Below are 72,089 nucleotides of genomic sequence, written 5' to 3'. Positions count from 1 at the left end.
ATTGTTTTAAGACTAGCTAAGTGCTCCTGAGATTGAACGGTGTAGCTAGGGATCACTCAGCTACAAAAGGATTTTAAAAAGAAAGCAAGACTTTTAAAAGTTGTATAACAGGACAGGATTTGCACAGGAATTGTGTCATTGCTTCCCTAACTGGTGCCGATGACAGGCACATTATGCACAACACTTGGAATAACAATGGAGGCCAAAATAATAACATCTCCCCAGCAAAATAAATTGTAAAAATTGTTTGATAGCAAGGGAAAAGCAATGTCCCTGCATCACAGCCCAACTGTTCAATACATCTGCAACAAATGAATAATAAACATGCGTTTCGTGAGCTGAGCAGTGATGGGTGGGAAAACTTCTGATTACATTGGAGAACAAATTCTTGTCTTTTGTCATGGGATGAAACTCTGCAACGAGCTGTTTTGCTTATACCACAGTTTTGCAAAGCTTGTGCGACAAGTTCCCCTTTAGAGATCTTCTTATGATTTTATCTATCAAACTTTTACTCTGTTCTTCCAGAGCAGTTTCCATGCAATTTCACATCCAAGTGCTGACCGGGCCAGGCTGAGTTAGTTTCCGCAGTAGAACTGACCCATGTGGATTCTCTATAACATCCTGACTTCCAGCATCTTCCCTTGCATTGTGTTGTAAAGTGGTCATTCCGTCTTGTAGTACATGCTACAGTATGGCCAAAATTTATGTATACCTCCCTTCCTGGGGGGGGGGAAGGATGTCAGTTCCCCACCCTGGCCACATCTACTGCACATTCAACAGCTTAATAACCATCAGAAGTGTAGCTAGTGGTGGTTTTCCTTTTGTGTAGATAACTGTTTTGAGTGGGGAGGGAACTTTTATTGCTCAGTTTCTGTTAATGAAGTCAATTTCTTTAAAGTTGGTTTTTTATTAAAGGTTTTATTGTGTTACAAAACAAATAAGTGGTGAAAAGTACAATTGGGTGAAGGAGAGGGGAGAGAGAGAGAGAGAGAGATGGGGGGGCTGTTGTTCTTTCAATTTATTGCCTTGAATAAGTGTAGGGGTTGTGACAGCATCATGTGGATAGGTCCTTTGTTTATATAGGTTGACATTGTGACAGGTTTGGGGATCTAGAACTAATGAAGCCCTACTGGGAAAATGCTTGGTTTCAGGCTGTGGGGAACCCCCCTTTAAAAAAAAAGAAAATAAAGAAAATAAAACCATGGCTCATAATGTGGGATTGTTCCCATGCCTTTTGCCTTTAGAAGTAGTGAAACCACAGCAAGGGTTTCTAATATGTCTTGTGGTAGATAATAATACCAGTCACATACCAAATGTTCTAGTTTTCATGAAATATTCTCACATTCCTCTTTCTCTTTCCCCTTCAAACTCAACGTTGCATGATAATATCCCAAGGGGCTCTTTCAGTTTAGCTTCCAGTTGATGCCATACTGCAGACAGGACTCTTGTGAGAAGGAATCTCTCTTGCAAAGCAGTATGATGTCCAGTGGAAGTCAATTCTCAAATGTGGGACCTGCTCTGTCTACATTTAGCGCTCTCCCATAGGAATAGAAAGATTCTGAGAAGGTACTTAGTGCACAGGCTGGCCTCCTCTTTCTACATCCAGGGTATATGGGAGTTGGAGTCCAACAGCATCTGAAAGACACCCATGTTGGCTAAGCATGTTCTACGTTGTTTCCTGTATGGCAGAGCTCACAATACATTTACCTGAAGTCAAACTACCCAGCCCCCTACCCATCTTGGTCCCCATATCTTTGTTAAATTGCCTAATGCATGATATTCCAGGCTAGGAAACAGCCATATGGCAGCTTCCCCTTCTCTCTGGGGGGAATATGTGCCCCAGCCTTCTCCACACACATGGCATGAGATGTGGGAGGACTCATTATGGGGTAGCCAGGTGGAGATTACAATGCGCTTAGTTTCAGACCATGGTTGTCTTCATAGGTTTGCAGAATAGGATGTTGTGGGAGGCTGTATGGAGAAGATGCACATGTGTGTCAGTGTGTGGCTAGGAAGGGTGAATACACAGAGATACTAGGTGGGTGGACCAGAAGCCTGACTTAGCAGAAGACCCCATTACCCCCACCAGTCCTTTCATCTGGCCCTGTTCTGTCTCAGAGTCATCAGCCCTAGCTCACACCTCATAAATATGCACATGACTCTTCAAACCCTACATCTGATCTCTCTTCTTTGGCAGCGCTCCCTACTGCTTTTGATCTGGCTTCCATTTGCTCCTGTTTATTGGATCAGATTTTCTCCTATTAACCCCATTCTGAGTCACTTGACCTCAAGTCCTCTGAATGCATAGAAAGATGGCTTGAGCTGTACCCAAGTAAAACAAAGATTGCTTACTGTGCAAGTTGATCCCATTTCTCCTTGCCTAATGAATGGCGGTGTCAGAATATTCCCTTTTCATGCATGGCACATGGTGTGTGTGTGTGTGTGTGTGTGTGTGTGTGTAGGAAAGCAGCTGGTCTGGAGACTTTGCCAAATTCTTATTCTTAAGTTATGTGTGTATGTGTGCTACGGTATGTATAAAACTGGATCCCCCCACCCCCATATTTTATTGCAGTTTGACAGGTTGAATCCATCTCTTTTCACTCCCCTCCATGTCTTGACATGTCTTAGCGGGGAGATGCCTGACTGCATCCCGTAGCCTTCAAACGAAACTGCAGGTGTCTGTTGAAGAAGAGATGGGATGGGGTGAAATTGAGCGGGGAAGACAAGGGAGAGTCAGGGTTGGGAAGCACAAGGAGGGGAGGGCAGTCTCTCATCATGAAGAAACATGGGGTTGAGTGCCAAATAGATCTGTGGATAGACATTAATATCAGGCAAGAGATTAGGAAGCTTCATGACCGCTTTGTGACATTGCAACACTCTTATTAAGGGGGCTGAGGTTTCAGTCTAGTTAGCTTTGCCCTGGGGTCGCTGAAGAAGCAGATTGAGCTTCCAGAAAGCTAGGGAAAGGAAAATGTAATAAATAAACACACACACAAAATCAGCCCAATTAATACCTCCAGGATTCCGACAGGGCCACAGCCCATCAACAGTAACTGAGAATTGGGGGGGGGGCAATGTAAGCCCTTCTAGTTGGCAACTCTAACCACATCCTCATGTAGAGAAGGGTTGGGGATCCTGTGGCTCTCCAGTTGTGGCTGATCTATGGACTGTTTCTCCAAATGTTGTTCAACTATGGGCTCTTCCACATCAGTTTATTGTACTGTACACTTAGCACTGCTTATGCAATATGCATGCAAGCTTTGTGCAGCATTGTGGATTCAATAGGGGTGATGAGATGGCATTTTGTTGGCGGCATCAAATGGGCACTCTGTGCAAAACCTACGGTAAACAGATAAGCAGGCCACAATAAATTGCCATGTGGAAGTGCTCAGCAACACCTACCTATCCCTTTCCATTGGCCATGCTGGCTGGGGCTGATGGGATCTAGAGTCCAACAACATCTGGAGGACCACATATATCATGGAATAGGTGCAGTTGCAGTGGCTGAATTTGGAGCTGTTGTAGATTTACCAGGAGACTTACTAGGTTTCACTAGAACTGAAATCTGAGTATAAACTGGATGGGTGTGTGTGTGGTGGGGGTGGGGATGATACAATCTGGATTTGCCCAGGTCAAGTCTTGACATCTGGAAAGTATTACTCTACAAGGCGAGTCAAATGGCACACTCATTCCTAGTTTTCTCCACATGTAGGTGGCCTCCATAGTCTAAAATTTCCCACAGAGTTTTTACACAGAGTCTGATATTTAGATCTCACTTTTTCCTTTGTATTCTTGCCACAAATTTTAAATAGTAGATTTAATGCTTCTTTTCTCCTCCCATACAGCATTCCAAAATAGCCCACCTACAGAACAGTCTTTCAGGCCTCTGAACTTGTTCTTGTTTTAACCCTTTTGTTCAGAGGCTTCATTTTTGTAAACCCAGCTGCAATTTCTCAGCCCAGGAACTGCCAAAGGATTGCCATCTCTTTGGTTCTGATTTCCCTTTTGTTGTTGTTGTTGTTGTTGTTGTTGTTGTTGTTGTTGTTGTTGTTGTTGTTGTTATCATCATCATCATCATCAAAATCATCATCATCATCATCCTAAAATTTATATACCAGTTAAAATACAAAATCCCTAACTGGTTTGCATAAAATATAATCTACGGTAATCATTTAAAAAAAGAGGGGGGGGGGAGAGAATCCACATACTGTACAACATTATAATAAAAATACAGAGAAGTGTGTCAATACTCCCTCCACCCATCTCACCCCCAGCCTGTCATCCCTAGTCTAGAGACAGGTCACAACTGGAGGTCCATTTCTGTCAAAGGCAGAATGTATTAGTGAAACTCTTATGGTTGCTTCACTTTCTAAAACTGAAACAAAATTTACCCAAGCAATCTTAGTTCAAATTCCTACATTTTTAATTTGGATACAAACCAGGCTGAAATCTCAACATTTAAAAGCTTGAAATTTAGAATTGGAAATCTATTTTCAGTATAGTACTGTATATCTTCAGCTTTTGGTGTGTGTATACATTTTAGTTTATTACATTAGCCAATGGACACACCATTATACAGCCAAGCAAAAATATAACATGCAGCCTAATACCGTTGAATAATGCAGCAATCCTAATATGCTCAGGATAAAGGAATCAACGCCCCTGAATAAATTCAGCTCTAGCTCTTGCAGTGGCAGCAACCTTTAAATAATTTTTTACATTCTTATCTTCAAAAGTAAAATAAAATGTCTATATAACAGTTAAACCTCCTTTCCTATCTAATCTACAATTCTGCTAAAGGACAATTAAGCACCTAGTGCACCCGGGACAATATATAGAGTCACGTAGTTCACAACTAATTTGTTTGCATAATATTCATATGGTGGCTGTATGGGTGCATTGCAAAAAAAAATAAAAAATCCCATTGTGAACTATGTGACTATATGCTGTATCGCATTAGCTGAACCTTCAGTGACACAAATACTTCCCTCTGCTGGAAATTAGTCAAATTATTCAGGATAGTTTTGTAGCACGTAGCAGCTGTTGGGTCACAGAGGTTTTTTTCTTTAAAAAAAATTAATCATGTGAGAATCTAGTGTAGCTAATCTTGCTAGGTTGCCAAATTTTTATCTTCTTCTGCTTCCCTGCAACTATCATTTCGAGCTACCATTGCCAAATTGCAAATGTACAATAGTAACAGCATTTATTCAAGACCCCCATGATGACAAACTCATATATTGTCAAGTTTAGGAGAGACTCAGAAGAGGGGAAATCTATCACAAAGTCAGTAACGTCTCCTTGCCATTACTGACCTGGAAGCTTGTGTTGAAGTTAAGCAGTACTGTATAGTTGTTGCTGTTATACATTAAGTATTAATAAATAAATATTATAATTGATAAATAACATGTGTATTGTTAATAATAAAAGTTTAATAGCAGACGTGGTGATATGAAACTGTTCATATTATTGTTCTTAAGAGACTTTGTTGCTTCTTTATAGTCTCTTCCTTTGGCTAGAGTTGGGGGGTCCCCAATATGATGCCCATGTGTGCTTCAGTTTTTCTGCTCTTGTTCAGCCACACTGATGTTCAGCCATCTCCCTAGTTATGTTTTCAGAAAATCGAGTAAATAGTTGACAATACACATCTATGCCTTCTTCTGAATGGACGGTTCTCCCATCTCTGCCTTCAGTGATGTCATATGTGTGGGTCTGTGAATGCAGATGGCCAGATATTTGATGGAAATGTTCAAAACTGAGCTCCAAAAAAGTTCTTTTAAATTCATTCAAATGTAAGGTTTTTGCCAAGCAGTGTTTGGTTTAAACCACCTGTTTGGCATTCCATTTGTCAGTTTGTAATGTAATAACTCCGCTGAAAATCGAGGCATCGGAAATGAAATTTGACACATGTGTTCAGGGCACAATCTAATGCTTCAAGTTTGTTGAACAGCCGCTCATTCGTCACATCCATTTTCAAAGTGGGGAGGAAAATGAAAAATAGAGTGCAAAAATTCTCCCTTGAAACCTGAGGCATCACAATGAACACAGGTACATTTCACTTCCACCCTGCTTTTTAAGTAAGATGCATGGTAGATTGGCATAATACAGTATCTGAAGACTTCCTACATTGTTTTACTAGTTAATTTTGTACCTGTCAATTTTTAAGTTTAAACAACATTTCATTGAGAGACAAAGAGAGAGATTCTGGAGAGATTCATTACAAGAAGGGGGGGGATATGCAACCCCCTTGGGTTCTCTCTGCTTGAAGGAAATACTCTTTAATATTCATTGTGCTAACAAGCGAAAACAGAAGGTCCTTGGCCTTTCTCCAGTCATTTGACTCCCCCCCCCCGCTTTTGTTTTCTGCAATTGTCCCTCTAAGCATTTGTGTGTGTGTGTGTGTGTGTGTGTGTGTGTGTGTGTGTGTGTTTTGAAAGAATCGACAATGCTCAGGAGTAAGGTCTCAACACACTTCCTGTGTTTTGGCGCACAGAAAGCCTGGTCACTAGGCCGCACTTCCTGTTGCAGAGACAATTGCCAAGGCAATAGAAGAAAAGAGCTGTCTCTCTGTTTGGAGTGATGAAGCATCAGTTACATCACCAGAATGCCAGGAGGTTCTTGTTTAACCTTGACTGTTTTCTGGGGGGGGGGAGCTGGTATCAGGAGGAATATAACAGGAGTGACTCAGTATCAAAAGAGCTGCACATTTCTGAGCTCTGACTCACCCGCTCTCAGGAAAAAATTCCAATCACATTTTTTTTCCAGGGAGGTAAACAAGGTCACTATGTCCAGCAAGATCCTGTTTACCTGAGAATGGACATGTTTTTAGACGTGATAGTGGTAGCTACTCACATATGCTGTTGTGAGTCAGTGCTGTGGGCGTACAGATGCTGTTATTTCACCAGGCACAGAAACTTCAAATATCTGCCAAGAAGATATTCACCTTTGCATAGATACTGTCTGGATTTTGGCATAAGGTGTCTCTTTCTCCCACCCACCTACAGGGATCCCCACCTACAGGGATCTTTTTGATTTTTTTAAAAATGTGCCCATAATGCTCATTTTCATTAAAACCATCTCTCCTCCCCACAAACATACCAAGGGTTAGGTGGGACTTGAATGTAAATGTCATCAGAGACAGTAAGCCTCACTTGTGAAAATGCCCTAGCTATATTGAACATGCAAATTAGAACTTACCCCCTTAGGGCCAAACTAGACAAAACTATAGGAAGCTGGGATTATTATTATTTATTAAATTTATATATCGCTCTTCATCAAAAGATCTCACGGATCTTCTTCTTTGGCAATCACTTGTTGCCGAGTGATTGTCTTCCATGTGAGTCCGTAAGTGACTGTGGAGGCCAATTCTGGATCCACACGTCCTTCTACAGTGGGGACATAGGTTTCCCGGCGGGAGTTGATCATGGTGAGGGTTTGCCAAATGTGACTTCCTCTTAGCACATTTCTCCCTTTTGTCCTGAGTTAGAGTGTCTTCAAAGACCACGACACCTTTGGTAAAGGCTGTTCTCCAATTGGAACACTCACAGGCCAGTGTTTCCCAATTATTGGTGTTTATACTAGATGTGAGGGCGATCGGGCTGCAACATCTGTTACCCCATTGATCACCAGGGTTGACTCGGCTGATCTGGCTGGCTAGGCGGGTGTCCCCTCCCTCACCGCTCCCTCCCAAAGATGTGCATCCCTCCCAAAGTTGCACGCTCAGTGGAAGAGGATGACCATCCCAGATAGAAGGAGTGTGCCGTTCTTCGGTCAAGGGTATATGATAGCTGCGCTCTCCTGCTAGAACCTCCAATCAAGATTTTTTTTAGATTTGCCTTGAGAGAGTCTTGAAACCTCTTTTGTTGACCACCAGCATTACACTTTCCATTTTTAAGTTCGGAATAGAGTAGTTGCTTTGGAAGATGATAATCAGGCATCCAAACATTGATGTTGAAGAATCATTGCTTCGACACTTGTGATTTTCATGTAGGATCATGGCAATGAAAATAATAAATAGAGTTGGGGTGATAACACACCCCTGTTTAACACCTGATCCCACTGTAAATGGTTCATTTTGAGAACCTTTCTCTTCTCTTCTCTTCTCTTCATTAAATGCCTATACCACCCTTCATTAGAGGATCACAGGGCAGTTTACAATATAAAAACACAAAAATGCATAACGTAGCAACAAACAAAATAACCCCCCCACTGGAACCAACTCTGCTCTGCTCACCCAACCAGGTCTCAGCATTACAAACCAGATCTGTATATTCCAGATAATGTTCTAGATATTGCCAACCTGTTTTAAAAAGGAATGATGACTACCTTGGCTTTCTGGTACAACAACTTATTCAGGAATTACCTTATTAAGAGTTTCCATGCTGCCAAAAGTAACTGACCGTTTTGCCAATGTGGTTGTGGTTTAAAAAACAACAACCCCCTAGGCTCATCCACTAATGACAAGCTCCAATGTTACATTGCCCTGCATAAGGATTGCATGACTCCCATTCATTTCAATGGAGATTGTGTTCTATGATTGTTTTCTTGATGGCATTGTAGTTTGGGTGGCAGCATGTGATTCTCACATTGTTTTTAAACTCTAGTTCAGAACTTTCCAAACTTTTCATGTTGGTGACACTCTTTTAGACATGCATCATTTCACAACACAGTAATTCAATTTTAGCAGCAAACCGGGTGTTAAACTAACCCCTTTCCAGCCCTGGGAGGAGCACAGGGAGAATTCGCATGACATACGTACACACTGCAGTCGACACATCAATGTGTACACACAGTTTAGAAAGCTCTGTTCCAGCTTTTATGGCAAGAGCCAATTGCCCAGTCCATACCAGATGCCCTTCCAAAATATTCTAATAGCTAAGTATTGATTGCCACGTGGTTCATCAGCACCTATTCCAGACGCTGACTATGTGTTTTTTCCTGATAACATGATGTGTCTCTCTCATGACCCCAGCCACCACCACCCACCTCTTGGTGTGTATCCTGTTCTTGCCCTTCGGCTGTAGCAGGAGCGGGAAAGCACGGAATGACTTCACATTCCTGGAATTCTTGGCAGGCAGTCAGGGACCTTGCTGAAGTTAAGTGGCTTTGTGGGGGACAGCTTGGCGCATTGCAAAGCTAACTAGATGTACCTGGAAAAACCCACTTGCCCTTTCACTTGATTTGCAGAACAGACATAGTGTCCATTTGTTGGCTTATCAGAAATGCGTCAGCCAAAGAAGCATGAAGTCTGGCCCTATCTGAATGTGCCGTGTCGAGTTGTCAATGCTGCACAAAAATAACTGTTATTCCGAACCGTTTATATAGCACTTTCAACATGCAAAGCACTCAACAGTGTATACTGTACAACTTACGATTACTGTACAATTGGTATCATTTTGGGCAGGAAGGTTGTTGCAATTCTCATTTTGCAGAGGAGATGCATGTCCATGTTTAGCTAGCTTGATACTTCAAACTTCCTCATGTATCACAGATCCTATACCCAACTGATTCTGTGTCACGCTGCGTAAGTCCCCAGCTCCATATTTTTTACTCTATACTGTATAGATTCAGCATCTGTAGAACCAAATCAGGTATTCTAGAGAAAATGTTCTAAGACCATAAAAATGCAATTCAGCAACCATTCCCTTTAATACTAATACTAATACTAATACTACTAATAATAAATTTATATCACGCCCATCGAGCGGTATATAAAAACTATTATTCTTAATTCACTTTAGTGATGCTTTCTGGGATTGAGGCGGCATGGAACTGGGAGCCTCTACCAAGTCTAGCAATGTCTAGTAAAAAACTACGTCTTTCCAATAAAAGCGAGGGGTACAGAGCTTGTTAAGCAAAGCCATGCTCAAGAATGCATTTGATCACAACTGCTCCTCCTACAGAGGGGGATCCTTAAGAGATTTGGCTAATGGTCTAATTAAGTACCCAATATAATAAAAGATGGTGTGCAGATGTGCAAGTGACTATTTGTGGGGCTCTAAATTGCATGTGTTCATAGTCTTCTGTCTTGAAAGAAATCTTTTGGATGTGGCCAGGGAAATAGCTGTCTCAACAATTGGACACAGATGGCACAGTGATGACAAGGCAGGTGAAATAAGTAATGACTCTGCTTAGTTTTGAGGATGCTGAATAATGCAGAATAATTATTTCTATAATTCGTTCATTAATTGTTAAGACTTTTAAGTACTGTACCTTCCTTTGCCTTTGTATGTTTATGTGCTGTGTTCAGTCTTAATATAATTGTTTCAGATTGCATTAAAGTCTGAACTGTGAAAATTCTTGTGAAAAGTCTTTTCAACGTGCTTGGTAAAAGGCATAATATTGATATTTTCAATACAGGTTATAGTCAAGAAATCTATATATAGCTACACTTATGGATGCAAACTGTCCATTGATTTATAGATCCAAATTGTCCAATTGAGGCAATGGATTCAATGGATTCATAGTTACTGTAAGAAAAGCATGCTTGTACCTATAGTCCAGGTTCACCCCCCAAAAAAACCAGCGATTCGTGCCTAGTCCATGAAGTATCCAGTGGATTTGGATGACAATTACAAAACCTTGAATTTTTGTAACATTTCTGTAATACTGCATTGCGACATAAGATAAACTGGTGTAAGAGGACGTCAGAAGGTTAAACACTCTCTGTAGTTGCTAGGTAACAATGTTTTGCCCACAGGCTCACAGATTGGCCAATAAGATTAATTATGATGATGCAATGCTGAGGATTTGGGTATTGGTTGAGTGTGTGGTCATTCAGTTTTCTTGCATGGGTATGTTTGCTTTTAAACAGAATTGTCCAGAATAGCAGTGTTTGCTTTTATTATGATTTTTTCCTCTGGCTGGGTATGTCTGTGGCAGAACATTTTCACACGCGGCACCAACTGGCCTTTGATAGCTGTCCCATCCTGCAGCTTGCAAGGAGGTCGGATTTAGATTTGGCTGTTAAAAGTCCTGCTGTTTCTTTTTTTATATAATTTTTTAAATTAATTTTTCACAAAATCAAAATCATTACATTAAAGAAAAATAAAAAATATATAAAAAATAAAATTAAACATTCAAAACAACTGTATACACACTTAATATTAAATCCACATTATGGGATTACTTGAATCCCCCGACTTCCCTCTACTCCCTCCCCTGGTTCTTTTGTATTATCTTCATTCATGAATGTCAATAAAGACTTTTTCTCTAATTACCTCCAAATTTCAACATTATCCATAACATTACAAGTGATTTAAAAATCCTGCTAATGTATTCACTTCCCTTTGTAAATTTGCAATAAACATTTCCCATTCTTTTTTTATATTTGTTATCGTCTTGATTTCTAAGTCTCCCAGTTAGTTTAGCCATTTCCGCATACTGTATTCCATTAACTTAATTTGCCAGTCTTCCTTAGTGAGGACTCTTTTCTTCTTTGCAGTGTTGGGCTAGCAATATTCGAGCAGCTGTTGCAGCATACATAAACAAGTTCTTGTATTCTTTAGGTAGATCAGTTCCTGTAATTCCTAATAGAAAAGCTTCTGGTTTTTTAATGAAGGTTATTTTCAACATTTCTTTCAATTCATTATATATATATATATATATATATATATATAGTATACAGTATAATAGATAGATAGATAGATTAGATATATAAAGTTCTGTGCCTTTAATTGCCCTGCTCTCTTTTGAGTCTGGAAACCTTAAAGAGAAACCAGCAGACCCTTTGCTTGGAAATTAAACAAAGGGTCTGCTGGTTTCTCTTTAAGGTTTCCAGATTCAAAAGAGAGCAGGACAATTAAAGGCACAGAGGTCCTGTCCTCTATTGAGTCTGGCAACAGTTTGGACACTTGCTACTACTTCTTGCGCTGAGATAGCAGCAAGATGTTGACAGGCAAGTATGGCAAAGCAGCCCGGCAGCATTATAAATAAAAAAGGAAGAAAATGCAAGCAACAGCGATCCTAATGAAATCATCTTAAGCAATGCTCTTGGAATGGGCAATGGACATGATCTGTAGAGGAAAACAAATCTTCCTCTTTCAGATAGGCCTGCTTCCTCTCTCTCCCATCTGTGGTTTCAGTAACATTTTGAATGAAAACCACACACCCGAAACCTTACTATTTTTAAGGCAAGCAAGCAAACAAACAAAATAAACACCCCCCAAAGCAGACAGTCTCTAATCACCAGCTGCAAGCGTGTGTGCTTGGGAAGAGGAAGAAACATGGCAGAAAAGGAGCGGAATGTCGTACAGTCATGTGGGAAACGTGATTAATGAGGAACTGAAAGGGTGTTTGTTTTTGTTGCACCTTCAGCTCACAAAATGTTTTGAAAAGGAGCCATAAGTGTGCAGGCAGAGCCTTGGGATTGACTTCATTGTTAGGCCTTTTATCTCCCCAAGAGAAACACTTTTAAATGCAAATCAGGTGACATTGGTGCACCAAAACCCCATTTGATTTAAGTGTTTAGTTAAAATGTTCAAGCACCATGGATATCTATGGAGGTTAGGGGTGCTTAACTTGTTCAGAACTGAGCCTTTAATTTTTACATTTTATAATTTAAAAGATACACAAATTGGATGAAGACATGGGGTTGTGGCGATGTCTTTGGCACTATCCAATAGATGCCTGTAACATGTGAAACCAGAGGATACCTGGCACTTATAATGACTATATGGAGGTGGTAGCTGCAGGGTATTATTGTGTGTGTGTGTGTGTGTGTGTGTGTGTGTGTGTGTGTGTGTTAAACCAACCTCAAATGCAAAACCAAGGAGCTCAGGACAGCACCCCTATTTTCTCCTCACAACAACCCTGGAAGGTAGATTAGGAGGGGAGATAGTGACTGGCCCAAAGCTCCCAGTGAGCATAAATCACGATTCCCACAGAGTCACTGGACTAAACTGTTTCCTTTTATGGTATTAATATAGTCCTATTACAGCAGGTTTCCTCTTTCCTCTGAACTGTGTTTTTCTTTTTTCTAAATCACTAATCCCTCTCATGCTGCTAAAATTAAATATTACAAAGCACACATATGCCGCGGCAATGTTGCAATCTCTGTAGATTTACTTATTTGTCTTTCTGCGGTGCAAAGACAATAGAGAATGGAAATAGCTTGGGTTGAAATTTCCCCTTTCAGTTGTGCAATTGTTTCTTTTGCTGGTTCAGGCCTGAACCAAACAGAAGCAATACGTCTACAAGCTGGTGGGTTTTAATAATAATAATAATAGTAATAGTAATAGTAATAGTTTTTAATTTGCTCACTGGAAGGACAGATTGTGAAGCTGAGGCTCCAATACTTTGGCCACCTCATGAGAAGAGAAGACTCCCTGGAAAAGACCCTGATGTTGGGAAAGATGGAGGGCACAAGGAGAAGGGGACGACAGAGGACGAGATGGTTGGACAGTGTTCTCGAAGCTACGAACATGAGTTTGACCAAACTGCGGGAGGCAGTGGAAGACAGGAGTGCCAGGCGTGCTCTGGTCCATGGGGTCACAAAGAGTCGGACACGACTAAACGACTAAACAACAACAACAACAAAAAATTATACCCTGCCCATCTGGCTGGGTTACTCTAACCACAAGTATTTAGTCTTCTTGTTTTTTACAAGCAGAAGGGCATCCTGATTTTGTAGGAAGACGGAGAAGCAATAAAAGCATGCAGGAATGCATGTGATATGTGTACCACTGGAAGTTGAGCCAGAGATGAGAAGCCCATGGTTTCCTCCAAAGAATCCTGGGAACTGTAGCTCACTCCTCATAGAGCTATGGTTCCAAGCACCCTTAACAAACTATAGTTTGTTATTCCTCCGCAGCTAAGCTCCACTTCCATTGCCCATTCCTTCGTGACTGGGAAATACGCTTCTGCTTCAAACTGCGTATGATGTTAATCATTCGACTTCTCTGCAGCTGTTAGTCAATTGGGAGACAGAAATTAGCACAGTTTTCCCACACATTCATTGATTTCCCGTGAGTGACTGCAGCTCAAGGACAGAAAAAACGAAACATGGGTGTGGGAGAACTACTCATGATTAACATAATGTAGCCTACAGTTTGAGGTTGCATGCTGGGAATTGTAGTTGTGTGGGGGGTAACCCAGAGTTCCCAGGATTCTGTGAGCGCAGGTGGGGGGCGGGGTGGATGTGCTTGAAATGTGCTTTTAAATGTATGATGCTTATGCAACCTGAGCCTATGCCACCTGGTACCGTAATGGGGCCAAATCATTCCTCTCCCAGCCTTGGCGGCAAGGCCAGATCTGCACAATTAATATATGCAAATAAATTCACCAGCATGAGAGGTGGCGACTTTGTTTGAAGGGAAAGGCAGTATTGCACTCGCCTCTTCTCTTAACTATGTATTTACCATTTCTTGGGGGAAAATGCACACAGTGGTTATATGTACAGCAATCCCCAATGGAAATAACAGTGAGGGGGAGGGGAAATAAGAGAAACAGGTTGTCAAGGGGGAAATGGCTAAATCTCTTCAGCTGCTGCTTTCTGTTTCTTGAAGGACAATGGAAAGCACATAATTAGTCTACTGTACAGTTCCCACCCTTTGTAGTTGAGCCAAAGGGGGGGGGGGAATCTGTGCCAAAATTGAGGAGCGTCAATTCCCATTCCAACCTCTGAGAAAATACTTGGTCCATCATATAGATGTGATTCCTCCAAATTATTTCTTTAGACAATCAGTTAAAATTAATCACAAACACAGAAAACATAGTTGAAATGTGTTCAGAAACTGAAGGGTCTTTGCCAAGTGCCTGAAGTTAAATAGGCATAATTGTCATACTGCTAAATATTTTTTCACAGGATGGCTTTTATGGAGATAATGTGCAAGTTGTCTCTTTCAATGCTCTAAAGTGCTGTACTGTACTGCATAAATTTTATTGTTAAAATTACATAATATAATAACATTGTTGTTGTTGTTGTTGTTGTTGTTGTTATAAAAAGGAAATTTATAAACCACTTTCACTCTCTTTCTCGATCTAGAAAACATCTCAAAAATACACAAAACAATTAAAAACAAATATGCATAAAACCATGGTTTAAACAAAAAGATAAAATCAACAACATTTTAAAAACCAACAAATGTTACCAAAATCAGGCATCTGCATAGTCTTGGTGAAACAGAAGTGTTTTCAGAAGGCATCTCAAAACAGTTAGTGAAGGCATTCCTAAACATAGGTGCTGCCACACTAAAGGAAGGACTCCTTGCAAAGGAGTACACATTTGGCATAATGAAATCATAGAATTGGAGGGAACCCTGGGGATCATCTAGTCCAACCCCCTGCAATGCAGGAATATGCAGCTGCCCCATTCAGGGATCAAACCTGCAACCTTGGCATCCTCAACACCACACACTAACCAACGGAGCCATCCAGGCTGCATCTGTTAAGCAAACTGGCTCCAAGCTGTTAAGGGCTTTATATACCAACAGTAACACTTTGACCTTGGGGCCGTATTAATTCATTTTTAGCTCACTGCATTTGTGTCCCATCTTTTTATCCAAGGTGCTCAAAGGTGATGTACATGGTCCCCCAGCTTTCATTTAATCCCATAACAACCCTGTGAGGTATGTTAGGCTGAGAAGCAAAGTCACCCAGTGTGCTTTGTGGCTCAGTGAGGATTTGAACTCTGGCCTCCCAGCTCTTAGCCTGGCACTGTAACCACTGCACCACACCCTGGCTGGATAGGCAGCTAGTGCAGATCTCTTGAGCAGAGGTGTAATATGCTGACAGACTCTTGATCATCTGTCAGCAATCATGCCGCAGCATCCTGCAATTTCAAGATTGCTCTATGCTGCTCCGAAGGGCAAGGTCCAAACTAGTGGGTTGGAGTTACAAGAAAGGGGATTGCTACACACCAGGAAGAGTTGTTTGACAGTGGAACAGACTCCCTCAGAAGGTGGTGGACTCTCCTTCACTGGGGATTTTAAAACAGAGGTTGGATGGCCACCTGTCAGGGATTCTTTAGCTGCAATTTATGCATTGCAGGGGGCTGGGAAGGCTCTGTGGCTGTCCTGCGTTGAACAGGTGCCAGATGAACTACATCCAGATGAACAGGGCCAGATGAACTACATCCAAGAGTATTAAAAGAACTGGCAGAGGTGATTTCAGAACCACTGGCAATAATCTTTTGAGAATTCCTGGAGAACAGGCGAAGTCCCAGCAGACTGGAGGAGGGCAAATGTTGTCCCTATTTTCAAAAAGGGGGAAAGGGAGGACCCAAACAATTACTGCCCAGTCAGCCTGACATCAATACCAGGAAAGATTCCAGAGCAGATCATTAAGCAAACGGTCTGTGAGCACCTAGAAAGGAACGCTGTGATCACTAAAAGTCAGCATGGGTTTCTGAAAAATAAGTCATGTCAGACTAATCTGATCTCATTTTTTGACAGAATTACAAGCCTGGTAGATGAAGGGAATGCTGTGGATATAGCCTATCTTGATTTCAGCAAGGCCTTTGACAAGGTGCCCCATGATATTCTTGTAAAGAAGCTGATAAAATGTGGGCTAGACAATGCTACCATTCAGTGGATTTGTAACTGGCTGACTGACCGAACCCAAAGGGTGCTCATCAATGGCTCCTCTTCATCCTGGAGAGAAGTGACTAGTGGGGTGCCACAGGGGCCCAGTCTTATTCAACATCTTCATCAATGATTTGGATGATGGGCTTGAGGGCATCCTGATCAAGTTTGCAGATGACACCAAATTGGGAGGGGGCTAATACCCCAGAGGACAGAATCACACTTCAGAATGACCTTAACAGATTAGACAACTGGGCCAAAGCAAACAAGATGAATTTTAACAAGGAGAAATGTAAGGTACTACACTTGGGCAAAAAAAATGAAAGGCACAAATACAGGATGGGAGACACCTGGCTTGAGAGCAGTACATGTGAAAAGGATCTAGGAGTCCTGGTAGACCACAAACTTGACATGAGTCAACAGTGTGATGCAGCAGCTAACAAAGCCATTGCAATTCTGGGCTGCATCAATAGGAGTATAGCATCTAGATCAAGGGAAGTAATAGTACCACTGTATTCTGCTCTGGTCAGACCTCACCTGGAGTACTGTGTCCAGTTCTGGGCACCACAGTTCAAGAAGGATACTGACAAGCTGGAACGTGTCCAGAAGAGGGCAACCAAAATGGTCAAAGGCCTGGAAACGATGCCTTATGAGGAACGGCTTAGGGAGCTGGGTATGTTTAGCCTGGAGAAGAGAAGGTTAAGGGGTGATATGATAGCCATGTTCGAATATATAAAAGGATGTCATATAGAGGAGGGAGAAAGGTTGTTTTCTGCTGCTCCAGAGAAGCGGACACAGAGCAATGGATTCAAACTACAAGAAAGAAGATTCCACCTAAACATTAGGAAGAACTTCCTGACAGTAAGAGCTGTTCGGCAGTGGAATTTGCTACCAAGGAGTTTGGTGGAGTCTCCTTCTTTGGAGGTATTTAAGCAGAGGCTTGACAGGCATATGTCAAGAATGCTTTGATGGTGTTTCCTGCTTGGCAGGGGGTTGGACTGGATGGCCCTTGTGGTCTCTTCCAACTCTATGATACTATGATTCTAGGTGGTTGAAGCCAGAATCCTGCAAGACTCTTGTCCAACTCCGTGACTCTTTGAAATTTGGTGTTTTTTTATGGCCCTTTAGATCACAGTTATATTTTGATCCGTCTCCGCAAGTCTGAGAATCCATCAATCATAGCCTGGGAGCAGCGATGATGAGAACTATGCCAAAATATTCATTACTATGGGAAGCATTGCATAGAAGTTATAATTCACTATTGTTGCTAACGATGCCTCAGGCTTTCCAGTCCAGCATTTGCTTAGGTTAAAATGTTTTTGCCTACGGGCATCAGGTTAATGGGGCACTGGGGAGTCCTGACTTTTCCTCTCCTCCCCCTCACTACACAGAGGTCTTTTTTGTTTTATTTAGTTTTTTCTTCTTGATTAATGGGGAAAAAATTATGGATATGTAAGAGGGAATGAAGGTCTTTCTCTCTCTCCTAAATCAATTAGAAAAACAAACACTTTCCATTATATAGCAAGGAAGCATACTCTTTCCATGTAAATCATGCTTCACCCAACTTTAAAGGGACAGCACACAGACATATATTTTGGAGTGTCACTACACTCTTCCCATCTCTGCCTCTGAACTTGCCTACCCTGTGGGACCGACAGCAGTGCTCATTCACATTCTCACAGTTCATTAGATTTCCTTCTGCTGTGGGTATGTTGGCCATTGAACACATCTGCTGGTGGAGGCTGGTCCATATGGACCAATGGTTTGTCACAGTAAAAGGCAGCTTCCTATGGTCACAGACTATTGCCTTCTTCACTCCAAAGAGCCTAATACACACTCGGAAGAGCCTAGCATCACATGTCAGCGATCGTCATGGGAATCTCCTTAGGTGGATCTAAGTGAGGAAGCAGGAGTGTGTATGTGCAATGTGGGACTCCCCTCCTTGTCACTTCACTCAGCAGATTTTATTTTTATTTTTTTGCAACTCCACAATAGTATGATGATTTATTATGAAATATTGTTGTGTTTAATTTATACAGCAGGAAGGAGGAGTGTGTACCCAAAACACCTGGAGCAAAATACCATTTTATCCAGTCTTATTAGAGCCAAAGCATATATCTTGTTAATTCTAGTTCCATGGGACTTTTGCCTTGCTGGCAGGGACAGACACCTTGATGTCTCAATTTTCACTGGCGCCCTGTGCCAATCCAAAATCTGGCACGCCTCCCCTTGGACATAATGGTGGCACCTGCTGCAGCACCCCAGAAGCTCCTTGCCTGGTGTGACCACACCAGTTGCACTCCCCTAGAGCCGCTTCTGTTGCTAACAAATAAGATTGCCGCCTCAGACCAAGGGATCTTATCAACTCCAGTAGTCTCTCTTTCAATCAGTGATGACTTTTTAGGGTCTTCTCTTCTACAGAGGCCTTTCCAGCTTAGCTATTTTAACTGGAGAGCCAAGAGATTGAACCTGAGACCTGATACACACCCGGTACATGGCCTTGGTAGGAACATCCTTTGAGCCCAAGGCAATGCTCTGGTGATGGCTCCTGAGCATAGGGAGGGAGCTCAGATATATTCCTCTCCATTCGAGCACGGTTGCCTCCATACCAACGACAAACTTAGCTGGTCTCTAAGGTGCTAAGGGACACGGGTGGCGCTGTGGGTTAAACCACAGAGCCTAGGGCTTGCCGATCAGAAGATCGGTGGTCGCGATGGGGTGAGCTCCCGACTGGACCTAATGGTCAGGGGTCCATTTACCTTTTAAGGTGCTATTGGAAAGATTTTTTTATTTTGTTTCGACTCTGGCAGACCAACACGGCTACCTACCTACCTGTAACTCCATAATAATTGTATTGGCTCCTGGTAATGATGCATTGAGGCTCAATCACATGAAAGAGCCTATATATACCCATTTTACCTGAGGATGGGTGATCATATATAGCAAAAGGGCTTTAATGGTTCCTAATGGCCTATGGTCTAAAAAACTACAGAGCCTAGGGCTTGCCGATCAGAAGGTCGGTGGTTCGAATCCCTGAGACAGGGTGAGCTCCCGTTGCTCGGTCCCTGCTCCTGCCAACCTAGCAGTTCAAAAGCACATCAAAGTGCAAGTAGATAAATAGGTACTGCTCCGGCGGGAAGGTAAACGGCATTTCCGTGTGCTGCTCTGGTTCGCCAAAAGCAGCTTAGTCATGCTGGCCACATGACCCAGAAGCTGTACGCCGGCTCCCTCGGCCAATAAAGCGAGATGAGCACAGCAACCCCAGAGTCGTGACTAGCCATAACAGTCAGGGGTTCCTTTACCTTTAAATGACATGTAAATCTCTCTACTTTTCGGAATGTGACACCATTAGAATAGGGGGAGGGGCAGAGAGACAGCTGGAAGCCTTTGCAGTCTGAACTTGGGCACAGATGGGGCAGAGAAGGGAAAGCTTTTAGCTGGAGTTAGCAAAAACCAAACTATCCTTGGGGTGCAGATACTCAATTTTGGAATCCATGGCAGCATTAGTGGTTGTTTGTTTGGCCCCAAAGCACACTGCTTGTATACTTGTAAATAAACAAATATGGCAAATTCCAGAGGGATGCCAACCGTGTAAGTCTGTTGCATGAAAAATTAACTGCAACTTTATTGCATAAACTTTTGTGGACTAGAGTCCACTGCATTAGAAGTCTTGAAGCTTGAAGTAACATGAGAAACAGCCCCGAGGTTCTCAGGCATTTACATTCTCGGTCAGGCCCCGGATTCCATATAGTGTTTGAACAGATGGACTACGCTGGATGGAATTTACTCTACTGTATCGTATTGACAGTATTGGGTGGAATGTTGTCTGGCCCAAAGTAGCATGTCTAATCTAATGTATGGAAAGATGTGTGGATTCATTTAGCACAATGTCTTGAAGGTGGCTGCTGCTGAATTGTAAGGTGCAAAGTTGTCAGAAGCTTTTTATACATTGCATTGCCCAAGTGAGAGTTCGATTCGCCCTTTTGAAACTGAACAGCAGCCAGGTGTAGAAAGAAGAAGACATATGCAGTAGTGTTCGTTGTGAATGTCGCAAAGGCATTCAAATAAATACATACCGGTAGGAAGCTGTGCTATATGGTTCAACTAGTTCAGTGCTGTCTACACTGCTGCTCTTCAAATGATAGATTGTGGCTCAGTACTGTTGATTTATATGCTGCCCATCTGACTGGGTTGCCCCAGCCACTCTGAGCGGCTGCGTTCTTGGTAGGGGCCAACCCCCAGGTACACCCCTGGTCTTTTTGCCTGGAGATGGAAGGAATGGAAGCTGTGACCTTTTGCATGCGTAGCCATCTCTTCCCAAATGGACTAGTTTTTCTGCAATAAGCCCAGAAGTGGTGATTAGGAACAGGCTAGGCTCCAATGCCCCCTCTGCTTATTGTGCCCCCTGTCCCATCCATTGTTTTTACATCAGCTTAAGTCCATCTGAGTTCAATGGAGTTTACTCCCAAGAGTATGCATAGGACTGCAGCCTTAAATGAGAATGTAAGAAGAGTCTTCTGAATCAGGCCAATGGCCCATCTAGTCCAGCATCCTGTTCTCACAGTGGCCAACCAGATGCCAATAGGAATCCTGCAAGCACTAGAGCTCTCTCTCTGCAGTTTCCACAACTGGTATCCACAAGCATTACTGCCTCCAACCATGGAGGCAGAGCTTAACCATTGTGTCTTCTAGCCATTGATAGCTCCCCCCCCATAAACCTGTTTTATCTTTTTAAAGCCACCCACATGCCACACTATCCACAACAGACAGCACTGGGAGAATAATTTTGTTGTTTAATTAAACTGGTTCTAACTTTTGCATGCTTTCAAAAGCTAAAGTGTTCCTCAGCCTTTGCATGAGACGTACAATGCACGGAATCTACTCGCACAGATTTATGTGTGACATTATTCTCAATCTGACTGTTTCTGTTTACTGCATTTGTTATTTCCAGAAACCAAGTAAACATAATGCTAAAGAAATGCATAAAAGTCTCTACATAAGGAATCCCAGAAGAATGGCGTGACTTAAAGGAGGCGATCTGGCAAAGCCAGAGGAAGAATCTACAGAAAGGTTTTTCACACGTGTTTGTTTGCTTGTGGTGCTACCAGGGTAAATTGGCCACATCCCAGTTTTTTAGAGCCGCCTGGTCAAACATTGGTGTCATTCTGAATTGTCTTTTCTTTCTTTTTTATGCAGCTGCAGCTGTAAAAATGGATTAGGAATACTCCTGCATAGTCCAGCACTGGATGCTGCAGATGCTTCTGCCAGTCAGGGTGGAGTTGCAAGGGTGGAATTAGCAGGCTGGGTGGGATATCAGGCATGGTGAATTTTCCCTAGGAAGGTCTGCATCTTCCCACTCACCTCCAGAAGCCTTGAGTCTGTTTGCCTTTCGTTCTGACAAGCATTCCCAAAACCACAGCAGGCACTTGAAATTAAATAGCTGACTGTCAAAGCCATAAACCTTTGTGCTGCCAGCTACCTGCATTTAATTGCTTCCAAACTGTTTGTTTAACTGTCTTGAGATCTTTTCCAGCGGGATGTTTACAGGAGGGTGGGCTGCTCCCTCTAGGGTTGCCAGACACCCACATATGGCCTGCTCCAGGTTACCTAGAGTCCACCATAAGCTTTGTCTTGGACCTGCAGTGCCCAGAATTAAATCACTGTACAATGCCACATTGTACAGTGATTTAATTCTGGGCACTACAGGGACCCAGGTGGCACTGTGGGCTAAACCACTGAGCCTAGGGCTTGCTGATCAGAAGGTCGGCGGTTCGAATCCCTGTGACGGGGTGAGCTCCCGTTGCTTGGTCCCAGCTCCTGCCAACCTAGCAGTTCGAAAGCACATCAAAATGCAAGTAGATAAATAGGAACCGCTATAGCGGGAAGGTAAACGGCGTTTCCATGTGCTGCTCTGGTTTGTCATGCAGCTTTGTCATGCTGGCCACATGACCTGGAAGCTATATGCCGGCTCCCTTGGCCAATAATGTGAGATGAGCGCGCAACCCCAGAGTCGGTCACGACTGGACCTAATGGTCAGGGGTCCCTTTACCTTTACCTTTACACATTGCCCAATGCAATGGGATATCAAATCCAAAGAAATCTCCCTTCCCCACCAGGTCTATGATTATTTTTTTAAACTGTGGACTCTACCAGCCTGTAAGCCTTAATTTTATAGAGTTTTGGGAGAAACCTATGCAAATCAGATCACAGCTGTCTCCGTTGACATAACACATAGAATCATAGAATTGTAGAGTTGGAAAGGACCACAAGGGGCTTCTAGTCTAGCCCCCTAGCAATGCGGGAATATTTTGCCCAATGTGGGGCTCTATTGCTTGGGAGGAGAACAGTACCCTTGCTAGGAGATGGAAAGGGCTCTTCCGCTGCCGCCACTGCAGCTCCTCCTGCACCTCTGCAGCTTGCCTCTCTCCACCTCTTCTCAGGCCAGCAGGAAGAGGCGGGAGAAGGAGCTGCATCAGTGCGGTGGTCAGTTCAGATCACACCTGCACACCTCAGGCTCATGTGCAGCACCTGTAATGTTGGCGGCAGCACATGCATGGCCACCAGGTGCTATATATCGGCTGTCTGCATTGCCAGTGCCCAGGACCACCTGAACTGTACAGGTAGAGTAGGCAGCTGCCTTTGGTGGCAGAATTGAAGGGACACACTGTCCTGCCAGCCAGGAAGTAATACTTGAGTCCCTGCTGTTGAACTGCTTCTGGGATGGTCAGCTCTGCACACAAACCAAACTTGTGAGAGCTTGGAGACCTGGATTTTGAACCTCCCCGATCCTCGTCTGATGTTCTCTGACAACTACACCCAGGGTTCCCAAGCTGTGGTCCGCAGACCCCCAGCACTCCACGAGATTCATTCAGTAGCCTGTGGTATGCCCACACTAAATATTCAGATTGTATTTTTTAATTGCTTCCTTTAGTTCTTCTATTTCATTTTACTGAATTCCGTGGAATGCAATAGAAGAAATAAAAGAAGCAATATAAATACAATTTTTTAAAAAATCTGGCATCAAGCACAGCACATTACAGTGGCTCCAATGGGCAGGAAAATCATTAAGTAGTCTGCCGGGAGCCTCCACAATTTTCAAGTGGTCCATGGAGAAAGAGGTTTCGGAACTGCTGCATTATAATAGTTTTTTTGGGGGGGAGGGTGATGGGGAGAGGAAGCACAGATGAGGGGGAAGAGTTTAGCTCCCTTTTCCCCAGCTGTGCATGTGATGCTTTAAAATTCCCCCCTCCCAGCCCAGCCCCTGTTTTGCAGTGGTCCAAGGGGTGTCCCGATCCATTCCTAGCACAGAGCTCTGCTGCTCTCTCAGCTCACTTGGCCCCAATACAGTACACAATTTTAAAACCAGGACATATTTGCAGCTGTTCGCTCCTTATCCTCACACAACCCAATGGCAAATTTGATTGCCTTCTTGAGCACTGCCCCTAATCTTCCCATGACTAATTGGACATAGCTCATGGCCTCAACGTTTCCCTTCTTTTAAAGAACTGTCTATGGTCATCAGCAATCTTCAGATTTCACGTGTCAGGGTAGAAACTAATCCATCCTCTAGACTAGAATGTGGAGTGGGGTGAAACCCACTCACTCAGTGAAAAGTGAAGCTCCGGCTGCTGGCCTGTACTTTATTGCCAAACAGCTGGCAAACTACTTTAACACATCTAGGGTAGCATAGCAGCTGAGCTATGAATCCCAGAGCCCTTGTTCAAATCTCACCTCTGCCTTGAATTGACCTAAGTTGAAGTGACCTACGTTGAAGGGTTGTTTGATTCCAGATGGATAGATAGATAGATAGATATGGATAGTATTTTTATATTGTGAACCTGAGATCTTTTGATGAAAAGCGGTATATAAATTTAATAAACAAAAGAATAATAACAAAATAATAATGTGTGTGTGTGTGTGTGTGTGTGTGTGTGTGTAGGCCTCCTCTCCACCCAAAGACCTTCAAAAGTGGCTTATGAAGTAAAAGATGACCACAACATTAAAACATGAAATATAAATTAACACCACACAAAGTAGCCACAGCAGAAGAGAACAGAGGTGCCCTCATTCCATGTACAAAAGCCAGCTTACCTGGGAGCTGAATATTTCTTCAACACGGGCAATGAGATTGTGTCCTCCACTACATTTTAGGGCAGCAGACTAGCTTTGGGTCACAGGGCATGGCAGACCATGTGGCACACAGAGCTCTGTCCTCCAACAGCTCACTGCTACTCCCAGCATTCATCACCAGAATGGACTGCCTCACTCTGCCTAGCAATAGGGTTAGCAGCCGCCCTAGTGCTGCAGAGGTGAGAAATTCTGCATGTGCTGATATTCCAAAATCTCCTACCCAACTGTTCAGGCACCTGAGCTCTGTCCTCCATTACATCTGGTCACGCAAAGAGATACATTATGCTCTGCTCCGCAGTGAGTTTGGATAATATTTCTGGTTGCAAACCTAGACAGGATCTTAAAAAGCAGAGACATCACCTTGCCGACAAAGGTCCGTATAGTTAAAGCTATGGTTTTCCCAGTAGTGATGTACCGTATGGAAGTGAGAGCTGAACCATAAAGAAGGCTGATTGCCGAAGAATGGATGCTTTTGAATTATGGTGCTGGAGGAGACTCTTGAGAGTCCCATGGACTGCAAGAAGACCAAACCTATCCATTCTGAAGGAAATCAGCCCTGAGTGCTCACTGGAAGGACAGGTCGTGAAGCTGAGGCTCCAATACTTTGGCCACCTCATGAGAAGAGAAGACTCCCTGGAAAAGACCCTGATGTTGGGAAAGATGGAGGGCACAAGGAGAAGGGGACGACAGAGGACGAGATGGTTGGACAGTGTTCTCGAAGCTACGAACATGAGTTTGACCAAACTGCGGGAGGCAGTGGAAGACAGGAGTGCCTGGCGTGCTATGGTCCATGGGGTCACGAAGAGTCGGACACGACTAAATGATTAAACAACAACAACAAAGTCCATTGCCTTCACCTATTTGCTTCTGAGAGACTCTCAAAGACAGGATGGTTAAGGAGAGCAATGCGGTGCAGCTCCAGGCAGTATTGCAAGCTCACTGACAAAGCACTGCATTCAGGTGTATATTCATTATGATTTAAACAGTTATTCCTGATGTTCTGTGGGTTATTTTGCCAAGGGTGACTTTAGCAACTGGGCTTCTCCCTACCAGGAATGCATGAGATGTCAGGACATTAAATTCCTTTGATATGAGGGGCAGAAGCAAAAATAGCAGCGATTGTGGCCTGATGATATCCATCCCATTAGCTCCAATGGCTGCTGGCAGATTTCATCAGTGTTCTCTCCGCCACAGAGACTGTTGATATGACTGACTGGGAAAACAAAATATTGGTAGACTTTGCAGAATGGAAAACCCAGCCCTGGGTATTCCCTTGCTAGCTAGCTGGAATTAAGCTGTAATAAGAATAACATAGCAGGTGTGTGTATTTGTGCTTCTTCTACATGCTCAAAGTGCTTCTAACAGTCATCCCTCCCTCCCCAATAATCTTTACAACAACCCTCTTAAATATGCCCGATGAAGATAAGGGTTGCCTAAGGCAGGGGACCTGGTTTTGTTGTTGTTGAGGGTTGCATTGTTGGGAGGTTGTTGGGAGGCGACATGGGCAGGCAAAGCTCTTGCACGCTGCAGGGCTGTCCAGCTCCAACAGCCCGAGATCCTCCCATTCCTCCTCTGGATCTGTCCATCCCTCCCATAACATCTCCACAAGACTTATGGCAGCTGGAAGACATGTTCTATGGAAGACAGGACATTGCGCAAGAATGGCACGCTCGCCTTTAACAATTGTTTATGTTTTTAAAAAATGTGGATTTATGTCATCCATGCACCATTTCCTAGAACTCTCTTGCTGGGCATTTGAATTGCTGGTACGTAGAATCATAGAATCATAGAATCATAGAATCATAGAATCATAGAGTTGGAAGAGACCACAAGGGCCATCCAGTCCAACCCCCTGCCAAGCAGGAAACACCATCAAAGCATTCCTGACAGATGGCTGTCAAGCCTCTGCTTAAAGACCTCCAAAGAAGGAGACTCCACCACACTCCTTGGCAGCAAATTCCACTGCCGAACAGCTCTTACTGTCAGGAAGTTCTTCCTAATGTTTAGGTGGAATTTTCTTTCTTGTAGTTTGAATCCGTTGCTCCGTGTCCGCTTCTCTGGAGCAGCAGAAAACAACCTTTCTCCCTCCTTTATATGACATCCTTTTATATATTTGAACATGGTTATCATATCACCCCTTAACCTTCTCTTCTCCAGGCTAAACATACCCAGCTCCCTAAGCCGTTCCTCATAAGGCATCGTTTCCAGGCCTTTGACCATTTTGGTTGCCCTCTTCTGGACACGTTCCAGCTTATCAGTATCCTTCTTGAACTGTGGTGCCCAGAACTGGACACAATACTCCAGGTGAGGTCTGACCAGAGCAGAATACAGTGGTACTATTACTTCCCTTGATCTAGATGCTATACTCCTATTGATGCAGCCCAGAATTGCATTGGCTTTTTTAGCTGCTGCATCACACTGCTGACTCATGTCAAGTTTGTGGTCAACCAAAACTCCTAGATCCTTTTCACATGTACTGCTCTCAAGCCAGGTGTCTCCCATCCTGTATCTGTGCCTTTCATTTTTTTTGCCCAAGTGTAGCACTTTACATTTCTCCTTGTTAAAATTCATCTTGTTTGCTTTGGCCCAGTTGTCTAATCTGTTAAGGTCATTCTGAAGTGTGATCCTGTCCTCTGGGGTGTTAGCCACCCCTCCCAACTTGGTGTCATCTGCAAACTTGCTCAGGATTCCCTCAAGCCCATCATCCAAGTCATTGATAAAGATGTTGAACAAGACTGGGCCCAAGACAGAACCCTGTGGCACCCCACTAGTCACTACTCTCCAGGATGAGGAGGAGCCATTGATGAGCACCCTTTGGGTTCGGTCAGTAATCCAGCTACAAATCCACTGAATGGTAGCATTGTCTAGCCCACATTTTACCAGCTTCTTTACAAGAATATCATGGGGCACCTTGTCAAAGGCCTTGCTGAAATCAAGATAGGCTACATCCACAGCGTTCCCTTCATCTACCAGGCTTGTAATTCTGTCAAAAAATGAGATCAGATTAGTCTGACATGACTTATTTTTCAGGAACCCATGCTGACTTTTAGTGATCACAGAGTTTCTTTCTAGGTGCTCACAGACTGTTTGCTTAATGATCTGCTCTAGAATCTTTCCTGGTATTGATGTCAGGCTGACTGGGCGGTAATTGTTTGGGTCCTCTCTTTTCCCCTTTTTGAAAATAGGGACAACATTTGCCCTCCTCCAGTCTGCTGGAACTTCGCCTGTTCTCCAGGAATTTTCAAAGATTATTGCCAGTGGTTCTGAAATCACCTCTGCCAGTTCTTTTAATACTCTTGGATGTAGTTCATCTGGCCCTGGAGACTTGAATACATCTAAACTAGCCAAGTATTCTTGTACTACCTCCTTACTTATTCTGGGCTGTGTTTCCCCTGCTGAATCATCTGCTCCATATTCTTCAGGTCGGGCGTTGTTTTCTTTCTTGGAGAAGACTGAGGCAAAGAAGGCATTGAGGAGTTCTGCCCTTTCTCTGTCCCCTGTTTGCATTTCACCATCTTCTCCTCTGAGTGACCCCACTGTTTCCTTGTTTTTCCTTTTGCTACGGACATACCCATAAAAGCCCTTTTTGTTGCTTTTAACCTCTCTGGCGAGCCTGAGTTCATTCTGTGCTTTAGCTTTTCTGACTTTGTCTCTACACGTGCTGGCTATATGTTTGAATTCCTCTCTGGAGATTTCCCCCCTTTTCCATTTTTTGTACATATCCCTTTTAAATCTTAACTCAGTCAAAAGTTCTTTAGATAGCCAGCCTGGCTTCTTTAGGCACCTTCCATGTTTCCGTCTCATTGGTATTGCCTGAAGTTGTGCTTTTAATATCTCCCTTTTAACAAACTCCCAACCATCATGAACTCCCTTCCCTTTTAGTATTACTGTCCATGGGATTTCACCCAGCGTTTCCCTAAGTTTTCTGAAGTCGGCTTTCTTAAAGTCTAGAATTTGGACCTTAGTATGCTTGGTTGCTCCTTTCCGCTGGATAATAAACTCCAGAAGAGCATGGTCACTCCCACCTAATGATCCTGCCACTTCTACCCCACTAACCAAGTCATCACTATTGGTTAGGACCAGATCACTATTGGTTAGGACGTAGAAGCACAGAGTTCCCCTTCATGGATCAATGCCTTGTCGTGGCGAAGGGGCTTGAATAACTCAGAGAAGCTATGAGCTATGCCATGCAGGGCCACCCAAGATGGACAGGTCATAGTGGAGAGTTTTGACTAAACGTGATCCACCTGGAGAAGGAACTGGCAAGCCACTCCAGTATCCCTGCCAAGAAAACTCCATGGACAAAGACAGCAGGCATATAAAAGTTATGACGCTGGAAGATGAGCCCCTCAGGTCGGAAGGCGTCCAACATGCTACTGAGGAAGAGCGGAGGACAAGTACAAGTAGATTCAGAGCTGATGAAGCGGCTGGGCCAAAGCCGAAAGGACGCTCAGTTGCGGATATGCCTGGAAGCGAAAGGAAAGTCCGATGCTGTAAAGAAAAATATTGCATAGGAACCTGGAATGTAAGAACCATGAACTTTGGTAAGCTGGATGTGGTCAAAAATGAGATGACAAGAATAAATATCGACATCCTGGGCATCAGTGAACTAAAATGGAAGGGAATGGGTGAATTCAGTTCGGGTGACTATCATATCTACTACTGTGGGCAAGAATCCTGTAGAAGAAATGGAGTGGCCCTCATAGTCAACAAAAGAGTGGCAAAAGCTGTAATGGGATGCAATCTCAAAAATGACAGAATGATCTCGATACGAATCCAAGGCAGACCTTTTAACATCACAGTAATCCAAGTTTATGCACCAACTACCGGTGCTGAAGAAAGTGAAATTGACCAATTCTATGAAGACCTACAACACCTTCTAGAAATGACACCAAAGAAGGATGTTCTTCTCATTACAGGGGATTGGAATGCTAAAGTAGGGAATCAAGAGATAAAAGGAACAACTGGCAAGTTTGGCCTTGGAGTTCAAAATGAAGCAGGGCAAAGGCTAATAGAGTTCTGTCAAGAGAACAAGCTGGTCATCACAAACACTCTCTTCCAACAACACAAGAGACGACTCTACACATGGATATCACCAAATGGGCAGCATCGAAATCAGATTGATTATATTCTCTGCAGCCAAAGATGGAGAAGCTCTATACAATCAGCAAAAACAAGACCTGGAGCTGACTGTAACTCAGATCATCAGCTTCTTATAGCAAAATTCCAGCTTAAACTGAAGAAAGTAGGAAAAACCACTGGGCCAGTAAGATACAATCTGAATCAAATCCCTTATGAATACACAGTGGAAGTGAGGAACAGGTTTAAGGATTTAGATTTGGTGGACAGAGTGCCTGAAGAACTATGGATGGAGGCTCGTAACATTATACAGGAGGCAGCAACGAAAACCATCCCAAGGAAAAGGAAATGCAAGAAGGCAAAATGGCTGTCCAACGAGGCCTTACGAATAGCGGAGGAGAGGAGGCAAGCAAAATGCAAGGGAGATAGGGAAAGATACAGGAAACTGAATGCAGATTTCCAAAAAACAGCAAGGAGAGATAAGAGGGTCTTCTTAAATGAGCAATGCAAAGAAATAGAGGAAAACAATAGAATGGGGAAAACCAGAGATCTGTTCAAGAAAATTGGAGATATGAAAGGAACATTTCATACAAAGATTACCATAATCAAGGACAAAAGTGGTAAGGACCTAACAGAAGCAGAAGACATCAAGAAGAGGTGGCAAGAATACACAGAGGAATTATACCAGAAAGATATGGAGGTCTCGTACACCCCAGGTAGTGTGGTTGCTGACCTTGAGCCAGACATCTTGGAGAGTGAAGTCAAATGGGCCTTAGAAAGCACTGCTAATAACAAAGCCAGTGGAAGTGATGATATTCCAGCTGAACTATTTAAAATTTTAAAAGATGATGCTGTTAAGGTGCTACACCCAATATGCCAGCAAGTTTGGAAAACTCAGCAATGGCCAGAGGATTGGAGAAGATCAGTCTACATCCCAATTCCAAAGAAGGGCAGTGCCAAAGAATGCTCCAACTACCGCACAATTGCGCTCATTTCACACGCTAGCAAGGTTATGCTTAAAATTCTACAAGGCAGGCTTAGGCAGTATGTGGACCGAGAACTCCCAGAAGTGCAAGCTGGATTTCGAAAGGGCAGAGGAACCAGAGACCAAATAGCAAACATGCGCTGGATTATGGAGAAAGCTAGAGAGTTCCAGAAAAACGTCTACTTCTGCTTCATTGACTATGCAAAAGCCTTTGACTGTGTCGACCACAGCAAACTATGGCAAGTTCTTCAAGAAATGGGAGTGCCTGATCACCTCATCTGTCTCCTGAGAAATCTCTATGTGGGACAAGAAGCTACAGTTAGAACTGGATATGGAACAACTGATTGGTTCAAAATTGGGAAAGGAGTACGACAAGGTTGTATATTGTCTCCCTGCTTATTTAACTTATATGCAGAATTCATCATGCGAAAGGCTGGACTAGATGAATCCCAAGCAGGAATTAAGATTGCCGGAAGAAATATCAACAACCTCAGATATGCAGATGACACAACCTTGATGGCAGAAAGTGAGGAGGAATTAAAGAACCTTTTAATGAGGGTGAAAGAGGAGAGCGCAAAATATGGTCTGAAGCTCAACATCAAAAAAACCAAGATCATGGCCACTGGTCCCATCACCTCCTGGCAAATAGAAGGGGAAGAAATGGAGGCAGTGAGAGATTTTACTTTCTTGGGCTCCTTGATCACTGCAGATGGTGACAGCAGTCACGAAATTAAAAGACGCCTGCTTCTTGGGAGAAAAGCAATGACAAACCTAGACAGCATCTTAAAAAGCAGAGACATCACCTTGCCGACAAAGGTCCGTATAGTTAAAGCTATGGTTTTCCCAGTAGTGATGTATGGAAGTGAGAGCTGGACCATAAAGAAGGCTGATCGCCGAAGAATTGATGCTTTTGAATTATGGTGCTGGAGGAGACTCTTGAGAGTCCCATGGACTGCTAGAAGATCAAACCTATCCATTCTTAAGGAAATCAGCCCTGAGTGCTCCCTGGAAGGACAGATCGTGAAGCTGAGGCTCCAATACTTTGGCCACCTCATGAGAAGAGAAGAATCCTTGGAAAAGACCCTGATGTTGGGAAAGATTGAGGGCACAAGGAGAAGGGGACAACAGAGGACAAGATGGTTGGACAGTGTTCTCGAAGCTACGAACATGAGTTTGACCAAACTACGGGAGGCAGTGCAAGACAGGAGTGCCTGGCGTGCTATGGTCCATGGGGTCACGAAGAGTCGGACACGACTAAACGACTAAACAACAACAAGAAGCACAGAGTTACATAGTTGTTGTTGTTTTTAATTTAACTTTATTTTTAGTTCGATGGGTTCACACATCTTTAAAAAGAAAGAAACAAAAATACACAACAGATCCAATGGCAGTTCATGGTATTTGGTCAGGTGGGGAAGCCTTTGCCCCTCAAAATGTTTCTGAACCAAAGTTCCCATCAGCCCCAGCAACATCTGAAGAGCCAAACATTCCCTAGATGGTGGCAGGTGAATGAATTACTTGTAAATTATGCTTTATGTTACCGGGGATTGGCAGGGGAATTGTGAATGCAACCCGTGCTATTTTTCTAGAAAAGGAGATGCCAGAACTCACCATGAACACCTCCCTCATTCTCTTAAAATGGCACCCACCTGAGAGATGCCAGAACTGAGTTCAGGTGAGTTCCAGCTGGAAAAACAACAACCCTGGGTGCTACTTATATTTATTTCATTTGTTTAGTAATTAATAATGTTTTCATGTGAAATTTTTTATTGCATTTCTGTATCTGATTTTTATTTGTACTGTTTTCTTTTTCTTTTAATGTTTAAGAGTACATTTGGTTTTCCTGTTAATTATGCTGCTTTATACGTGGTTCATTATTGTCTCGGATTCTTATTTGTAAAGTTTTAGTTTGATATTCTGTAATCTTCTCTTTGCTTGTTGGAAATGCAAAGGGGTATAGAAATGATTTAAATTGCATTACAATAAATGGATAGTTGGTCCTTTAATAGGGAGAAAAGGAGATTCCGGCAACTACTGGTTAAATAGGCAAGTTGCAGAAGACATTGTTTATACCCATCCATGTCCTAACTGCATTGTGGCATTGGCTGGCATGCAGGTGCCAGTGTGTGCAACCACTTCCCTTACTCATAGGAAGGGAAACAACATACCCTTCTGAACTCTGAGCTGCAGCCGTCTAGACAATGACTAAGGGAGGAATACATTCGCGTTTGCAAGGCTTTGAAGGGTGTAAAGAGCCAAGGGGGAGAGGAATTTTTGGAACGGTACGAAGTGCATTAAAATTAAGGGCAAGATGAAAAAGTTGTCCTCTGGGAATGCTAGACTGAGATCTGAGATGAGAAAGAATTTGCCAGCAGTGACATTTGATTAGACTGAGAAATCCTCATGACTTACCGTCATTTAAGTCTAGATCAGTGTTTTTCAAAGTGCGTTCCAGGTAATCCTGTGGTTCCTTGCAAATTTATCAGGGGTTCCTAGATTAAATGCTTTGGGACAGGAGACAAATTTCCCTAAAATACAATATGCACATCCGTGACTGGTGTTCCTCTTTGGCACACAGTTGGTGTGTTTTAGGGCAGACACATTTTGTGAAGGTTGTAGTGAAGCTCCTTGCGGCAGTGCCCTGGTGAATGGAATTTGCTCCCCAAAGCATGACCCAGAATCCTTTGCAATGTGCGAGTGTTCCGTAGCATACAGTTGTCATTTAAGTCACAATCACTTAAGTCAAGGTTGGAAAGAAGGCAAATTGGGATTTACTGGCAAGTCTTTTGGGTGATTTGCATTAGATTAGGAAGGGTTCCCAATTCCCACTTGTTTAATAATAACAACATGGCGTTCCTCACATACATTAGGGCCTAGGCTGTTGAAATGAAGAAAACTAACCAGGTGTGGACTTCTGTGAGATAGACCTGTGGGCTCAGTTCACTTCTACAACTGAAAACATATTCCTAGGCTCAGGCTAACCTTGATGGTTATGTTCTTTCTTCCTCTGCTGTTGAAGGCAGTGTGTTTCTGAATAACAATTGCTAGAAATTGTAAGAGAGGAGAGTGGTGTTGCACTCATGATCATAGAATTATAGAGTTGGAAGGGACCATAAGAGTCAACTAGCCGAACCCGCTGCAATGCAAGAGTCGTTTAGTCGTGTCCGACTCTTCGTTGACCCCATGGACCATAGCACGCCAGGCACTCCTGTCTTCCACTGCCTCCCGCAGTTTGGTCAAACTCATGTTCGTAGCTTCGAGAACACTGTCCAACCATCTCGTCCTCTGTCGTCCCCTTCTCCTTGTGCCCTCCATCTTTCCCAACATCAGGTCCTTTTCGAGGGAGTCTTCTCTTCTCATGAGGTGGACAAAGTATTGGAGCCTCATCTTCATGATCTGCTCACTGGAAGGACATATCGTGAAAGCTGAGGCTCCAATACTTTGGCCACCTCATGAGGAGAGAAGGCTCCCTGGAAAAGACCCTGATGTTGGGAAAGATTGAGGGCACAAGGAGAAGGGGACGACAGAGGACGAGATGGTTGGACACTGTTCTCGAAGCTACGAACATGAGTCTGAGCAAACTGCGGGAGGCAGTGGAAGACAGGAGTGCCTGGCGTGCTATGGTCCATGGGGTCACGAAGAGTCGGACACGACTAAATGACTAAACAACAACAACAATGATTTGCCTTAGCATTAAGTCCAAACCTTAGTTTATCTGCTTCAAGCAAACCACAAGCAGTTAGGCAAGAACATGCTGCATGCTGCAGCAATGGTTTGTTCTTAGCTTACTTCTTTTGGTTTGTCGAGGGGAGACCATTCATGAGCCCAGGTTTGGATGTAACATGAAACCCAACCATAGCCTAGCTCTGGGTAGGGTGGCAATAGGACAAGGACAGCGGAGGGAAGCTAAGTGGCTGTGATCTTTATTGTGAGTACAGTGGTACCTCGGGTTACAAAACCTTCAGGTTACAGACTCCACTAACCCAGCAATAGTACTTCGGGTTAAGAACTTTGCTTCAGGATGAGAACAGAAACCGTGCTCCGGTGGCGCGGCGGAAGCAGGAGGCCCCATTAGCTTCAGTGGTGCTTCAGGTTAAGAACAGTTTCAGGTTAAGAACGGACCTCTGGAACGAATTAAGTTCTTAAGCAGAGGTACCACTGTACCCACACACTACTCACACTTAGCCATGGTTTGGTTTATTGTGAACTGAGCGTTTATGTGCTTTGAAACCACTACCGTATTAACGCCATGTGGTCCTTACAAAGTGGGAAGATCATTGTTATTACATCCCTTTTATGGACGTGGCACTGAGCCTGTGCGTTTAACAACAGAGCTTGAGATTTACCTCCCTGCCTACTAATAACAAGGCTGAGACGTTGCCTGCTGGGCTGTACCAGCTTTAACAATATACCAGGCCCTGAACACTCAAGAGCAAATTGCCATTCCACCCACCACAATAGGATGTTGTTGCCTTTGCTCATGAAACCTTTGGGGCACACAGCAAACAGTGAGTCATCCCAGTTATAAGCGGAGTGACTCATCTTGTCTGAGCAAAGCTTGTCTACATTCAGCTGTGCGATGTACCTGTTTTAAATAGGGCAATGCTTAAGTTCTCATAATGCATCTAGAATTTGGGTTTTATATAACATTACTAGCTATAACCATGTCTTACATGAGATCACTAACCATATCTGTCTGGTACAATATTATCCGGCATTTCTGCTCTCAGAATGTTGTTGGGAAATCCCTGCATTTGTGATTACATTGGGGGAATGGGTGAGAATAAATACAGGCAAATTTATTACGTCTGGATTTATGACCTCTAAAACGTGGTTTCTTCTTCCAGGTCGGCCTTTTGGAAACTTCTCTCCCCACCCCTGTCAGATTCCCGCCACCCTGCTTTTAGCCGCTTTAAAACAAATGAGACACAAAACCGCAGAATTTTTGAATTTAACAGTTTTTTTAAAACAACTTTAAATACAGTACTGAGTATAAATTAATTTTTACATAAAATGGGTGTGGAGAGAGAGAGACCTTGCCCTCCTTACAAATGAAAAAGATGCAGGAAAACAAATGGTCTTTTAAAGACAACGAGAAGAAAGATTGAATAGCAAGAAGTGTTCTTTAATGTCAGAGAGCAAGCTTTGGGTATAAGGCGGGTAGGCAGGCAGGAAATCTGTGTTGTTTCCATCAGCCTTAAATAATTTTTTTTAAAAAAAAATCCTGCGACTGGCCTCCTCCATGAAACTATATTGAAAGAGCACAGCTGTTGCTGTAAGCTTAGTTCTTTTATTTGCCAGTAGTACCTGACCATACTGCCAGCTGACTGTTTGCCAGTTTTGCAAGGTTTGATCAGCCCATAGTCTTGGTTTGCAAGGAGAAAAGTGGGCCAACCCATTACAACAGATCAGGGAGGGGAAAACCCAAGGCCCTCCAGATGGTTTTGGCCTACAACTCCCAGGTTCCCTAACCACTGGCCATGTTGGCTGAACTGGTGGGAACTGGAGTGCCAAACATCGCCTGGAAGGTGGCAGAGTTTCCCATTCCAGCATTACAGGAACAGTACAGGAACCTGCCTCTGGCACCTCAATCCAAGTACTGTACTCCATACAAATGCAATTCAAGGGGGAAACAGTCCCCCACCCCCTTGGACCCTTTGGATAACAGGATCTGAGGTATGGGGGCAATGGTGTGAGCCACAAGTTTTCTCTCTCCTCCCTCCCCCCCCCACCTCCCACAACTGAAGAGAGTGTAAGTACTGGACCTAGTTTGTCCCATGAGTCTGCAGTCAGTGTGCCTACCTTCCTACCAGTCTCCTGGTTTGTAGCCTTTTCCTCTTGTTCCATACAAATGAATGGAGCAAAACAGATTAAGCCAGTCTTGCAGGAAAAGGAGGAAAACCTGGGTTTTCAATCCAACCTGGCCATCAGGCAAATGTTCCGCTTCACATGCTTCCTATAAAAGTGACTCCAGGGACAGGTTATTCCTTCTCTTTCCTTGCACCAAACATTTGCACAGATACATCTTTTAAGTAGAGTTTTGTGATGTGTCTGTCTCTTTCTAACAAACACATGACTGCCACGCTTCAACTCTTCATCTGGTCAACCTGAGACATGGCAGGAAATCTTTCCAAGCATTATGGTCTATCCAAGGTGCCTTTTGCTGGGCTTAATCTAGCACAAAGACCAGAGAAATAGCAGAGGCAGAGAGCAAGGGAGAAGTAGTGACTTGCCTTGCTAAATTTTATTCAAACTCTATCCCAGCCTTTGCCAACTTGATGCCCTCCAGACGGGGCTGATGGGAGTTGTAGTCCAAAACATCTGGAGGGCACCAGGTTGGCAAAGGCAGCTCTACCCATTTCCCCACTCATTATGTGTGTGTGTTTTTGCCCGTCTTCTTTTGCAAGAGAATAGAGACTGAAAGAGGTAGGTGGAAAGTAGAAGTTCTGAAGTCTTGTCCATGCAATCCTTCTATACGCTTTCCTCCAACACTTTAAAGATAAACAGGTGAGTGATCCTTTCTCTGACTCAGGTAAAGTGAACGTCTTTCCTTCTTATTTTACCTCCCCATAATAGGCCCCTGCAAGATAGGCCATTCTCTCTCACTCTCTCACACAAAACCTTCAGCAGTTATTATTCTTTGGTGATCTGGAATGGCTTGTGAACCTTTAAAGAGATAACCGTTCCCAGCTTTGAAGAGACAAAATATAGGACAGCTGAGAAAAACAGAGATTAAAAATAGCCAGTGGTTAAAGAGGGCCAGTTATCTCTGTTCAGCTTCTTTGCCTCCCCCGCATACATTGGATGCTACTGACTGGCTCCTTGTCCAGGGACTCTGGTTGGGCAGCACTGGGAACAGAGGGTGAGGTGCAAAGCACCACTTGGCACACAGGCGCAACTACTCGGTGCATCGTGCGATCTTTTATGGCTGTTACAAGGCTTGGCGCAGCTCTGTTTTCATCCAATCAGATGATCTTCACCTGAGGTTATTAAGATGAGTTAGCATCTGCATATTCACTGCTGTATCATAGGAGGGATGGTAATAACACTGCCTTGGAAATAAAGTTGCACACAAGGGACCTGTGATATGGGCTGGGCTGGTGATAATCACAGAGTCATTCTGCTCAACCCGCTGCTGCTTGACCCCCGATGAGCACCAGCTCTCCAAGATCCCAAGCAAAGGTCTCTTTCTCGGTCTACACTGCTGCTTGAGATCTCTTAAACAGAGGTGGCATTGATTGTCATTCAAAGAACATGCTCTAATACGGCTATTATGACTAACCCACCCACCCCATCCCATTAAAATATAAAGCCTCTCTCATGGAAACGGTTGGGTTGGGGTTCCAGTTTATCCAGTGGTGGTAATCCTCACTTTACTGAATGCAAATCCATTAAGAAAACCTCATAGCGAGTCATTAAAAAGGGGGGGGGGGTTTCAAATTCCAGCTGCAATAGGAGAGTAGCCACAGGATAAATCAAGCCCTCCATAATCATGTGCAAAGAAGGCCTCTTTAACCCAAGCAGCTCCCTGGATGGGTGCGGGGGGACCAGTAGTTCCCTACAGTACGGCTGCTCCTTTCCTGTTCACTGTCCCTCCCCACCCCCAGCTGGCAGCAGAAAGCGCAGTTGGACAAATGAATTTTGCTTTCATTGTTTCTATTCCCAGAGCATGGCATGTTTTAGTGGTTTTTAAAAATAAAACATATATATATATATATATATATATACACACACACACATACACACACACATTAAAGATATCTAGTCAGACATCACGATAAAAGTCCTTAGTGCATTTGCTGTCACTGGTTGCCACTCTGACTGCCTTGACTTGCATCTGTTGCGCTGTAAGCTGCCTGAGCCCAGCTAACAGTCTGGATGGGAGCAAGGAGGAAGAAAGAGGGTGGTGGTGGTGGTGGGGAAATCAAGCCTCCTCCTTCAAAAGGAGATCGGGGCCACAAGTCTTTGCTCCAGCAGGCAGTATACTGTCCATCCAAATGGCTGTGTTTTCTTTCTTCCGTTTATTTCCCACCCCGGTTTCTTCCTTTGGGGAGAATGCTGAAATGCAATTAGGTGAGAAGTCGAAGGGTAAACTTTGGTGGGAGGACGTCCAGCGAGCAAGGGATCAGGAAGCACCATTGGCCGTCCAAAAGTAGCATTGAGGCGGATGGACGGAGAGAAACTCTGAGGGCCCCATGGGGGCAATACAGCAAATATATTAAATAATAAACCTGGAAGAAAAGCAAATGGGAAAAGTAGGTTAGGAGTCCATCGTGTGTTCAGTTCACCCTAGTTATTCTTTATGATGATGTGCTATGCCCTGCCTACAAGAAGGTTCATAGCTGACAAACATACTTATCATCCAGTTTGCTAACTTTAGTCTCAATCTTAAGTTCTGGTTTCTATAGAATTTGGGTTTTTTGCTTTTTGGAGGGAAAAACAGTGTGGTGGTAGGAAGCGTAGCTGGGGGCGGTGGATTGAGTGCCATAGAATCATATAACTGTAGAGTTGGAATGGACCCGAGGGTCAACCCCCTGCAATGCAGGAATCTCAGCTAAAGCATCCATGACAGATGGCCATCCAACCTCTGCTTAAAAACCTCCAAGGAAAGAGAGTTTATAACCTCCCTAGGGAGATTGTTCTAGGGCACAAATGGGCATGCTCTTATTGCGCTGTATTTAAGCCATTTTTGCTACACTTAAAGCCATTTTTCTGTTCTGTCTGTGCCAGCCTTTCTCAACCTGGTTTCCTCCAGATAATTTGCATAACAACCCTCTCATCAGTCTCAGTTGACATGGCCAATGGTCAGGGATGATAGAAACATCTGGAGGGCAGCCGATTCAGGAAGTGGTCTATCCCATCTTAAAAAGCAAGCTGCCAGCCTGACAGACCAGCCTGTTTGTTCCTTGCCTTTGATTAGGTCTTCCCAATCAGCAGAACTATGCGTCTGCTACAGCTATTACGCCTTCTTTCCTGGACAGGTGACAGACCGCTAAGCCTAATCAAAGCTGTGCACAGTCACAGTGCTCCTTGATAAGACAATTCCCAGTGGAGGAAATATTTATGCCTTGTCTCTTCCTCTCATTCTTTGGCTTCCTAACATGAATGGCAAATTAAGTTTGATTTCCACGTGACTCACAATGGAACAGCGTTTTTAATGATTCTGAGATACATGGGCTTGATGAGCCCAACCGTCTCCAACTGCTTGACAACGTTCGTTGTAAGAGGTAGATTTGCAAAGCTACTTGAGCACCTTCCGTTGGTAAACATGTTGCCTGCTGGGTGAGTAAGCAGTGACAGGCATGGAAGCTGCAAGGAGCAAACTTCCAATGGGGACATTAACTGAAGTAGGCTTCTTCATTGAGTAAACATTGCAGAAGGAGCTTTGCTACAGGACACGCAGGAAGTTGCCTTATACTAAGTCAGACCATTGACTCATCTAGCTCAGTGTTCTCAACACTGACTATTGGCTCTTCAGGGTCTCAGACAGGAGGACACCTGAGATTGAACATGGGATCCTTGGCCTACAAAGATGCGCTCTGTTGCTGAGCCACAGCTTCCCCTTGTGACAGAGCACAACGAATTTCTGTGTGAAACTCATTTTAATCTGCTTCCAGCCAATTGCCTGTGCAGGAGCAAAGGGCATCGGTGGAAAAGCACTAGTGGTGTTCTTGTGATAGAAGTCCCTGTGCATTCACAACGTGGCAGCTGTGTTTGTCGCAGTTACCTGACATTTGCACTTTTGCCCGCCGGCATCTTCTATGCTGGGAAGATTTCTTTCAGGGCCTTCTTATCGTGGACATGCTTGAACTTCCGATGCTTCCTCTTTTGTGGCGGCAACCGGTGCGCTCGTGCCCTTGCTGGAAGAGAAGCCCGAGTGCTCAGTGGCGGCCCACCTGCTAGGAAAGGAAGGCGCATGACATACACACTGGCAGGCAGCAGCTCACGGAGATTGCTAATCAAATTCTTCTCTTCCCAAACGCCTCCCCTGACGTTACTTCTGACTCTTCCCCACCCACCCAACCCTCTGCAATGCTCACCTCTATGCTCGCGTGAGTTTGGCCGGCTGAACACTCTGGGTGATACTGCCTCACATCGACATTCCAGGTGGTCTTCCAAGGCCACAATGGCTTTATTAAAGACTGGTTTCTTTCGGACAATTTCAATCTTATTTACCTATTGGAAGAGATTAAAAACAACACAAATTTGTTGTGTGTGTGTGTGTGTGTGTGTGTGTGTGTATATATATATATATATATATATATATATATATATATATATATATATATATATAACATTAACATTTTGAAGCCCTTTGCAGCTTTTAGGTGAAATGCGAACACGGCAGAGTTCTTAATAAGTACCAAAATCACTTGCTTGGGCCTTCAGGATCATTTCTCTGAAACTAACCCAGTAATCATAAAAGTGCATTGTGAGATGCAACACCATGATCTAGGAATTGTGAAGCTTGCCATGTCGGATCCTATAATCGGGATAAGTTGGGTCCATAGGAATGGAAGAGACGGAGAGTGCATTCAGCCCAACCTCTTTGAAAACAACGGTCACCCATCCATCTGTGCCTGCCCACCTGCCACTGCAAAATGATATATGCACAGCGAATAGGTCCATATCACTCCAGATAGCTGTAGCATTGCTGCTGCTTGCTAGGACCAGAATGGGGCAGGGCGGCAGCAGTGCGCACAAGTGCAGGAGCATTTACACCTGCAGCCGGCAACATGGTACTTCCCTGCCCTCGCTGCCCCATCACAGTCCTGGTGCATGGCAGCACCACTGCAGCCAGGAAGTGTTGGGCAAAAATACGCACCAACCGAGTGGCAACAGCGGCAGGGTCGACGAAATAACAAAGTCGTCTTCAGTATCTTTGCTTGCTTTTATTTACAATTATATACAACACACTCCTCTACTCCATTCGTTTCATTTCACAATCCATCGCCCCCACCACACCCATGAACCATTGGGGTAGCTTAAATACAGAATTCAAAATAGTCAATTACCCAATCACATGACAGTAAGCAAACTCTACCTTCAATTATTCAAATTAGCAAAAGCTCACAGGTGTGTTAATATTCAGATCAATGTTACAAACACACATCTCTGTGTAGCACCATCGACCACATCAGTCTTAAAGGAAAAACCTAACAGGAAGGTGGCACAGTGGTGGTACTCATAATTCCCCCCCCCCCTAGAAAAATAGGTGCTGGTACTCACCATGAAATTGTTATAGTAAGTGCCAAACTTTTTAACAACAACAACAAAAAAAGGGATGCCCTTGAGTGCCCCTGGAAAAAACCCCAAGCACTGGTGGCACTCAGTTCATGTGCCACAACTGATTATAGGACCAGGGAGTCCAAGTAATAACTGCTGTTTACATCTGGAAGAGATGGTAACTCTGCTGAAGGCAATTGGAAGTTACCACTGAGCATAGAGCTGTTTCCTGCAGGACCAATTTTTCTCTTTTTCTCTTAATGCACCGCTCTGCACACGTCAGGACACATGCTTCTAGCTAGACAAACATTTCCAACCAAACAATGCAGGCACCTCTATTTTCAGAGGAAGCATTTCCAGGTCACATTTTCTTGGCTGCCCTTTGACCTCTTGTTTGCTTCCCCACCACCACCGAAAACAACTCCCTCTGCTGCTCTCTTCTCCCTCCCCACGGCCCCATTTCATTCTCTCTATTCAATGTGGCTTTCTAGAGAAAGGAATTTCCTGGCAAATGGATGGTGTGATATATTTCCATTCCCGTGCCTTCTTACTATGGAAGACCCCTGGAATCCTCCCTCGTGCATAGGTCAAGCAAGGGGATTTGCATTGTGTTTTAAAATGATTTTTAAAGTCATTTGTCTGGGAGGAAGTGCAGAGATCACTTTATTGGCTGGATATTTAGCAGGATCAGAACGAGAGGTCAGCTGGCAGGTATCCGCTTACAGCACATCCAGACAAGAGAATGAGGAGGAGCTGCTGGCTTAATGGAGTATTTGCTGGGAGAGCAAGTGCACTGGCATGGTAAAGATGAACAGGTCAGCATCTTCAGATTTCCCAGTTTTAGCTGCGAGTTTTAAGGCTTTTTTCAATAGTCCTATTAAGTCATTCCCCCTCACGTGTTTTTAATCACATGATTAAAAACAAAGGCATGCAGTGCAATTCTACGTGTGCTGCTTACTCGGTAGGTAAGTTCCATTGTGTCAAATGGCACCTTCTCCCTAGTAAGTGTGCTCTAAGGTGGCAGCCTTAAAATCTACACTTCTGCATTGATATAAAGGCTGTAGGAAGGAGCTTTTTGCATTATTACAAAGATGCATCATGTTACACATTTTCCTGTCTTCATGGGATGAAAAATCCCAGGGCCAGTGCTACTGGGTTTACTTTCCTTTAGTAAGAAATATGCAAGCAGAGCTTTACTTTAGTAAGAAATATGCAAGCAGAGCATAATGAAAGTTCGAAAACAACACTTTCAGCAGGCTGTTACTTCCCCATATAAATTTCACTCCCCCGCCCCCGACTCCCAAAGCAGGCCTTTGTCTTTGTCTACCTGGATGTGGCGCTCACGGACCCGCGTGGCGCGGCACTGCATGTTTCGGGTATTGCAGCAGCCTGTGCACCGCTGCACTTCCACGCATGGCGGCCACACCAGGAAGTTGGCGTTGGTGGGATCCACCATGGTCCGGGAGATTTCAAAGACTTCTGTCCGTGTCTTGCACTCTGCAATTATTGCTGGCTCCACAGGTTCTCCTCCAACTGAAAAGATCCAAGAAGAAAGAACTATATTCTTCCCTATTCCATTCAACTTCCTTCCCCTGTTTTAATGGGTATCTCATATTACCCACATCATCATTTGCGGAATCAAGAGCACTGTTGCACTGACATATTGGCCCTGTGTGAGATGGCAGGGCTATAGACAGATGAAAATTCAAATTCATGTTTATGGAGAAAAGTGTGGGGAAAGTGTGGGTAATTTCTCACACATCCTTAGAAGCTACTAGGAGCCTTGGTAAGTCTTTTGCAGTTGTCAAAGAGTGGAGGCAACACCACATAACTGTGTCATTCTTCAAGCCCTTGATATTTGCCCCTCTGCACTGAACACCTGGATCACCCAGTTGGTTAGAGCATGGTGCTAATAACAGCAATGTTGCAAGTTCAATCCCCATATGGGATAGCTGCATATTCCTGCATTGCAGGGGGTTAGACTAGACTAGATGATCCTTGGGCCCCTTTCCAACTATACAGTTCTATGATTCTATGAAAACTCCTTAAAAACACAATCACCAATACCCTGTTTCTGTTTCATTCCAACTGCAGAACTTAAGGTTTTCCCACTGCAGAATTTGAGTGTTGAGCTTTCTTTTAAGGAATTAGAATCTCGGGGGTTGTATCCAACTCAGCTGCACTCAGAGCAGACCCACTGAAATTACTGGACCTAAGTTAATAATGCCCATTATTTATTATATTTCTTTCCTGCACTTCCTCCCAAAGCAGTTCAGAGCAACAAACAGTGTGTCTGCTCTGAGTGTGATGAATGCTGGACACCACCCCATATCTCTCGGCTAAATTCCCAAGGTCAGAGAAACAGGGTGGTAGCCAACTAAGTTTTACTCAGACACATGGAAATTAATGGGCCTAACTGGGCCATGTCCATCAATTTCAATGGGTCTACTCTGAGTAAAGCTTTGTTGGCCCTCACCCACAATTTTAGGAATTGAACTCAAGCATGCAGCCTTACCACTCTGGAAAAGCAACACCAAATGAATACTATCCCATGTAAAAGGTATCTAACCACATTTGTAACCCTGTCCTTCTTCACAACAACCCTGTGAAGTAGGTGAGGCAGAAAGGGACTGAGAAGGGACTGGAACTTAACTTTTCCAACTCCTAGTCCAACACAATCTACCCAGCTGGCTTTGATGGGATGGAACCTAAAGTTATAAGAAAGCTCACAAAGCTGTCAAATTACCTGAAGAGAAAGACACAGCGATACACATCTGGTTCATGGTCTCTACAGGGCCAGCCTTGTGCTTAAATTCCCTCACATAGATTAGATATGTCATGCCTCCAACTTACCTAGACTTCGTCTCCCTCGGAGAAAAGAAACAGGATTTTGACCAGGATGCATTCTGGTAGTATTCAGGTATGAAGTGGAGCTATCTTCTTCTGCAAAAGAAAACATGCACACAAACACACACTGTAATTGACAGTAATGCAATGGAAAGGTTACATTATCAAAGTATGTACATGGAGATAAACATAATTTAAAAGGAGGAGACAGGAGAGACGCTAGTTCAGGTAAATTACTACTGTGTCTCCTTAGGGTAATCATTAGGAAGGTCAATAAGGGTTAATTGCAATGAGTGTAGTCCTGGGAGTGTGTACGATAGTTCACACCCTTTCCAGTAAAACCTCCATAATCTGCAGCCTCTCTCCCAACCAACCAAATGTATATAAATTGGTTTATTTTCCAGGGACTTTCTCAGCCTCCATGCTTTATTCTGTATATTTGCCAATCACACAGAGAGAAAAAAGAGAGAGAGAGCATGAAAGTGCAAGGAGCAAAGATAAATCTTAGAAAGGCAATAGAAATGTAAAGGGGCCACAAGGAAGACACACAGTCATGCCAAGCAAGGAATCTCTACCTCTTCAATAATGGGATCCTTTTACAAATGTAACCTTGCAAATGTACAGTACCTCGCAATTGTCAGAAAGACAAGAAAAATGGCTTTAAAAAATAAAAGTAAAGGCAAAACTAGCTGTTGGATAGCTCACTTAGTAGAGCACTAGACTCTTAATCTCAGGGTTGTGGGTTCAAGCCCCACATTGTGCGAAAGATTGCAGGGGGTTGAGCTAGATCACTATCATAGTGCCTTCCAACTCTACAATTCTATGATTCTGTTATTCTATTAGGAATCCACATTTTGTACCAGATGCCAACTTTCATAAAATTGGGATTGTGGCAAATAAACAGCTTTAAGAAAAATGCATATCTCGGCAGCATACCCTTGAATGGTTGAAGCGTAAAATGCTACACATTTCATGTGAACATGGCATAATACACAGAGCAGTGGTGAGCAAGCCCCGAGCCACTTCCATGGAATTAAGTAACAAGCAGTGTGCCAAAGACGTTAGCTTTAAAATATATTTCTCTACATTCCAGGAAACATGTTTTTAAAATATTTGGAGATGTTATCGGCTAGCAGAATTTTAATGTTACACCATATCTACCTCCCAAATTACTAAGATTTTTTTTCCCCTCCAGCATTCCAAAATACCATGCATGTTATTTGTTTTGTAAATTGTTCTACAGCAATTCCCCCAGTCTTTCTCTGCCTGGGAAAAAAAGGCTTTTTGCGTAAAATGGAGAGTGGAGAGTAGCTGGAGAGCAACCTGCAGACTGAATCGCAACAAAGACCAGTCAAAGATTGCAGCCTCTAAATAAGGGAGCACCTATTGTGCCATTCGAAAGAGCAACACAGAAACTTCAACAAACCTGTACATATAGTGGAAAAACCATATTCCGCACCTACTGCACAGGTGCAGCCGGGACTATGCAAAGTATAGCACAACCCAGAATTGGGATGACTGGCAGCAACTCTCAAACTCTTAGGCACTGGTGCAGATCATTTGCATCATCTGCTATTTTATTCTTTTGAGTGGAGAGGCTAGGGACTGAACCTGGGATCCTTTGCATGCGCTCCACAAATGAGGTATGCAGTTCCTCCCATCTTGCTGGCACACAGGGTAAGAAAACCATATGTTACGGTTTTTTAATAAAATAAATAAATCACGAAATATAGAACTGAAGAATAAAAGAAAAAATGAAAGAAACAGAAGAATAAAAAAAGGGTGGGGGTGGGAATAGATACATTACATTCATCCATAACTCTATTCCATCAACTTCCTGTCCATCCTTCCATGACCCCCTAAAGTTTCCCATTCCTGCTGCATATTCTATTTTTTCTAACTATTTAAACATTCAAATTCTTCTCATTATAAACTATAACTGCTGAGCTTACTCCGAACTGACTAAAGTTCTAACATTTTTACGATGCTTTTTAGGTAGTCTACAAATGGCTTCCGTTCCTCTTTAAAACTTTTCTCTTCTTGCTCTCTAATTTTGGCGGTTAAGCTTGCTAATTCTGGATATTCCATTCATTTCATCTGCTGCTGCTTCTTTGTAGGTACTAATCTCTTTGTGCTGATATGATTCTCGCTGCTGTATACATGAATAAACTTACTGTTTACTTGGTACCTCGGACCTCATTATTCCTAACACAAGCATATGTTAAATTTAAGGCATTGAGGGTAGCCTGCAAGAGATGGAAAGGCCTGCCAGCTTTCAATTCAGTTCCCTATGAGCACACCCATGTGTTTTCCCATAGGAAATGCTGGCTAGAGCAATTCCCGTCACACCTCCCTAGACTCTCCCTGGAGCTACCAGTCCCTCTAGAGTCTAGAACAATGGCCATTTTTGATGATAGATCCTGCTCAGCTGCAAGTCTTTCCTTGTTTGAACTACTCACTTTGTAAGGGGAAGCAGGACAGGTGCCAATATTATAGGATTCATGAGGATTGGCAGGCTCAGTGAACTGATGGCCTGTGCTTGTCTATGGAACACAGAGAATGAAAACAAGCTTTCCACACACACCACCAGCAGACATATTTATGGCCAAACGAGCCACAGCCACAAATTTTCTACATGGGATTTAATATCCGTGAAGGGGCATGAGATTAACCACCTTGCAGAAGCTAAGCAGGTCAGGGTCTGGTGAGTGCTTGAATGAGAAACCTGGGAAGTACAAGCATACGGCTTTGGGTTCTGTGACGTAAGAAAGGCAGGGGATATAAATAAAACAAACCTTTCTCTCCCTCTCTTGCAACACTAGAACTCGAGGACAGCCAATGAAATTAAATGTTGGGAGATGCAGGACAGACAAAAGAAAGTACTTTCACACAGCACATCCTTAAACTATGGAACTCGCTCCAATAATAATAATAATAATAATAATAATAATAATAATAATAATAATAATATATTCATACTCCACCCATCTGGCGGGGTTTCCCCAGCCACTCTGGGCGGCTTCCAACAAAATGTATTAAAATACAATAGTGCGTCAAACATTAAAAGCTTCCTTAAACAGGGCTGCCTTCAGATGTCTTCTAAAAGTCTGGTGGTTGTTTTTCTCTTTGAAATCTGGTGGGAGGGTGTTCCACAGGGCGGGTGCCACTACCGAGAAGGCCCTCTGCCTGATTCCCTGTAACTTGGCTTCTCGCAACGAGGGAACTGCCAGAAGGCCGTTGGTGTGGGATCTCAGTGTCCGGGTGGAATTATTGGGGTGGAGACGCTCCTTCAGGTATACTGGACAGAGGTTGTTTAGGATCTTTAAAGGTCAGCAGCAACACTTTGAATTGTGCTTGGAAACGTACTGGGATCCAATGTAGGTCTGGCTGCCACATTCTGGATTAGTTGTAGTTTTTGGGTCACCTTCAAAGGTAGCCCCACATAGAGCGCATTGCAGTAGTCCAAGCAAGAGATAACTAGAGCATGCACCACTCTGGCGAGACAGTCTGCGGGCAGACAGGGTCTCAGCCTGTGTACCAGATGGAGCTGATAGACAGCTGCCCTGGACACAGAATTAACCTGTGCCTCCATGGACAGCTGTGATTCCAAAATGACTCCCAGGCTGCGTACCTGGTCCTTCAGAGGCATAGCTACCCCATTGAGGACCAAGGAGTCCTCCATACTTGCCCACCTCCTGTCCCCCAAAAACAGTAGTTCTGTCTTGTCAGGATTCAACCTCAATCTGTTAGCTGCCACCCATCCTCCAACTGCCTCCAGACACTCAGACAGGACCTTCACCACCTTCACTGGTTCTGATTTGAAAGAGAGGTAGAGCTGGGTATCATCCGCATACTGATGGACACCCAGCCCAAACCCCCTGATGATCTCTCCCAGTGGCTGCATGTAGATGTTAAAAAGCATGGGGGAGAGGACAGAACCCTGAGGCACCCCACAAGTGAGAGCCCAGGGGTCTGAACACTCATCCCCCACCACCACTTTCTGAACACGGCCCAGGAGGAAGGAGCGGAACCACTGTATGACAGTGCCCCCAGCTCCAAGCTCCTCTAGACGGTTCAGAAGGATGCTATGATCGACTGTATCAAAAGCCGCTGAGAGATCCAGCAGAAGTAGGAAACGGCTCTCACCTTTGTCCCTAGCCCGCTGGAGATAATCAACCAGTGCGACCAAGGCAGTTTCAGTCCCATGATGAGGCCTGAATCCCGACTGGAAGGGATCCAAATGGTCCGCTTCTTCCAGGCGTGCCTGGAGTTGTTCAGCAACCACTTACTCAATCACCTTGCCCAATAATGGAAGATTTGAGACTGGATGATAGTTGGCCATATTGGCCGCATCTAAAAATGGTTTTTTAAGAAGCGGTTTGATAACCGCCTCTTTCAGAGGGTCTGGGAAGGCTCCCTCACAGAGAGAAGCATTCACCACCCCCTGCGAAGCCCATCGCCCAGCCCTTCCCGGCTAGCTTTTATAAGCCAGAATGGGCAAGAAATTTTGATGACTTTAAAAGAGGGTTAGACACATCCATGGAGGAGGCAAATGCATAGGTTCTACTGCACTGTCAGAGGCAGTGCGAATCACAAGTGGGGCAAGTGCTGATGTGCTTTCGGGCTTCCCACAGGCAACATCCCACTTCCCAAGGGAATGTGAAAGATTAGTCACTGGAACAAAATGGTATCTCTTATTCATGTGTTAGGGCCTGCTAGGCTCTTTCCTGACCCTCTTCCATCCCCCGTTCTCTGGAATTTTATCAGGCTAGGGTGGGGGTTGCATTTGCGCAAAGGTTAAACAGACAAGGAAAAAAATAGCCATGATGTTGACTTGGAACTAATCTTCTATTGAAAAACAGAGTTCTCCCCTCGACCCCACCCCCTTTCTCCCAAGGGTGCCCTTCGCCTCAATATATGGGCAGTGCAGCTACTGCTGACGAGGAGAGCACGCCCAGCCTTGGAAAAGCCAGTACTGTACTGCTAATTTTGGAAGCCATGCTATTGTACGGCTTTGTGGAATCCAGGGGGGGGGGGAGAGAGACTAGCCGCTTTTCTCTAAGGGAAACAATAGCAGAGCACAGCTGGTGCCCTCCCTCTGCCTTTCCCTCCTCCACTCTCGGGCATTTTTGAAAGGGAGCGGGAATGCTTTTGAGAGCGCGCCAGTGGTCCGACTGGCATAGGAAACAAAAGCAGGAAATTCTGTTCCCCCGTAGATAGTGTCTCGGCAAAGATTACAAAGCTACAAACAGTCAAACACAAGAGAGAAGGCCCGGGGGGGGGGTAGGGAGGGCAGGCGGGAGCAAAAAGGCTATAGTAGAATGGAATTCACTCTGAAGAAAACGTTTATAAATACATTCCAGGGCCAACCCGGTGGCTGTGACGTGTGCTCACATTCCTGCACGTGCCAAAAACCTCCTCGGTCTGGCTGCTGCTGGGTGACCTCAGTCGTGTGGGCAGGTATCCCCAGAGCCCCACCACAAAGCCAGAAAAAAAAATCCCTTATCCAGGCGCCATGATAAAGCAGCAAATCTGCTCCCTTCCAGCTGCCTTATGTTGCTCATTTCTTCCTTTCCACCGGGGAGAAAAGAGCAGGATTCTAAAAATGAGACAGGGCAGCTCTAACTGCACTATGAATCATGAAAGTTCTATAGATTTTTCTAGTGCAGAAACTGCTGCAGTTCCCAGACTCCTGGAGACCTTTCCCCTAATCTAAAAGAAACACAGTGTGGGGTTTGTTTATGTGTGTGTTATTGTTTTTAAGTGCTAATAATAATTCTGGAGGGAAAGGATAAATCTTGTTAAAAATAAAACAAAGCTATTCATTAGCTAGCTGAGCCTTGAGGGTATTTTCTTAATGTTCCTTTGCACCTCCTGTATCCACTTCACGCCTGCCACACCCTTGCAGTCACATCCCAGCTTGTGTGCGAGTCCAGGTTTAAACTACAGTAGCCTTAAATGCATTTTGACCTAAGAGCGGTGCCTACCTATGCAGAATTGAAAGTAATCATAATGCATGTGGAGCTATACTAACCAAGTCACCTTAGACTTAACAGAATTCAATAGGACTTGCTCCCAGATAAGTGAGGTTAAGACAACAAACTTATTCAGAAGTGAATGCCTCCGAGTTCAGTAGGGCTCTCCCCTCCACATAAGAGTGCTTAGAACTGCAGCCTTCTCTGTTGGTATGCCAGATAGCACTTCATTAATCCTAGCAACCACCTTTTGTGGAAGCCCAGCTTTATTATTCACAGATTGTTGTTGTTTAGTCGTTTAGTCGTGTCCGACTCTTCGTGACCCCATGGACCAGAGCACGCCAGGCACTCCTGTCTTCCACTGCCTCCCGCAGTTTGCTCAGACTCATGTTCGTAGCTTTGAGAATACTGTCCAACCGTCTCATCCTCTGTCGTCCCCTTTCTCCTTGTGCCCTCCATCTTTCCCAACATCAAGGTCTTTTCCAGGGAGTCTTCTCTTCTCATGAGGTGCCCAAAGTATTGGAGCCTCAGCTTCACGATCTGTCCTTCCAGATTACTGATTAGAAAAGTGAGCCAGGTCACATACGCACCATGCCTATAAAGCACATAGCTTCCGCCAAAGAATCATGGGAACTGTAGTTTGTCAGGGGTGCTGGAAATGGCAGCTGTGTGAGGGGTACACTACAGTTCCCAGGGTTCTTTGGGGGAAGCCACTTGCTTTAAATGTGTGGTGTGGATGTGATCATGATTCATAGCTGTCAACTTTCGGATTTGAAATAAGGGAGTTTCCCGCAAATAAAGGGAGGGTTGACAGCTATGTCATGATCAGGAGCAGTTGCTGGAAACTGCAGGAGTGGGTGAATGCCATGGGCGTACCCAGCATGGGGCAGGGGGGCAGCTGCCCCCCCTAGAAGCAGGGCAGCTAGAGAGGACAGGCAGGGACGCTGCCTGCTGTGCTCCGCCTCAGCCTGCTTGGCTGAAGCGAAACGGCAGCAGCGGCAGCGAAGCTGCCTCTGTTGAAAAAAACCTGGACCTAGACCTAGGCTAACTTCAGCCCACACGCCTTCAAGTCACAGCGAGCATAGCACAGAAAGTGCTGCCCCACAATGCTTCGCGGCACCTCATTTGCATACATGCAAATTAAGTGCCGTGGAGCATTGTGGGGCAGCACTTTCTGTGCTATGCTCGCTGTGACTTGAAAGAGTGTGGGCTGAAGTTAGCCCAGGTCCAGGTCCAGGTTTCCTTCAATGGAGGCAGCTTCACTGCTGCTGCCTTGTTTTAGTCACCGCTGCCATTAAAGGAGCAGGCGAGGCAGGAGTGTACGCGCGGGTGGCTCCGTGTGCTGCCTTGCAAATGGCCCCCTTTCCTCCGGGGTGTGTGGACGTTGACCATGCCTCCTGGGGGGGATCCTGGCCACGTCATTGCCAGCTAGCCAATTGGGTGGCTGAGGGGCGTGGCTGAGGGGTGTCCCCCCCCCCAGCTTTGATCCTGGGTATGCCCATGGTGAGCGCTCTTGCACTTGGTTCTTGTTTGTGGGCTTCCCACAGGCATCTGGTTGGCCACTGTGAGAACAGGGTGCTAGACTAGATGGGTCAATGGCCTGATCCAGTAGGCTCTTCCTACATTCTGCAAAATACTTGAGTTTCCTAAGGCCCTTCTAGCAAGTCCACAGTTGAGATGAATTTTAAATTTAAGATTTCTTGGCTCACAGCTCTTGGCTGCTCTCCTACGGCAGCTATGAAGGCATGGAAGAGAAGGAGGCAGGCGATGAAAAGAAAGAAAGAGGGGGACTACCAGGTAGAGGTGGCACCTGTGTGGCATTTGTTCAAAAGCCATATAGCAACAGCTATATTTGTTAAGTCTGCATGAGCCATATTTTATTCAATAGGTTACATGTTAAGCTGTGTTTCAAAATGTTTATCTCTAAGAGAGGTATGTTTTATTACACTTGCCGCCCTATTAAACGTTTCCTTCATCTAGATTTGCCTTTGGCAATTCCTAGTGAATACTGTTGAGCTGAAGTTTCTCAGAAAACAGAAGGAGGCGGTCTGGCAGGGGGTGGGGTGGGGGGGGGAGGGAAAAGTTCAGCAGCTAGGAGCCAGGACTCCTCTGCTGTTACATGCCACAATATTTCCATGTTTAAACCACAGTCATCATGCAAAGTAAGTTCCCAGAGGATTTTTCTTTCTTTTTCTTTTTTGCAACTGTGCTAATCCTTTAGCAAAGGGCCGCTTCAAACATTACATAATTTACAGGTACACTGCACTGGCACCATAAATATGTGAGAGGCTCGTGCATTTTTACTGCCGAGCGCACGTGTGGGAGGGAGCTGTGATGGTTCCCCACTCCCCACCTCTCATACACTTGGAGTACCTTGGGCATGTAGCCATCTCACATGATGAATTGTACATGAGGTATAATGGGCTGGAAAGGGCATGTATCCCATAGCGCCCTAGGTCCAGTTCCACCTCCTGCTCAAACTTGTCTGCCAGCAGTGGAGCTGTCTCCTCCACTGCTTTCCATATAGATTGTGCTGCAACCGGCATAATCTTGCTAGAGTTCCCAGGCTTCTTGCAGGACTTCCAGCTGGTAGAATTGCATTCCTGCCACTATGGCGAGGGGGCTGCTGCAGCTCATCCTTGCTTGTGGCTCTGGACTGGAGGAATGCATGGCTCTATGAAAGGGCCACACGTGTATTCCTGTTTTATTTCTTTCACTGCTTGAGATGATGGACAAGCAGGATGAGGAAGCAGTGTCTGAATCAGTTCCATTGAAGGCAAGAGTGGCTGGGGAAACCCGGATGGGCGGGGTATAAATAAATAATTTATTTATTTTAGTTGTTGTTGTTGTTGTTGTTGTTGTACTATGCTCCCAGACATTTATTTGCCCATACACTCAACCTTTCCATTTTTTTGGCCCATGCACCCAACCTTAGTGGAAGGGCTGTAGTTCAGTGGTAGAGCATCTGCCTTGCATACAGAAGCTCCCAAATTCAACCCCCAGCATCTCCAAATAGGGCTGGGAGATCCTCCTGCCTGAAACCCTGGGAGCCACTGCCAATCAGTGTAGATCAGGCATCCCCAAACTCGGCCCTCCAGAACTACAATTCCTATCATCCCTGACCACTGGTCCTGTTAGCTAGGGATGATGGGAGTTGTAGTCCCAAAACATCTGGAGGGCCGAGTTTGGGGGTAGCCTGGTGTAGACAATGCTGAGCTAGATGGACTAACGCCCTGAGTCATAAGCCAGCTTCCTATGTACCCCATTTTTGTTGTTTCCATCGTGCACATTTCCTAGGAGATCCACTGGGCATAGGTCAGATGCCCAGGACAGAGATATAAGCAGCAGGGTACATGACTGTCCTGTGGATAAGTTGCCACACGCTCACATTATGAGCTGCGTGGAAAGGGATTCAGCAACCCAGATGGCGTTAGCAGTCTTAAATTAGGGTAGTGTAAATGACCCGCAGACACACTGAAAAAAAAATGTGAGCAGGAATTGGGGAGATGCATGGGATAGTCTTGTCCTCTCGTTCACCCACACATTTTGCAGTCCATTCACCCTCATGCATTTGGTGGGCATGGGAAGGGGCTCAGACTGTGGCCACAACAGATGTGAGCAGGATGGCTTGATCTGAATGCCCTTTTTTTATACAAAACAATATTCTACAACACAACATATTTCTTATCTGGAGTGCCCGCAGTGGCATCTTGTTGGGTGATATATACATTTGTTCTTGTCTTACTGTTGCTTTTGACTGGGGTTTAAGGAAGAGAAGCATTCAGCGTTGAGGAGATTTACCTACGGAGTCTATCCGAAGGACCTGCTGAAGGTCTCTGATGGAGCGCAACGAGCTGTCACTCAGCAATTCATATATCTCTTCAGGGATGGGGTCTCCCTGCCAAAGAATAAAGAGAAAGAGAGAGAATAACTGTTAGGATACTGTAGGTGCCATGTGCCAGTTTTGTACCAGCTACTTCACATGTATCGCAGAGAGGGGGACTAGCAGTAGCAACACGACAAGACAAAATGTGGACAAGATTGTTCTAAATGGTGGAATCAGAAACCTCAGAAGGTCCAGCCTCCATGAAAAAAATCCCTCTCTTTCTACAGTGTGACACTTGATGACTTGTACAATCACATGCCAATGAATTCTGAGCAGTCTGTTAACAGGCAAATCATCTGGAAAAGCTTTTTGCAGTGCCATCCTATGCATGTGCATGAAAGCCTACTTGTGTCCAGGGGAGCTTACTCTCTTGTAAGTAAGTTCCATTTTCCAGCTTTCTAGTGTCTTTCAAAGGAAAAACCTTATTATACGCCCCCTTGCTATCAAGTTAACTGTTTTAAGATGTTCTCCCAACCCTTGCTGATTTTATAGTGTTGACCCAGTATATGAGAACTGTTAAAACTAAAGCGCAGAAAAGGATGTTGACTTTTCTTTGACAGCTTGGTTTCTTCTTTTTGCTTCAAACAAACCATGAGTTTATAAACAAGGTTTGCTCTTGGTTTGCCACTCATTGTTTGCCTGGGAGAAACAAAACACAAGCCCAGGTCTGTAACACCAAATGAAACCATAGCTCTATGTAGCACAGGAAGAGTGCGGACGGTCGCCAATCTATATATTGATCCAATCTATATATTGATCCAATCTATATATTGGATCTCCATAAAGAATAGATATATGGAGGCCGCAGCATATGGGACACATTCACATCTTGAGATACTTCACATGACACAAAACGGAAATCCGCATGAGGCCAACATGAGATATGCTAATTTTGTACTTTGTGTATTCAGTAACTTTGCAGCAGGCATTAGGCAAGAAGGAGATTAAGCAGGGGGTGGACACGGGCAATTGATCTAGGTTTTCAAGGAGAGATTACCTACATCGATCCAATAATCAGTTACAATTGCGCCAAGTGTTTGCCAAAATGTTATTATACACACAAAAATCTCCAGGGCAGACTTTTGGAATCCAGGAGTTGAAACACAAGTAAAGTTATGATGAATGGGGGGGGGGGCAATTCAGTCCACCCTCCCCAATATTTGTATGTACATGTAGCCTCTTCAAATACACTGGACACAATTCACCATGAGGTTCTCCTGCACAAGCCTAAACTGAAATGAACAGCAGCTATGCAAGAACATGGAAGTGCTTTTCACTGGGTCACATTAATTTCAGTTAGGGCTTGTACTGGTGGATTGTGGCCACTGTGAAATAAAACACTCTGGGTTATATCTGATTTAAGCCATATTCAGGGCGGACTCATTGAAATGAATAGATTTTTGTTATGACTAGTTTATTCCAGTGTTTCTACTCTGAGTATCATTCAGTCAGATATAACCCTCTGTATCCATAGAATTTTTCCTTATGTAGAGCCAGACCATTAATCGCTCAGGTCTGTACATTGACTGGCAGAAGCTATCCAAAGTTTCAGACAGGTGTCTTTTTGGGAATTGATCCCAAGACCTTTTGCACAAGATGCCTGTGCTTTTCCATTGAACTGCACTCTTTTCTTTTTGCTATCAAAGTAACAGTTTTTCATTAAAATATGCAGTAAATTAATTGCAACCTTTTATTAAATGATAGGGTCATTCCCCCCCCCCCCCGATTTTCAATATATAATCCCCCTAAAGTTAAAAGCCCAACCCTGGCTGCCTAATATTGCATCAGCTCTAGTTAAAGCCTAACTGCAGAAACAATAAGGAAAAAATACTGCTCCATAAATGTTTCTTCATGGCTCATTGTGCTCCCTATTGTCTATTGTTAAGGGGGGGGGATTGTGCTACAACTGTTGAACTGGGATGTGAATTGCAAGGATTTGTTGATGCAGCCTGGAAGGACATGCCATGTGGATTAAACAGATTTTGCACAGTACTTTGCAGTTCAAAATTGGGCTCCACAGAATCATGAAATTAAACAATTGAATGGTGTTTATTTGGATACAACCATATTCCCAGCCCAAGACTACTTTTCCATGGCTTGGCTCTATGATGAGGGATACATATAAGTAACATCAGGTCTGGAAGAGAACAGAAATCAGGTATATCAGGCATGATCCTTCACAGACCTGTTCCAACTTCACAGAGACCAGAAGTATTCCAAATAACAAGCCTGGATCAACAAACACTTGCTTGCATGTGCAAAGTACCCCAGGGTCTTTTTCACCAAGATTGAATTTTACACTTCTCTATGCTACGCAAGCATGCACACGTGCACACACACAAACACACAAAACTTCTGACCACATTCAAGTCATGGTTGGATTGCCAAGCATTTGAGACTGCATATTCTTCTATGTACCAGAGTTATGCAGACTGCACTATTATGCAGCTTTAAAGTTCAACAGAAATATGTTAAGGGCTTCACAGTAGCTGGAAGGGTTCCCCCCCCCTCTTTTCAGTGGGATCTGGGGTCTTTTGGTCAACAGTGGCAGCAGACTCTCCAGAAAAGGGAACTTTTTAAAAAAGCAATGAGTTTGAAAAAGGATCAGGTACTATTGAGATAAGAGCCAGTGTGGTGTAGCAGTTTGAAAGCACACCAGTGCAAGTAGATAAATAGATACTGTTGCAGCGGGAAGGTAAACAACGTTTCTGTGCGCTCTGGTTTCTGTTACAGTGTCCCGTTGCGCCAGAAGCAGATTAGTCATGCTGGCCACATGACCCAGAAAGCTGTCTGTGGACAAACGCCGGCTCCCTCGGCCTGAAAAGCGAGATGAGCGGCGCACCCCATAGTCGCCTTTGACTGGACTTAACCGTCCAGGGGTCATTTACCTTTTATTTACCTGGCAGAGTGCTGAACTAGGACCTGGGAGATCAGGGATCAAATACCCACGCAGCCATGAAGCATACTGGGTAACCTTGGGCTAGTCACCATCTCTTAGCCTAACCTACGTCACAGGGTCATAAGAGGGGATTAAATGAGGAGGTGGTAGAACCATGGATGCCACCTTGAGCTCCTTGGAGGGAAAGGTGGGCTAAAAATGCAACAAATAAATAAAAGTCATTTAGGCAGTATTTTGTTCGTATAAGGGCACTGGTGTAGCTTCATTCTCTGGCACCGGGGGTGGAGAGCAGGCGGGGGCAGGGCTGGCACGCATTCTGGGGGTGTAGCGCGCCACCTGTAGGGGCGTGGTGCACGTTCTGGGGGCGGGCCGCGCTGCCCATAGGGGTGGGGCGTGCGTTCTGTGGGTGGTGCGCCCAGGGCAACCGCCTTGGCGCCCTCAGGATCGCACTGCCGGGGCGAAGTGCCCCCTACGTCCCTCCCTTGCTATGCCCCTGTATATAAGGGACAGCAAAAACACAAGGGGGAAGTAAAAGTGTCATGATGTTTCCCCCTCCCTCTAGCTCAAGGTCAGCCTAAAAATGACACACACACACACACACACACACACACACACACACACACAACCCAACAACAACAAGTATATGGCAGGCTGACACACAAGGTGATGGGGGATGACCATCGCCTGAACAACTTAGGAGATATTTTGACCCTAGGACTAGGAAGCTTTGTAATGGAGAGGAGATAATGAACATGTATATATTTTTGGGATTATGCTAGTAAGTCAGACAATCTGCAGTACTGTATATTTGTGGGTTTGTTTGTGTTATCTATATCTGCAGGGGGATCATGGCAATGAAGAGCCAACCCTCACTTACAAGCAAGTTAAACCATCCTGCCTTCCCACAAAAGAACCCAGAGAGTAAGGTACTAAGAATTTTTCTGTACCAGTAGCAAATCTCTGGTCCTGCAGAAAAGCCCACAATTCATAGATTCCCCAGGGGAAAGAGAATAATTGTTAAGCCAGTTGGCAGCGGGGTAGATATGGCCAGAGAACACACATCTCCCTCCGGAATCAGTAGCTAGGGGAAATAGCATGAGTGATGTCGTGGTGAAATATTGCATATCCTGCTCTCAACACCCCAAAGAACTGTCTTGGTGTGAGCTTAACCAGGGAAAACATATAAACAGAAACATGTAGAAAGTGTTGCACCTGCCAGGAAAAGCAGTTGTGACTTAATAGAGCAATTACACTCGGATGACTCTGGCGCTTCCTGATACTTAATACATGGAATATAGAACTTTATTTTAAACTCAGGAACCTCCGAGACGTGAGCAAATGCTGAAGGGCTACTGAGAAGTGCAATATGCTCCTGTGAGAACAGGGGAGGAAGGAAAATTGGATGGATGTTTATGGATCAAAGCTCTACTGGAGGAATTGCAAAAGAAGATCATGCGAGGCCAACATGCAAAAGAACTGATTACATGAATTAGAGCTCCACTCCCTGTTCAGAGAGGTGGGTTTAGGTGCCAAGTTTTTCTTGTCAGAGATGTTATCAGTAGGACCAAAGCATGTCAACACACCCAGCTTGTAAAGTACATTATCCTCTGTCTCACAGAGGGGCTTGGGCCACAAAGACTCTTTATTCTCTCTTTGGATCAGTTCTGAAGGCTGAAGCTCTATGAACACTTGCTTAGCAAAAAGTACCATTAAACTCAGGTGTACGTTCCCAGTAAACATGCTTCGGATTGGGCTGAAAGGGTGTACGTCTGCACAGAAGGGCTCCATGTGTGAATGAAGGTGCTTCTTTTACTGCTTTCTACACTTATCAACAGGAAACTGGTTTGTTTCAAACTGTCCCAGTAAACTGATGTCACAGAGCCCAGTTTAGAAGAGGCGCTGTGGGCAGGCAATTATACATACAGGTTCCAGACAAGCAGACATTCATAAGCCTGATAAGGAAAGGTGCCCAGTGCAAACAATGAACAATCCACTCATGCACATGAGTCTGTGAATTAGCTGGGAGAAAGGTGGAATGGCAACAAGGAGGCAGAGCCTGTCCATGAGCCAATCAGGATAGCTGGAGTTACTTTCTTCTCTGCTTTTGGAAAGGTATATGCCCAGAACAGGTTAATGATCTCCTTTTAACTGCTCTGTGGATCAAAGAAGACTGTTGCCTGGCTGGCTATCAAGTGCCTCAGGGCTGGCCTTGCATTGCTGCAAGGCTGCAAAGTCCTAGCCCAGCCATTTTTATATCTCTTTGTCTGCCTTGCCTTCCCTTCTTACGGTTTCCCCAGTGGACAGTATGTACTGGCAGGCGCAGCCTTACTTATTATGGTCGCTAGTCACAAGACAGCAACCACACAGCCAGTAGAAGAGCACTCACACACTTTTTCAACAGCGGCTCATGGACTTTGCTTGTGAGGGCTGGGCTGGGCGGAAGACAATGCCAGGAACCAGATGCGGAGCGTGTGTTCTACAACCCAGGGTTGTCCCTGCAGTAAACTTCTTGATCTGAGGAATCTGAGCCAGGGATGAAGTCTTGAAAGAGGGTTTCTGTTCTGCTGCCCTGGCTAGAGCACCAAGCAGTGCTGGCCCAACCCATTCTGCTGTGTGAAGCAAAGCCCACATGCCCCCAGCCATGCTGAAGGCAACACTTTGAAAAGTCTAATCTGCACCCTTTGGACACCAGCTCCTGCCTTCATCTATCACTCCTTTCTCCCTCCCCCTTCCACTACAGTGCTTGGCTTCCCTAACAACACTCCACATTCAGACTTTAAAATATTATAAAGTCTGCATTGGGGGTCTTGTCAGTGGGTGGCTCAGGGAAGCTGAGCACTGGGTCTTTTGGATCTGGACCCCAGCTCTTCTGCCTAGGGATTATGCTGCCTATACTTTCACCGACCCACATCTTCTATTCACTGCCCCCTCCCAAAGCATATCTGTTTCCCTTGAAGCCTGCCAGAGACACTTGCCAGCCCTGATGCCTGCCATTCTGCTTTCCCATTGCCAGCACCATTCATCAGCCTGCTTAAATTCAGCAACCGTGTGCCTGCTGCTGCCTGCATCACCCCACCTAGCACAAGAGATGAATGGCACAGGAAGTTTTAGGAGTGCGTCTCAAGTGTTTTTCCTGGTCCTACCTGGAGCTGTTTGGAATTGAACTTGAGACCTTCTGCATGCAAAGCAAATGCTCTACCGCCTCTGCAACCCTTGACAGTGGTGCTTACCAGAAGTAGATCACTTAACCCGCCTTCATGGCAAGACCGGCCCTTACAGCAAGTCAGACTCTTAGTATTGATCCTTATCCAGGCCAATCCAAGAGTTTGCAATGTCTGCCAATCACAGGGGACACATTGCATATTCCCTTCTGTTTCTCAAGAGGACTCTGGAGCCATGCACCTTTGGACTGCTTAGCAGCTAAGTTCCAAATTTGGACTATTTTACATCCCTTTTTGTTGCCAACTAACCTGTGCAATTCAGTCCTATCTAAAATCACAATCAGAGATTATCTTGGTTTCCAAAGTTCTAAAAGAGTCACATATCTTTGGATTATTTCAATGTTCTACAACATCTACTGCTCTTTTAGCCTTAAGAGTAGTTCCCCCCCCCCAAGGTGACTAGAACCCAAGGCCACCCAAAATATTATGGCACTCAAGGCAGAAAATCTTCCAAGCATCTCCCTTCCTGGAAGTAAAATACAGCAATAATAAAATTTGCTGCCTTTTTGTGACATCCGAAATCAGCTGCCCAAGGCAGCTGCTTCATTCTGTCAAATAGTAGGGCCAGCACAGAATCACTTTCCCCCCTCCTTGACATTTTTTGTGTCATGGACCATATATAATAAAGTCTGCGAAGGTAGGAATGGAAAAGCCAGCCAGTTTAGTACCCTGTAGGCATGATATAATAGACTGTGATCAAGGGAAGGCTTAGGAGCCACACCTTTTTGCCAAATCCATATGAATGTGGGAGTGCTGCAAAGTCCTGGGAAGTTCCCATGAAAAAAGGGAGGCATGAGCTATGCAGCTCCACAACGTTCCCCATAGCAGCCCCATTACAGCTCAGTAGTTCCTCATGGTTATTCTGAGGTTCCGGCCGGAAATATATTTCATCCTGACATCATGGCCCCAAGGAAACAAAGATTGTGAAACTGGAGTCTGGGGGTGGTAGCAGAAGAAGAAGAAGTTCTCAAGGCTCAGAGCGGAACACCAAGTGCATTTCTACGTTCCGTTTTATTTGAAAAGTCATTGATTCTAGAGTGTCAGGCCAGTGTCATGGAAGATGAGATTGAAAAGGACGCCTTCTGGTTTGCAAACTGCAGGGGAAAGCTCTAACACCTTCCCTTGCTCCCAGTTTGTTTCTTTTGTTCCAAGAAATAAGAGCAATTCAAGTAACTCCTGGCCTACCTCATTAAGGAACTGAAAGAGACAAAAGCCATACATGCCCTCTTGGTACTGGCTCCTCTCCTCCCTTAAGGCAGTTTATTTCACTTCTAAACAGATCATTCTGTTTAAGCCAAAACATTTCCTTTCCTCATAGGAAACAAAATGATAGCGTGAAGTGAGGGGGAGGGGGAACCCTAAACTGACAATGCGGAAAATGTGACCCAGGCAATGCCAGGTTGATACCCTCACTCTTGCCAACCTGACAGCCCACCCACAAGGTCCCAGCCGAGCTTTTGGAAACCTGTGCCTTACAAGTGATTAACTGCTGCAGCTCTATGCTATACCAGGGTGGGGTGCGTGCATTCTGCACACCTGGAGGACTGGAAGAGCAAAGCAGATTTTTAACCTTTTTTTGAAGATGTCATTTCTCAAAATTGTGCTTGGGGTGGTGGTGGGGAAGCACCGTGACATTCCTCAGCATGGAGCAACATCAACGAGTCCCAGCAGAACCTAGCAAGAGATACCCAAAGGCCATGGCTTCCGCATTTGGGGGAAATGCCTTTTAACCCTTCTGCTGCCACACCCAGCAATGGGTGGTCACCTCTGGGAAACCTGACAAACTATCTCCCTTTCATATGTCAGTGAAATCCTCTTCCTGAAGAAGTCTGTTCTTCATGAAGAGAGAAATGCCATTTTAACGATGGTCTTGTAAAATAAGAATTTGGATTTTCTTTCCCTCTCTCTCTCTCTAGTATTGGTTCACCTTTGACATTCTAACCCTCAGTCCTCGCCAACCAAGATGATCAGAGGACCTTTACTCCCAGCTATCCTTCATGCAAATGGCAGGTCTTCAAATAAAAGCAAACTGGAGGGATTTCCCCCCCATCAGCATGATGCACTTTTGGAGAGTCCTGGAAACGTCATTCTCTCCTAGTCCCACACATCAGCTGATGGAGAGGAAGACACACGTACACTCTGCTTTGCTGTTTCGGGTGCCGCCTCATCTGAGCAACCTTCACATACTTTTATTTGCTCTGGTACTTTGTCTGCTCCTCTAACATACAGGGATTTCCTAGCAGGCAGGTGCTGTCTTCTGCAAGGGGATACATGTCTTGTCAGGGGGTGGAATTCCTGCAACCTAATCCCAGATCCAAGTGACAATGCGTATGTGTGAGCATGTGCCTGTACGTGCCGGGGGATGAGTACGCCAAGTAGGATTGGGCCAAATGGCACAGGGACACATTTCCTTTCAAACCTAGATTACACGATCCATCAAGGAAAGAGAAATGTTTACTGCTTTGGGAAGAAATACAATCGGCTGCGTCTATACAACCGCAGTGCAGCCCGCATCTCCAACTGCTTCCCTTTATGGCCCGGATAACAATGGGACAGCCAGGGGAAGGAAGGCTTCACACCCACTCACTCCCTTTCCATCACATGGGGGCTGACTCTAATGAAGGAGGAGGAGGATTTATATCAGTTTGGTGGGAGTTTTAAAGAGAGGGGCTTTCCCACATCCACTACCTCACTTGAATCTATCCCACCAGACTCCTACTGAGGAGTCAATGGGTAAATTCTAAAGATTTTTGCACCCCCTCCTATCTTTGCAGGATTGCCAGTTGCTGTTTGTGCCATAGATGCAAAAACAGGGTGTGTTCTGAGGATTTATTGAGCCCAGCGCAAGGGAGTGGAGGAAAACATCCAAAACTGAACAACATTGAGCTGGCACAGACCTAGCCCCAGTACACCAGGGATGGGGAACCTCGGGCCTGGGGTCAACTGCAGCCCTCCAGGCCTTGCTATTTGACCACACCCTTCACTAGCCTTTCACTGCACCTTCCTCCAGTTCTTTTGCTTGGCTGGAATGTGTCTTTGAGCTGTAAATCATGCCTCTTGCTTGCCTGGATGAGGAGTTGTACATGCTCTGACTTTTGCAGGACTGGACTGTAGCCTACTGTACAGACCTGCTAGTCACAGGAAACTAGGCAGAGGGCCTTCTCAGTAGTGGCACCCACCCTGTGGAGTGCCCTCACATCAAATGCAAACAGATAAACAACTACACAACTCTCCAAAGACATCTCTGTATGGGGAAGTTTTTAATGCTCAACGTTTCGCTCTGTTTTTATGATGTTTGAAGCTGCCCAGAGTGGCTGGGGCAACCCAGGCAGATGGGCAGGCTAATAAATAATAATAATAATAATAATAATAATAATAATAATAGTAATAATAATTTGCTGCCCCAGCCACCACTGACATGCGCCTCCAAGAAGGTTGCCCATGAGAAAATGTGACGTTCAGGCTGAAAAATGTTCTCTACCCTGCTATTCCCTGCAGAGCACGGAGTCAAATAAAAAAGTAGGGAATGTGGGTGGCTAAGGTGTCACAGAAATAATTGGCTGATTAGTGAATGGCTGGGAGTTGGGCTACACTGGTAAAGGAGAGATGCTGTGTTGGGGCTCTACAACCAATGTGCTGCCCCAGTGACTACCACTGTCGGAAGGGTAGCTTGCAAAAGAAGTGTGGTAGATTGCAGGACAAGCAGAGAAGCTGAAATAATGTAAAGTTGTTCTGTGATAGTAATGCTCCAGTTGAGGACAGCAAGAGAATGGGGCCTGCAGCATGCACTTGGTTCTGTGCAGGTTCACTTCATGGACTTCTCCAAGTCAATGAGGCAGCAACCCAGCTTTTCCGTGTGGATGGAGCTAACCTGGTGCTCTACAGATTTTGTTGGACTCCTGTCCTCATCAGCCCTAGAGAGCATGGCAAAGGTCAGGGATAATGGGAGTCATTGTCCAACAACTTAGAGGACACCAAGTTGCAGAAGGCTGCCATTTGTTTAATTTAGAGAACAGCTTTTGAGTCATTCAGATACGGTGGTGGCCAAACCAATCCTAGATCATGTATATATACGGTAAATTGTGCATTTGGAAATAATGTGGAACAGATCTGAACATATTTGAGCTCTCGTCACATGATTGAAACAACTGTGCCTATCTCTGCTCCAAGAAGCTGACTTGTGTACAAATTGTTTTATTAAATTTATATCCCACATCTTCGTCTAAAGGAGACCACAATTTGTCCATGTGAGCAAATGTGTTCTCCCTGAAGACTACCTGCAGGCACGTCTATGGGTTGCTCAGAGATCCATGTCTCACCTTAATTTAGGTGAACCCTTGAAGTGAGTGTGCATCACACTATGCAAGCTTACAGTGTCAATGGTGTACTGATGATGTCTCAGAAAGACTTATTCTGCTCCTTAGCAGACCCCATTCTGTTGGTGTATTCATTGCTATACCATGTTTCAATGGCAACTGCATGCTCCTCAGGGGCAGAGACTGTGCCCTTACTTGCCTTCATTAATCATCCTGCATACTTTTGGATGCTTAAAAACAATATATTCATGGTGCTCGCTTGCAGGTGCTTTGTCAGTTCATACATGTTTGCTTGAATAGGACTGGAATAGCCATGAAGCTTAATGAATGGTTCACAGAGTGATTGTAAACAATACCGTAGAAGTATATGTCTTGGCATAAAAAGGGGAGGCAACATTTGAAAGGTTTATTCTTCCCATTACACTTTAGCCACAGTGGGACAAATTATCTCTTGCCATTAACTAACCTGGACATTTTTACTTAGATACCAGCCTATAAAGCAAATACATGAATAGCACTTATTATGTTTGTATTCAGATACAGAACGCTTTGGAATATATGCAATAGGAACTGGCCTCAGCTCACATTTTTTAAAGAAGAATTTATATCCACCATAGTTCACTGATAATGCAACATGTACATGTCATGCACTTTGATATCTATAACCTGAGATCAAAGTAGACTGCAAGATGTAGCCTGGTTTACAGCCAACTAACCCCAAGCTAGAGAAGCGGATCTCTGCATGGTATGAGAAAAAAAGTATAAAGGCAACTCTCCATTAACACAGGAGTTACGTTCCAAGGCACTGCACGTTTAAGTGAAATTGCGTATATTTGAAACTCCATTGGGGAAAACCTGCAAACACCCTCTAACTTCTAAAAACACTTGAAAACCCCTTTAAAAAACAGTAGCACTTATCAGACACCAAATTTCACCACAATCGCTCCCTCCAAACCTCCTTGCTCAAACACCAACTCTCCCCAAGCCTCAACAATTGGTGCAAGGGCTCCTGGGATTGCACTTACAAAGACTCGTGGGTTGCTAGGTGCTGTTTTTGTGCCCTTTGGGGGCTCTTTTAGGGCCATTTTTGCCACTTTTAAAGTCACTTCCAGGTTCGGGTGCATAAATTGGTTGTTGCCTGTACTATAGAATTGTGTAAATTACATCATCTCTTCATCGGTAGGATAAAAAGGAAAGCTAACATTCTGATGAAGAACGTAAGGTAACTTATAACCCATTCCTATGACATGGAATCCAATAGAGCTCTTTCCTTTCTTTCTAAGTGTGGTCAGAATTGCAATTTTAGTGTAGTATATTATAACCTTTTAAAAAATGTACGGTAATTACGACAAAATAAAATATACTGCACTAAACAAATGTTTATGATGCGTGTACAAAGAGAAGCTGTAGGTTGGCGCTGTAAACTTGAAGCTTATTGCAGGGATACTTCCCTGGAGTTACAGGTATAACTATACCAGTGCAATAATGTTGAAGCACTGTGTAGGTGTGTGAAGACTGACTTATTAATATACCATCCTTCCTCAATGGAGTTCAAGCCAAGATACACATAGAGTTCACCCATTTTATTGCTGCTGCTTTGTGACTAGGATAAATACTGACTAGCCCAAGGTCACTTAAGAGAACGTCATGGCTCAACAGGAACTTAACTTAGCCCTTCTCAAATTTGAACTCAAGCCTTCTCAAATCCAAACCCAACTCTCTCCAGTACTGGCCTTCATTTATTTTTGCAGGTGCACCACAGGCAAAACCAACTTGCTAGGTAGAACCTTTTCCTACCCCTGCACCTTCAAGCTGAGAAAAGCATCACCAGTTGAATTTCTTCCATGACACTTCCATGGAGTGCTGTAGCTTCTTTGGTGGGGTAGGGAAATAACTAAAAACCACCCAAATCTGCCTGCAAAGCAAAAATAAACACACTCACAAGCAGCAGGAGGGCAAGGAGAGGCAGGCTCACCCCCTACAGAGGACTCTACCTTTTCGGTCTCATGAAAAGTCAGCAAATTGTTAGTTATTATTGCTTGCTTGCTTTCTCCTAAGAAATGCTGTTGGGGCATTTCCCCTTCTTGAGTATAATATGGGTGCCTATTTGTGTCACAATTTGCTGTGCCACCTCAGGCAATTGCCGGTGCCAATTTTGCACCCTGGGCAAGCCTAACCACTTCCACACGTAAACTCCCTCCCCCCCCCAAAAAAAATGCTAATTGCAATGTCACAAGGAGATGTCGAAATAGAAAAGTAAGATATTATTCGAAACATATAAGATGCAACCAAAATGTATAAAACTTTGCACCTCCAAAGGTCAGTATCGCGCTCCTGTGAGGTCTGTGCAAAAGGCCTAGCTGGACTCAGGATAGCACCGGCCCCCTTGGCCTCAGGCAACAAAACGCCTTCTTCGAGCAGGTCCCGAGGACAATGGGAAAGTAGGGAGCGTGCAGGACACACGGGCCGCCCCAGCTACCGTTGCCTTGCGAAGACCTCCCCATGATGCAGGGAAAGCCCTTCCCCTCCCACGGCATGTTGCTTTGGGTCGGGAAAGCGAGGAGGAGCCTGGCGTAACAGGAGCAGGGCGCGCGCCGCCCTCCTCAGACAAAGGTGAGCTGCCGGCGGGGGCGCGCGCGCCTGATTCCCCTGCTTCTCGCGACCCCCTCGGGGCGGGATAGGGAGGCCCGGACGGCGGGGGGTGGGGAGCGCGTGACGCGCCCCCTCCGCCTCCCACCCTCCCTCCCTCGCGCGCTCTCCCAGAGAGAACAAAAGGAGAATTCTTCGCGCAGGTTTGTGGGCACAACAACCTGAGGCTTGGCTGCTTCCCAAGCCTTGGCTCCCAAACGCCACACTCCTCCCCACCTCCCCTCCAGAGGAGCAAGCACTTAATGTTATTTACTTAAAATATAAAATGAGCGCGGCGTTGATAAGCCAAGCCCATCTGGGGTGGGAAGTCGAGGCTGCAGCAGCCCTGAAACGAAAAGGCGCGCCGTGGTGGCTTAGGGGGAAGGGAACTCTGCCCATGCCCAGAGGTGCTTTTGTTTTCTGGTGTTTTTTTGGAAGCTCTCGGGCGCTGACTTCCTCAGCTGGTGAACTTTGGCACAAATTAAGCCCTGGTATGACCCCCTAACCCCTTCGACACCCCCCTTTCCTGCTTCCTATTTGGAAAGGGCGTCGTGGAACCGCGTACAGTTTGCTGATGCTTGCCTGTGCCATGCTCCGGCTTCCTCTGCAAATAACATGACTGCAGGATTAGGACGCCCCCTGCTCAGAGTTCCTGCTCTTTTCCTTCCCTGGCTCCAGATCGAAGCAGGAGGCGCCTCCCGGGCAGCGATCCATTCCCCTAACAACCTGTTGCGTGTTTCCAGACCCCTCTCTGGATATATTACTCTGCACATGCTCGCTAAAGCAAGGACCATAAGTTACCTCGGTAGGCTGACTAACGAGCACATGCTTGAGATCACAACAGCCTTGTGCCCTGAATTAATTAACCTGGAATACATAGCTGCCAAGTTTTCCCTTTTCTCGCGAGGAAGCCTATTCAGCATAAGGGAAAATCCCTTAAAAAAGGGATAACTTGGCAGCTATGCTGGAATATTTTGCCGCGCCGGGTTCTTTTGTATTCACAACCGGAAACCTCACTTTGCCATTTATCCCGGAGGATGAAACTGTTGAGAAAATCGAACCCCTTTTCTCTCTTGACCTGTCAGGGTTGTGAGAGGTAACTAACCAGTGCTAAATGAGCTCGAATATGCCGCAGTCTGAGAGCTGAGTTCAAGTTGGGGCGCCATACACCACCTCCAGGTGGTGGCCCTCAAAACAAAGGACTTTGGGTCCCACCTGGTGTAAATCTGGTGTTTGTTCTGCAGTGTCCGACGCATGGAATGTAGATCTGGTAGGCGTCTCTTCAAAGTGAAAATGAAATAAAGCAGCACTGGCCCTTTAAGAACCGCTCCCCAGCTCAAGTCTCTGCATTCCCTCTTTTTTCTCTTGGGCATTTCTTTGGAACTGATACAGGATCCTCCTGCGGCAGTTTCCAACTTGGAACAGCTGGAAAACTGTGCCCTCCGCTAGTAAACCCCAGTTGGAATTCAGCTGCCAGCCAAAACTGCAATATCCAACTCCCTTTAGTCTGACCTCTCATCCTGGGAGAGAGAGAAATTCTCTGCGCTTTCCAGTTCAGTCTGACTCCCCCAGGCAGTATGATAATATTCTGCAGACTCCTATAAACTACCAGATGCTTTCCCACCCTCGTTGCAGCAGCAGGTACCTGGGCAGAATTCCCAGGTAGAAATGCCTGGTTTCATCAAAGGTCTATCTCACTGATCCTCTGGGGCAATCTGATATGGTTTCTTTGTGGAAGAGCTGCTTTACCTTTGAGGAGCCTGTAAAAATCCCTAAGATGCCAATTCGTGAGCCACCGAGGCAGAGGGGCTGGTACAGTGCAGTGCAAATAAGAACTCTTACTCCCTAAAACTATGGGAGGGACTATCAAAACATTGGAACAATGATAAGTATTTATAGATGTGTGTTATCTTACATGGTAATATCAGTGTTGGGACATAGAATGAACTGGATAATCTGAAGATTTGGTCTGCATAACCAGGGCTCTACAATACCTAAACACCAGAGGGAAGGCTGTAAAGAGCAAGTTACTTTTTCAAGCAGGTTGGCTCAAGTAATTAAAAGTTTGCATGGAATGAAACCCACAAGCCTCCTCCTTCAATAATACACTTTCTGTTTGGCTACTGATTAGATTAAGGCTGCAATTTAATTCACACCTGCTGAGGCATATATCCCATTGAATTTGTGGGAACTTTCAAGTAAACAGGCATAGGATTGCGCTGCAATGCTGTAATCCTAAACATTGGGTTCAACAACGTATTTCTTAGCAAATAGGATTTCTTCCAATGAGGCTTTCTTTCAAGTAAAAGGAGATTTCATAAATCTGTTCTAGTTTCCTTGATCTGGGGGGGGGGAGAGACCCCCTCCATGCGTTAAACGCTTTTGTACACATACATTGCTGATAATCACCTATGCAGAATGTTCTCCCTCATTTGCTTTCACACTTTTATCACAAGTCTGAAGTTCACCAGGTAGGTGTTCCTTTCTCATTTCTTAAGGAAATACAATAAATTACTCACCTCGCTGCTGACGAGTGGCAGGTAGCAGAAACACACGAAGAGCACTCCGAAATTCATGCCGACTCCAATTCCCAGAAGTTCCAGACACATTGAAGGAGAGGTGGGTTATTTTTTAAGAAAAGAAAAGAAATAAAGTTCCTAGAGTTCAGGCACAGAGGTGAGAAAGGGATACAGTCTGTGGTATCATACACAGGGGGTCCTGCGCTTTCTCATTTCTCCTGTGCAACTGTTTGTTCTCCAAAAAAATAACATGCGCTCTTACTTAGGTAAGATATCTCTGAAAGGCTGTGAGGAAAAAAATAATTACTGGTAACCTTTCTGCCTCCTCCCTAGGGGGGAGAGAGCATAGGTGTGAATGTAGAAGGAATAAAATGGAGGGAATGTCCCCATCAAAACTTGCACATCCAGAGTTGGTCTCTTGCATACCCCATAACTTTTCTACAAGAAGTCTCTCAACATTTCCCTTGATTTGGCAGTCCGCATGAAATCAGGGGTCTTTTTTTTAAGGACAAAAGTGTCTGCTGGCGACAGCAAAATTATTTGCAGTATTCCTTCAAAATCTCTTAAGCTTCGAAAGGTTAAAAACTCCCCTCATTCTTTCTTGTTTGACTTCTTGAAACAGTTCCCGCTCCCTTCGGTTTGAATCTCTTCTTCGCTGTTAATTTCTGCTGGAGGCTCGTTTCCAAAGAGCATTGGTAGCTTTGGTCTGGTGAGAGTTTGAGGCTTGAGTTGTTATGTTTGCAGACAGGTGAAGAAATAGCTCTGGAGAAGCAGTCTCTCTCTCTGTGTTAAGTCTTGCTAAGTCTCCAGACTGGAACTGCTGCTGCTGATCTCTTGTACTGTATTCTTGTTGCAGCAGGAAAGAAAAAGGTAAGCTCTGGTGGGAGGAGAGACAGCACCAGGGAGAGAGCTCACATGGATCTGGATTTTAGCCTGTGAGAAAATAAGGTGCTAGCAGTTCAGTTGTTCCTTCTTTTATAAGAGAAGAGCAAGAAAGGGGTGGAGACGGGTCTTGCAGGAACTCCTCTCTTGGCTGTGAATCAAAGAGAGAGGGGTGTGGAAATTCAGCACTCCAGATTTTTAAAAGATCTTCAATAACAAACACAGCAAATGTAGAACACCGTTGTTTTCCAAAGAGGTGAACCTGGGGAAATTGTGATAAAGAGAGGGTGGGTAGCTCTCATCAGAACATGGTTGAGTTAAATGCTCTTGGCACCTAGTATTCTCTCTTGAAGCGCCTACTTCTTTTTTTTAAAGACAAGATTAATTTGTGTTCTTTCAGCTTTGCCACCTCAGTGGTTCTGAAGGAAGAGAGAATTTTTAATATCTTTGATCTGCATACTAATGGAGAAGAGAGCCAAAGAAATCTTTAAAAGTTGTTACAACAAGATCCCTGCAAAGGTTGGCACTTGGCATTACTTTCAGCGCTGGAAGGCAGTTTGTTCCATAGTCATTTCCACAATGTAATAAACATCCAAGCTTTGGAAAGTCGAGCCAGCAGATATTTGCTGAGGGAAGTAGGGGCAATTAGTTAATAGGTGAGAGCAAGACAGAGCCATCATTTTCTTTTGAAATAATAACACCATTTCCCCCCACTTAAACCAGGGCATGTTTAATGTTATATTTTCTCTACTCCAGTTGTGCATCCATGTATAGAAAAGTCATACCAGTCACATCTCTTTAAATCTATACCCCATTTGGCAAAGCTTCAAGACCCTTGGCAATTGCTTCTCAAGCAAAGGTCTTTCCTAGCCTTACTGTTTAGAATCCTTGCCCACAGGAAAGGCTGAAGTGATGGCATTTGTGAGCACACAAGAAAGAGATTATGGGGCAGGTCTGGTGTCCTTTCCACCAAGAGATG

General features: G+C 44.6%; 1 protein-coding gene across 3 annotated transcripts; it reads right to left on the bottom strand.

Moving 5' to 3' along the window:
- Positions 1-35,930: 35,930 nt before the first annotated feature.
- On the bottom strand, positions 35,931-71,372 carry PDGFB (platelet derived growth factor subunit B). 3 transcript variants are annotated; one of them, XM_035127451.3, is made up of 7 exons: positions 70,229-71,372; positions 54,561-54,657; positions 44,791-44,880; positions 43,265-43,470; positions 40,752-40,887; positions 40,439-40,610; positions 35,931-38,942 (listed from the first exon to the last, which is right to left on the bottom strand). In XM_035127451.3, the coding sequence occupies exons 1-6, from the start codon at positions 70,316-70,318 to the stop codon at positions 40,471-40,473; spliced, it is 759 nt and encodes a 252-aa protein (XP_034983342.3). In that variant the 5' UTR covers positions 70,319-71,372; the 3' UTR covers positions 35,931-38,942; positions 40,439-40,470. The 3 variants fall into 3 exon arrangements, with proteins under 3 accessions (XP_034983342.3, XP_034983343.3, XP_088508207.1); XM_035127452.3 differs by having other exon boundaries at positions 40,439-40,607; XM_088652081.1 differs by having other exon boundaries at positions 40,439-40,571.
- Positions 71,373-72,089: the final 717 nt, after the last annotated feature.

This window comes from Zootoca vivipara, chromosome 9 (genome assembly GCF_965207765.1).
Source record: "Zootoca vivipara chromosome 9, rZooViv2.hap1.1, whole genome shotgun sequence".
NCBI classification, from domain to species: domain Eukaryota; kingdom Metazoa; phylum Chordata; class Lepidosauria; order Squamata; family Lacertidae; genus Zootoca; species Zootoca vivipara.
Note: the sequence above shows the minus strand (reverse complement) of the source record. Positions and strands in the feature narration are given on the sequence as shown.

What these genes read in the sequence shown, in the direction of transcription:
- PDGFB (XM_035127451.3), bottom strand. Translation starts at nt 70,318, where the DNA reads ATGTGTCTGGAACTTCTGGGAATTGGAGTCGGCATGAATTTCGGAGTG. An exon ending in TGCCACTCGTCAGCAGCGAG is followed by an intron (nt 54,658 to 70,228) that starts GTGAGTAATTTA and finishes ATTCTTTGGCAG; the next exon opens with GGAGACCCCATCCCTGAAGA. An exon ending in CCGAGGGAGACGAAGTCTAG is followed by an intron (nt 43,471 to 44,790) that starts GTAAGTTGGAGG and finishes GGATCTTTTCAG; the next exon opens with TTGGAGGAGAACCTGTGGAG.